The 60,948-nt window shown below is 43.5% G+C and overlaps 1 protein-coding gene across 1 annotated transcript; it reads left to right on the top strand.

Annotated features, from left to right (window-relative positions):
* Window positions 1-820: 820 nt before the first annotated feature.
* On the top strand, window positions 821-24,797 carry nr2f5 (nuclear receptor subfamily 2, group F, member 5). The gene is made up of 4 exons (XM_079240692.1): window positions 821-2,000; window positions 10,228-10,508; window positions 11,629-11,875; window positions 22,791-24,797. Exons 1-4 carry the CDS (start codon window positions 1,634-1,636, stop codon window positions 23,108-23,110), a joined length of 1,215 nt encoding a protein of 404 aa, XP_079096818.1. The 5' UTR covers window positions 821-1,633; the 3' UTR covers window positions 23,111-24,797.
* Window positions 24,798-60,948: the final 36,151 nt, after the last annotated feature.

Genomic DNA, 60,948 nt, shown 5'->3' with positions numbered 1-60,948 from the left:
ACCATGACCTCCTGTCCTTCATCTGAGGCCAAAACAACAAGAACTTCTATTTTCCAGGACAAAAAATGAATGCATAAAAATGTTCAGACTACAGATAAAAATCTGAATCAGTTTTTATTGTCGGAGAGAATTTCCACACATTTCCTGCTGCCGTGGCGCCACGTGGAGCGTGGAGGTAAAATTCATCATGGAGACTTTAGGATAAAGCTGCAGGCAATAAAATAATTTCACTAAAATATAAAATCATCTCACATAAAAACTAAATAAACATGTAAAATATGATTTAATGATTATTATTTAATGACGTCTGCAAATTAAATCTCATTCTTAAAGAATATTCATGTGTTAAATTCTTACTTTGCTTAATTTTAAGGCATCAGCTGTAAAAGTAAAAACAACTTTAAAACCCTTCTCGTGTCTTTAATTCCTCAGATGATTAAAATAAAAAGGAAGAAAATTCCTAAAACAAATCTGTTGTTGTTTAATTCTCTTCCAAACTAAGGATCAGGTTTGTTTTAAAGCTGCACGAGAGGCGGAATATTTTATTTACAATCCTGTATCCTACTTTAAAGTGAGGATCCCATCAACCTCCCCTGTCAGTCAAATCCATCCTAATCCCGCGCCGACCAATCAGAAGGCAGTTACCGGACTTTTTGGGCCAATCACGACCGAGCCTTCAGGTCCCTGCGCTCGCGCTGAGGGAGGGAAGCGACCTTATTTGGCATTTATGACCTTATATGGAGCGCCGCCAGGGGAGGGCATGCGTGGAGGTCTCCTTCCAGTGACACTTTCCACAAACTGCAGCTTTGAGTCGCGGAGAGCAGACAGGCAGTCGGTGGGAGAAGCGCAACCCCCGCGCGCGCAGAGAGCGTCCTCTTCCCTCAACAATCTGCTTCAGCTGGGTCCCACGCGGAACATCGACCGGGGGGAGGATATTTCAGCTGTGTGTGTGTTTGGTAAATGCACCCCAGCGCGCACGCTAACCTCCTTATCCCAAAGCCTCGTCGCGACGCGCAGGAAAAGTGGAAGCGGGGTCGCCCTCTCCTCCGGGCGCGCGCGTTTCTCTGCTCCTTTCCTGACTGGGACTTAAAATAAAAGCTTCAGAGAACACAATGAGCATGTGGTCCGTGCTGAAATAAAGAGTCTGTGTTCACAGAGCGCACGCGCGGCGCGGAGAGGGGCTGAAGAAAGGTGTGAAGAAGTTTTTACCTTTCGTGTCAGTTCGCGAGCGCGTGGACAGCGAGGTGTTTGACCAGAGCGCCGACCTGTTGGAGTGACTTTCCTGAAGGGGATTCTGGGAGGAACTGCGTGTTTATGGATCGCTGTGCAGCGAGGAGCTCCGGGAGTGGTCGGCTTCACTGCGGCGCGTCGATCAGCTCCACACTCCACTGTTCCTCTAAACTTTGATAGATGTTTACAGAAAGAACTCAGTCGTATTGATTATTGTTCTTATTGTTGTTATTATTTCACGCAGCTGAACTCAGATCAGCCCAGACTGACCTCTGAGGAAAGGGGACGCGTCTTTCGCCCTCCCCTCCTTTTTTTTCTTTCTTTCAAGACGTCAGGACGGATCTCTATCACGCAGTCTGACTCCTTCTGTGATTTAAACAAAGACCAAGTGTTTGGGGATAGCATGGCAATGGTAGTAACCCAGTGGCCAGAGAACATTTCTGCAGATCCGGGGTCCCAGCTCCAGATGTGCGGCCAGGAGCCCGGCGGGGGACCGGGGACTCCCAATGGTTCCACCCCGGGGAACGACGCACTTTCCGGGGACAAGATCCCCAACGTAGACTGCATGGTGTGCGGGGACAAGTCCAGTGGGAAGCACTATGGCCAGTTCACCTGCGAGGGATGCAAAAGCTTCTTTAAGCGCTCAGTGAGGCGGAACCTGACGTACACCTGCCGGGGGAACCGAGAATGTCCCATCGACCAGCACCACAGGAACCAGTGTCAGTACTGCCGGCTGAAGAAGTGCCTGAAGGTCGGCATGAGGAGAGAAGGTATGGCTGACTGGTTTCTTACTGGCTGGTGAAAACATGGCAGACATTGATGACATAAACAACCGTTTGTGCGTAAAGTTGTGCGTAAACGTGTTTTTAGTAGATCATTAATCCTGTGAGTTCCCAGTAAAAGACTGAAGCAACTGGGATTCATTCATCTGCCCAGTAATGCTTTACTTCTTTATTCATTTTACATTAAAAAAAAAAAAAAACATTTTCCAACATTTCAAATTTGGGAATATTGATCCCTTTGATGCGTGAATTTATAGTTTGACAACATTCTGAGCACAAAGTGATTTGGATCAAAAGCACAAAGACAGCAAAAAGTCTGAATATGACTATTTCTAATGTTTTTTTTCCCTCATCATAACGCAAATAAACATATTTTAGTGAGAAATCTGAGCGCATTAAAGGCTTTAATGATGCGCGCGCTTTGAAAGTTGTGCGCTGTGGAAGGGCTTTTCCACGGCGGCTGTAATTATGGGTAAATAATCAGTCACCACCTGCGGGTCCCACAGTGCTTCATCTCTGCGCAGTTCTGGAAATCCTCCCTTTGTCTGCGCGCTTTAATTGCGCTGTTTGCGCAGCGACACCCCGAGCCGCTATCACAGGATGCCGCTACATTTGTTGCATTGTGTTGGATTAACAACGGGTCACTTCATGCCAAAGAGCTTCAGTGGAAACGTGTTGGCGCAGAGGAGAGCTCCCCTTCTTAATTATCACTGAGCAGCGACACCCGCGTCCACGAGGCGTGCGCTCGCGCGGATTTACAATGTTCACCACAATAAATTGATGTGCGCTAATTGCTGTTTGCAGCTTCAGGAATGAACTCGGTTATTTTTGGCGCATTTCTGCGGTTTTTTCCGGGATCTCCTGACTCCATCCATGCTGGATATTTGTCCCGCTTTAGCGTGCACGGAAGGCCATTTAACGCGCACACACCTTGGAAAAGTGCCACAGGCGCAGTTAGGTGCTAATTGCGACTCTGGTGCAAAGTTCTGCGTTCATGACGTAGTCAGTGGAAGTTCTGCACTTCAGCCTCTTTATTTCCTCTCTCTGAAGACAGAATAAGGTCATCAGCAGCCAGCGCTGCTCAAGGACACTCAGGCAATGGATGTTGAAAGATAGACAGAGTCTCCTCCTCCCTTCTCTCTTTTCTTTCTTTCTTTTTTTTTTTTTTCTCCGTTGGAATAAAATGTAAATATGGTGGGAAAACCCGCCCTCCTTAGATCTGGACGTGTATGTGTGTGTGTGTGTGTGTGTGTGACTGTACACACAGGCAGGGAGGAAAGCCGCGAGCCACACCGAGTCGGTCACGCTCCTTTCCGACTGGATGAACCCGAGGAAATCTCCTGATGCGCCGCAGCAGCTCCTGCACAAAATGTTGCCCATCCATCTGATTAAGTCTCACAATGACGCATAAAGCGCGCAGTTGTCGGTGTTAATGAGGAGTTTTGTCAGCAAATGAGATATTTTTCAACCCTTAAAAAGAAAAAAAACCTCTTTTATCTGCGGGAGGATGTTTGGGGACTGAGATGGAGACGTTTAAGCTGTTTTTTGGGTAGAAATTGTGTGTTTTATGGGTTTAAATTCAGCAGAATCTGTCCCAAAATGTTCCTTTTGTTGTCTAGTTTTGTTTTCTTGTGCTGTCAGCAGTGTTTGTTCCAGTTTAAGCAAACTGGAGTGTCCAGTAATCCCATTTGACAGGCTTTTATCATGATCAATAATAAATAATTAGCTCTAAACTGAGACTTTGGAGGATTGAAAACCAGGAGTGAAACTGTTTCCCTGAAAAATGCATAAAAGACGTTTCTCTAAAGGTGCATATTCATAAATGTTTGAAACGGATCCTGACATGAATAATTGATCCTAACATCTTTTTCCTGGGCTTCAAAGAAGAAGAAGAAGAAGAAGTGTCAACAAGTGGCGGGACTGTTAACGCTGCTGCTCCGCAGAGGTCATCCATAAGTCATGTTTTCTGGATTATTCAGCAGGGTCAGTTCAGGCAGTCAGCATGTGTTTATTCCCAGTTAGGATCTGGGTGAAATCTGCATGTGTGTGATGGTCACACTCAGAGGTTTTACCAGAGCCTCGAAATGCAGAAGATCTGTGGAGCTTTGTGGCGTTGTGTGTGTGGCTTTGTGGGGATGTTCTGCTCCCACCGTTGTGTTGAAGAGATTTTAATGTTCGCCGTTTGCTTTAATCCACCGTTAAATTCCAACAGTTTTTCTCATGTTTCTGTGCAGAAAGACTCACATTGAGCTCGTTTTAAAGGCTTCATGAGTGGCACATTTAGAAGCTCTTCACTTTCAATGGAGTGTTTCTTTTTTCCCCCCAAAGGGGACGTTTGGCCTCTTTCTGCACGCTGAAGTTGAACATAATATTTGTTGGAGACTTCCATCCAGAGAAGCTCTCAGCGACATGACAGCAAACATTTGAGCGGCGCTTTCAGAAGGAATCAGACTCCTAAAGGGTTGTTGTTGCACCAGAACGTCCGCTTGTTTTCCTGTCAGCGCTTTGCCGGCTGACACAAGACTTGGAGCAGCTTAGTGGGCTGATTGAGGCGTTTATGCACCAGGATAAAAGCATCTTGTCTCACTGTCTTGAAACACCACACGGATTTGCTCAGTTGGTAGAACTACTGGAGTGTAGTGGCGGTAAACATCCATCTGTTGTGCAGGAATCTGGAATTCCCACATTAGATGTCGGGCAGTGGGAAGGCTGCTGGCTCCTCTGACCCACATCACACAGTGTGTGTATTGACTAATCCATGACCGGGGCAAAACGCTGCAGCTCGGCCCTCTTTAACTCTAAAAACCTTCATGTTTCCCAGTAACTCAGCTGCTGCAGAACGTCCACACCAGTCCGTATGGGAGGCTTCTGAGTGGAGAGTGTCTCACATCGACATGTTCAGCGCTGCTCAGGGGGAGCCATGGAGCCTGTTGATGCTCCAACATAAAGGTTTTATTCCTTATATGACAGGAGCAAACGTAGTTTGATCTCCGATTTGCTGGTGGTTTAAGCAGCTTAACCTGTTTTTAAGAGTCGCTCGGGTCACTAGTAATAACAGCAGAGGACGTCAGCCTGGAAAAGGCCTCATTCTGACGGGAACCAGCCACTTCAGATGTATTGTTTTTATTCATTTACTGATTATATCTTCCATGCTCATCGAGCAGCAGCAGACTTTGCTGTGAAACTCTGGAATTAAAAGGAAGGTTCTTTATTTGTCACGTAGTTTTACTGTAAACTTGAAGTTTAAAGAATCAGGGTTTCGTACAGTGTGATGCATCAACGCACCTGCTTTTCCTCGTGTTTTTGTTCTTATTTTCGGCCGCTGGGAGGCAGATTAAACCTGCTGGAACACATATAAATCATGTAATCTCTTTATGAAGCGGAATAGTTCCCGCTTTGTCCATCCAACAGGTTCCAGGTAATACTAGCATATGTCTGCATCATGAACTAGCGGAGGCATCTGCAGCTCATTCCTCCTGTTTTCCTGCTACATGCCTTCCTTTTGTTGCTTCTGGTCGTGCCTTTAAGTTTTCTTTTCTGGCGTCTGGAAATGTTTCTGTAGAGCAAACACTGCAGGAATGGCACGACAACACGCTCTTGCACAATTTTCAAACAATGGGGTAAAAACAGTGGACCATGGACTCGGCCAACCACACTGTTTGAACATAGCTCATAAATAATAGCAGGTCTGTGGGAGAATCGGGAGAGAAGAGCGTAAAAAGCTGTGGCTTCTCACAGCAGAAGGTTTCCCTTCACACACTGGCTCCTTTCTGCTGGTCCGAGCGTCGTTAACTGTGCTGCAGTAACCTGCAGGTCAAAGTTCAGGGCCAAAATAAAACTATGAGAGCCGTGGGGGTATCACCTTGGTGTCACATCGCACACCACCCTCTCAGCTGGATCACACATGTGCGTTTGCACACACTGAAGCATATAGAATTACGTTTCCAGAGGTATTTTTAGTGGATAAACATCTTGATTTTAGCTTTCTGGCTTTTTGGATCGTTTCCTTCTGTAACTCTCCGCTGGGGGTAGATGACACAGATTCATGTGAGGAAACAGGTTTCTTTTCATTGTTTTTATTGTTTGTGCGCGGCAGCGGAAGCCTTAGAAATGGAAAAGCTACTTATTAAACGCAGCTATTAGACTGAGGCAGAGTAGCAGCCGCACCGTGACCTTTCAGTCCAAATGTTGAGAGGCTGTAATTGTATTTAGCTGCTGTAATTCCACTAACGGTCTGACCCAGAGGCCAACCCAGGGAAGCCAGGCAGTGGCATTTTGAGCCAAACGTACCACCATCCCTCCGTTTTCATCCCTCTTTCCTTCAGCTGGCAGGCCCAGGAAACACACACACACAGCTTTATTTCTTCAAGTTTTAGCTCAGATCACTGCAGACACCCCAGACTTACTTTATAGTCCCATCCCCCTATGTATCCGTTATCTCTCTCTCTGACCCTGCTTTCCTTTCTCTTATCCTCAGGCATCTGCTTAATGTCATTTCTGTCTCTCTTGCTCTCTTTCTGCCCTCCCATATGTCAAGATACCACATCTCTTCTTCTCTGCTCCTTCAGACCCCCCCAGCATTGCCTTTCCGCTCCTTCCTCCTTCCCCTCGGCTCCTCGGCCTCTTCGCCAGCTGCAGGCCAGGAAAAAACAGCGCAGTGTGTTTCAGTCAGACGTCCTCAAGTGTTCTGCCTCTCAGACACGACTGACCCCCACAACGAGGCTTTTGAAAAGTCAAGTGGATCAAGTAGATTCGCTGCCATCTGCAGGATTTAACACTAATTGATATAAGAGCAGATTAATGGCTGGAAATTCACGGGTGAGGCACTGAAAGGGCAGAAAGGTCTAAAGGTAGAGAGGTCTGAATCAGAGCTCTGATTTTCCCAGAGGAAACTTTAGTTTTTTCTTCTTAAACCTGAGAGATTTTCCTCCTGGAGAAGTCGGCAGGTGGGTTGTTCATGGTGTCCACCTGCAGCAGGAGGACATGTTATTCCTCTCATGTGGCTGAATATAAAAGATACGAGACCACTGTGGGATAGACACGAGTCCTGAGAGACGATTCTAGTTGGATGTCCAGTTTTTCTTCTTGTCATGTGGCTTCAAAGAACATCAAATCCTCCGTATGTTTAACCGCGGAGATGTTCCTGATCTGCTCTCATTTCCTGATCACTTTCTTTCCAACCAATCAAATGATTGCAGCATATGAAGCCCCCCCCACTCTGGATACCAGACCAGACTGAACCCGGACCCGGACCTGGACCTGGACCTGGAAACAGGCCTTTACAGACTTGAACTGGTTTAAATTACAAATCTGTCTGGAAGATGTGAAGAAATAATTGAATCTAAAGTGTTTAAATATTCAAACTTTTTGCTTTTATTGCTCTGCGTTCATTTGCGCCCCCCCTCAAAAAAAAAACAACAAAACGACTTTTATGGGAATAGAATGCAGGAAAATAGTGAACTAACATGCAAACCGTTGTTAACTGAAGCGCCACCAGAAGCTCTGTGTGATGCTAAATGAAGTGAAAGTTTCGGAGTCGCCTTTTTCCAGAGAGGCACCGAGGCGGCGCCACCGGGCGGGCCGATGGAAGTCCGACCGATTCGCCGCCATTCTGTCAAAACCTTCGGCGTCTGAGATACTCAGAAGGTGACCTTTAGCCTCTGGACCGATGCGTGGGGGGGGGGGGGGGGTAGCCGTCAGCACACGCCTCCAACGTCACACTCGGATGTTTACTTCTGAAGAAGTGACACGGTCTTCATAAAGCTGGAGGGGAGAAGAGGGAAGTCAGAGGACGCACAAACACGACGGTCCAGTTAGAGACGAACTTTGGAGGGCGTTTCTCCACTTTCATGCTGCCGTCTCACTCGTTTCCCTCAAACCAAGCGGGATGTTGGAGGAGCGAAAGAGCTGCTGCTGACGCAGAGATACGTCAGTCTGCATTCTGTCAAACGTTTAGCCAAACACCAGATGTTCTTCCTTTTCCTTCCAGCGTGTCAGAAATCCTCTTTCTGTTCAGATTTCACATGTTTGCAGGTGGGATTAGTTTATTTGACTCGTAGTGTGGTTAGTTTCAGGCAGATCTACACAGTTAGGTTTAGGGACTAACATGTAAACGGTCTCCTGCATCGCCAATCTTTGGTCAGGGAGACATGATTTATGTTTGCTGCATGTTGCTGATAAAGATCTACCTGTTTTTTCCGTCGAAACAGCGATTTGCAGAACGTTTATAATTACGAAGTAAATACACCGACTTGCAGAGAAGGTTTTGCACAGCGGAGATCTAGAGCGATACATCCTTAAACGTAATTACGTGTTTTTTCCAACTTTCTTTTACAAATTCCTCAAAAAACAAAAAATCCTATTATTATTGTTGCCGTAGTTTGTTGAGTTTTTCCGTAAAGACATCAAACTCTTCGTACACTTTCATGTGACGGCAGCACGGATGCTTTCCAACGCTTCAGGACGTACATCTGGCAGCGTTCGCGTTGCCTCTGGAAACTCCCGGCCTACCCTAGAGGCATGTCGCTGTTTGGCTCGCCGGGTTTTCTAATAAGAAATGATGCCAAACTGCTAGCATAAAGCAAAACGCTAGCACAACGGAGACGACTGTGCGACTGGTTCTTGGCCTAACATGCAAGATTGGGAAACTTCCTGAGTGTGTGTGTGTGTGTGTGTGCTTAGGCAGAAATAAAGACCATGATTAAGTTTCCATGGTAACAGATGATGATCAGACTGATTTACTCGCCGATTCGCTGATTTTTGGCAGGATTGGCGTCTTTCCGGTGCTCATACCGATGGCGGCGCGACGCTGTCAGAAGGTTTTCTAATTAAACCACAAAGTTTTAGTGAGGAAGACGAAGTAAAGTTCAGGGTTTGGTTTGGAAACGTGTTGGAGAAATGCACGGCAACCATTTGAACTTTTTCTCCAACCCTTGTTTCACGCATGTTTGAGCGCTCAGTCGGTCTCTCTGCACCTCAGAGCGCCTGAAGTGGCTGAAAACAGATTTAACCGGTTAGTCTTCATGGAAACGGCTTCGCCCCGTCATGCAGCACTTTCACCTCCGCTGCTCAGACTGCTGTTAGAGTTCCTCTTCTTTGTAAAGTCCTGCAACGACAGAGACATGCAGTCAATCCGACAGCCGGGTGTGTGTGAGGAAGAACGAGCATTGTGCAACATGTTTGCGACACCTCGCCTTGACTCAGCCCAGTTTGCCATCAGACGCCGCGGTCTTCTCCCAGTTCTCAGGGGAAACCACCAGTTTGAGGTCAACACCTTCTGTGCAGAGCTATTTTTTTCAGCGCACAAGACAAGCTGCAATTAAAGGCGTTTTTATAATGGCTGAGTGATTTGACCTCTCGTTTTTCAGAAGTGTCACGGTGCTTCGCCACATCTGCTGCGTGTGAGCTGACAGGTGATGGAGAGTCGGGAAGCCTTCCCTCAACCTGCTGGCTCTTTCTGTAAACCCTGACTCGATCTGGAGCCTCATCTCAGACATATTTCACCTTTTCTCCACTCTCAGCCCTCAATCTCCCTTTTCTCAACTTATCACCTTTCCCTCTCTGCCTTATCTCACCATTTCAGCCTTTTTACCTCATCCCCCCCCTCCACACACACACACACACACACACACACGGTCCCGTCTTTGCATTTTCATTGCCTCCCTCCCCTCTCACACTTGCTGTGTGTAACAGTAGATGGAGTTATTAGTCAGACAGTGGGGATGACTGAACAGGTGTTTTCCAAATGGGCCTTTGAGCGCTCGCTGCATCATCATCACTCCACACCCGCGGGGGGTTGGGACATGTGTGTGTGCGTGTCAGAGAGCTTGGCCTCTGTGTGCCCTTTTCGCCTCAGGCTGAGCCATTTGGCGAAACAGGGCCTGTGGGGGGGGGGGGGGGGGGGGGGGGGTGTTACATGTATTCATGTGCGGATGCATAACATATGTAGGTGTGAAGAAGTGTTATATCTTTACCAGCTGCTGCTTGTCATTACTCATTGATGTGCAGCAGCAGTGTGGAGTGGCCCCCGGTCCGGCCACTTTTCCACCACAGTCAGAGAAATGTTGGCTTTTATCTGCCGCCCGCCATCGTCCACGTTGAGCAAGCCTGGTTTGCTTTCAGGACTTTTCACCCGCCCCCCCCCCCCCCCCAGTGGTGATGGAAGTTTAATACCAACCCTAAAAGTCACTCAGTTGATTTCTCACATCTTCCGCAGCGGTACAACGAGGACGCACGTCAAACTCGCAGAGCAGCCCGGGACAGTACCTGACCAACGGCACGGACCCGTACAACGGCCAGCCCTACCTGTCCGGCTTCATCTCGCTGCTTCTGCGCGCCGAGCCCTACCCCACGTCTCGCTACGGGGCCCAGTGCATGCAGGGAAACAACCTGATGGGCATCGAGAACATCTGCGAGCTGGCGGCGAGGCTGCTGTTCAGCGCCGTGGAGTGGGCGAAGAACATCCCGTTCTTCCCCGACCTGCAACTCATGGATCAGGTGAGTTATTCCTCATCTCCGTTTAGAAACGATACGCAGAGAATAAAACTCGGCAAGTCAGAGTGGAGATAATTAGCTTTGGCTTCTCATGGCGTGAAGCTTAAATAAAAAACATCTTCTGGAACATTTCACACCTTCTGGCTTCACTTTACCAAAAATCTGCAGCTGGAAATAAACAAAGGATGTTTGTTTTTGTATTAATCAGATTTCTAAGAGTCCCGTTGGGCAGAAACCAGCAGCCACACATCCGACGTGGACCGACTCGACACCGATCCCCCTCATGTAGATTTACACCCACAGTGACCTGGCTGACCTACTAACATGCACACACACATTTGGCAGACGCAGTCGTCACAAATATGTCATGCTATAGCGGCACCAGATTGTTAATGTATCATTAACGTCAAGTCAGAGCCTGAAATATTGTATATTTTTCCTCTGACTAAACGTTTTACTGGTCGCGTTTTTCCCTCAGAAGTTCCTTTCTGTCTGGATTTTCTGCACCGAAACAAGTTAGCCCCAAATCTTCCCACCAGTTTAGCATCTTCTGGTTACCTTCAGACCTGAAATGTTGCTCTTTTATCTGCATTTTTATTACATTTAATAGTTTAGAGTTGTTTCCTTTCTCCGTCATTATTTAATTTTCAGTGACACTTTATAAAAAGGTAAATTTCCCTCCTCGGTGAGGATGAGAGTGTGCAGGCAGCTCTCTGGTGACAGATTTGAACTTGTGAGTTCAAAGCTTTAAAGTCTTGCACAATGTTTAAAAAGAGCTTTTATGAGTTTGAAGCTGCGTGATCTGGAGGTTTCAGACCTGTTTTAGGGTCTATTCTGACTCTGAACGTCTCGTTTCAGTTTTTCACCATTTCAGAAGGAAAAAATGGATCCAGGCCTTTAAAAAACGTTTAAGTTGTATTTTATCAATGATCCACCGAAGCGCTGAGTAGATGTTTCCTGATTGTGCTCGAAGTCGGACAAACTAGCAGGAAAGATTTCCAACCATGGTGAATAATTTAAATGATGTTTTAGATAAAGAGGTGGGGGGGGTTAGAACCCAGCCAACAGGAGGAGGGCGCCCCGTTTCTCCAGCTCCATAACGCCGCGGCTGCTTGTGTTGCAGGTGGCGCTGCTGCGCATGTCATGGAGCGAGCTGTTTGTCCTCAACGCCGCCCAGTGCTCCATGCCGCTTCACGTGGCGCCCCTGTTGGCGGCCGCCGGCCTGCACGCCTCGCCCATGTCTGCAGAGCGCGTTGTGGCCTTCATGGACCACATCCGGGTCTTCCAGGAGCAGGTGGAGAAGCTGAAAGCCCTGCAGGTCGACACGGCCGAGTATTCCTGCCTCAAGTCCATCGTGCTCTTCACTTCTGGTGAGTCTGGTAGAAAACACAGCTGGGTGGGAATGGGAGTGTTTACCAGCTGTTTGGGAAGTCAGATATTCCCGGTTCCACTTCAGCAACTTCTCCTCCTGGTTAAGACCAAAGTCCTCAAAGCGAGGAGGAACTTTGAGTCTGAAAAGCTTCAAGCGCTCAGAGCGGATGTTGTCGGTGAACTCAGGCAGGTTTTTATTACAAAATCTGAAGCTTCATTGTAGAAACACCAGAAGGAAAACGCACGACCACAAACCCACTGACGTGTGGACATGTGGACGGTTCTTTGAGTGGAGAACCGGTTGTGTTTGTGGCAACCTTGTTGTCTTTCTGCTTTCAGCTTCGACATAGATTTTAAAATTTAGCCTAATTATAGTTACTAAACAGAAAATATCAGGTTTTATAAAGTCATTTTTAAGTTAATTATAGGACTATTTGTTTAATTATTTATTAATGTGTGCGTTGTTTTATAATTATTATGTATGAACAGTGTGACGAACCAGGTGTATCACTGTGTTGTGGGGATTTGAGTCGGCGACTGTGAACAGAAATCAGGAGTCTGAAGAAGGGAAGGGGAGTGGAAACATCATTACAGCCAATAAAATCCAACATGGGAGCATGATGTTGGGATTCTAATGCAGGACAGAGATTTATCAGCTGGTTTCCAGTAAAGCATGGGTCAGGGTGGTGCATCTGCAAACTAGTCACTTCATTAGTGAGTCAATCAATGCACTACATCACTCAGGTTTTACAGCTACATTTTTGTAGAATATTTATATTATATGAATATGACAAGAAATTTCTAAGCATTTTCATATAAGAATCAAAATAAATCAACTAAATTAAAAGACAAATGACAATAAATAAAATGTAAATAAAATTAGAAATGTACCCCCGTTAATATCCTTAGAAATAAAATATTGTATGTGGAGAAAATCTGGTGCTTATTGGAGTAAATTTTGATGATTCAAGGTGACTTCAACTCAGTGTTTCTCAGTTCCGGTCCTCATGACCCCCTGCTCTGCATGTTTTATAGGCAACCCTACCTCAACACACCTCAATGAAATAAAGGCTCGTTAAAAGGCTGCAAATAACTTGATGAGGAGGTTAAATGATCTGACTCAGGTGCTTTGGAGGAGGATCATGTCTAAAACATGCAGGGCAGGGAGGCTTAACTTGTCCCCTGCTTCTCGCCTGACTTCGGCTTCCCTGCAACCTGGCATGAGAACAAATGGCATATAGAGACGTATAGATTAGGTTCCAGATCAGAACCTTTTAAAGAAAAAAAAGCAAATTAATGTTAAATACATGCAAAGCACACATAGTTTATAGTGCATCTCCTCACAGCAGCTGCCATGTCAACAGTGGAATAACCTCATGATAACATTATTTAATAAAGATAATTTTAATTCTGAAAAAAAACTCCAACTATTTGGAATATTAACGCTCCAACATAAGCTGACATAAGTAACCAATTACTTACCAGTAAAGTGAAATGTAACTGGGCCACAGAGTGTTCCACTGAAGTTACAAACCTCTGGGGGTCAAAAGTGAAGCCAAAAACTGCAGTTCCCCCTTCATCCACTAGGGGCTCCAGAACAGCGAATCCCCATAGACTCCCATGTTAAAAAGACCAACTTCACAGCAGAAATAAACATGTTTACAGCAAAAATAAACATGTTTACAGCAGGAATAAACAGGTTTACAGCAAAAATAAACATGATTACAGCAGGAATAAACATGTTTACTGCAAAAATAAACATGTTTACAGCAGAAATAAACAGGTTTACAGCAGGAATAAACATGTTTACAGCAGAAATAAACATGTTTACAGCAGAAATAAACATGTTTACTGCAGAAATAAACATGTTTACTGCAAAAATAAACAGGTTTCCAGCAGAAATAAAAAGGTTTACAGCAGGAATAAACATGTTTACAGCAGAAATAAACATGTTTACAGCAGGAATAAACATGTTTACAGCAGAAATAAACATGTTTACAGCAGGAATAAACATGTTTACTGCAAAAATAAACATGTTTACAGCAGAAATAAACATGTTTACTGCAGAAATAAACATGTTTACTGCAAAAATAAACAGGTTTCCAGCAGAAATAAAAAGGTTTACAGCAGAAATAAACATGTTTACAGCCAGGATCAAAAATCCGTTTTAGGTTAAATAGGTCAGGTTTACCTTCATGACAACTGTGGGATTAAATTTTTTTATAACTCCTCCATTTAGAAGTAATTTAATCTCTAAATTTAGCATGTTTAGGGGCGTGTCCTTTTGATTGACAGGTACCCGATCTCCTGCTTAAAGAATGAGAGACGTGGAACAACCGCGGTTTTTAGCTGGTTAACAGTTGTATGAGGATAGCATGGCTTTCTAAATTGTTAGCTACTGGTGAGTGCGGTGTGATTCCGGCTTTCGAAACCCTTTGCATTAATGCGACTTGCAGAAAATATAGATGTCAGATCGATGCTTATGCCAAGGCTGGCTGTGATTTCGGTGAAGAATCAGCTCCCATGTTTACAGATTAGCATGCACGCTAGTCGAACCGTGTTACAGCCATGTTTGCGTTAAACATGCAGAAAGTAAAAAACACTCAGCTAAAAGCCAAATTGGTCATCCCATCAGCAACAGTACATCCAGTTTCCCCGTGCAGGCTGTAAGTCAGACATGTACTTAACTGACGTCCTTTAATGCAGATTGTTTTTACATTTACGGCGCTAACGCTGTAACTGGATAAACTCATTTCTCGCTTTGACTTTTTGATAAATTCTGACTTGAAATTGCAGAAAACTTTTCATCTATGTCAGTGAAAAGACACGTTGCTGTATAAAAGAGGTAACTGAAGCAGGAGCAGAACGTTTCACAGATGTAAGCAGATAAGCGCCTTCGTTTGACGGGTATCTCTGTGACGTAGCTGTGATCGTAGAGATTCTATGTAACCTTCCACCCCCCAGCATTCCCAGGTTATAAATGAAGACAGAGGGGAAGTATTTTTTGATCGATCCACTCTCTTCCTTCGTCTCCAGAGTGTAGGAAGGTGATCCATGCTGTCATATAATCTGACACAGACGGCTAACTCTACCTCTCGCCGTACACCTTTTCTGAATGACTCGCATTGGGAAGCGACGTACAACTAAAGAAACGGACAGAGGATTATTTGTAGCTTCTGATGTCAACAGAACACACCAGCTCTCCTCTGCCAGACGGTTTATGTTGGCTCAGACAGACAATGAGGAATTAGAAGCAGCTAATCGGACTTATGGGGCACATGTTAATTCTGTAGACCGGTATATTCATGTCAACAGGGATCCCTGATCATGTAAACATCTTAACCTGAATGAAAGAAAGGCCAATCAGGGCGATTTCCTTTTTTAAACATAGAGAGGGGAAACTCCTTTCTAATAATAAAATGGCTTATTCAACCGGAGCACAGATGACACATGTAATTACATCCCAACTGGGTCTCACACACACACACACACACACACACACACACACACACACACACACACACACACACACACACACACACACACACACATACAGGTATAAAATCACACTATTCCCAAAGATTCCTGAAGTTTCCAGCCAATCAGGATTAAATTAACCACATATATGTACAATATCTGACAAATGTTTTTAAATCCCATTAACATCAACATCTCATTTATCAACGGTAGGAGCAAAAGACCCTCATCCATAATGCATTTAAAACAACTGGCTTTAAACTTTAGCTTGATGAACCTAAATAACAAGAAGAGTTTTGGGTTTCTGATATTATGGAATATTTGAACAGAGTTAACTAAATAACTAGTCCTTTTTAACTTATCATGTAAGTAATCGGTTAACTTCAGAGCCCTCGTCTGAATCGGTTTTCTCCCTTCTTTAGCTTTGTGTTTGCTCTGCATGTAAACTCTGGTCTGCTCGACCACAACCTGCCTCCTTTCAACTCGCTGTCGGCCTCGGCCTTTTCCCCGTCCAACCACCAAGCTGTCCAACCGTCAAAGCGCCACGCGGCTGATGCTCATTGTTAGAATTTTTCTCCTCATTCGGCTGAACTTTGTTCAGGTAGAAAGGAGCTTTAAACGACACGCTGCAGTCATCATGCAGCCAGTAGATGTTTAATATGGGCTGGAGTGGTGTTAATGGGAATGTAGTGGTAGCACTGCCAGTCAGAAAGTTTTCATTCATACCTAAAGAAAAAAACAAGTTTATGCTGCATCTGGAGGGTTAAATTTCAGTTCTGATTAACAACATCATGATTAATAACGTAAATATTTGTAACTCATATTAAAGTTGACTGAATATGCAGAATCATAACTAATAAGTCTAATAAAACAATTCAGCCTGGATGTTAATAGAATCTAACATGTCCTCATTTTCTTTTTCTTTAGATAATAAAATGCCACATTAATTTATTTTTACCAGTGTTACCAGCTGACGAGTTGCAGGTTGTTATTAAACTTTTTTAATGAAGTGAGAATTACAGAAAAAGCCCGTTGGAGCTGTTGCGTCTCGGCTCGGGTCGCAGCAGCCGACCGACGCAGGTGAAGATGTGGAGGAGGAAAGATTGAAGCGCTGAGATTCGTTCAGTCAAATTTCTTCCAGAAACCAGCCTGAACCCGAGCAGCTATGAGTTGTGCCGTGTTTAAAGGGACTGTTCCAGCCCGGGGAGGGCTTTCAGACATGAAATATGCTCAGTTGCCATCCAGTTATTGGAAACAGTTTGCTGATAATAAAAAAAAAAAAAGATAGCATCAGATTCTGGAAAAAAAAAAAGGTCATATCCTCACACTGAGCTTCGGTAGAGACGGCTCATGCAGGTTTATTTTTACAAACTGCAGCCGATCAGACTCCACGGCTGTTTTTCTGCCACAACAGAAGAAGAAACTACAAACAGACATCAATGTTTAAACGGGTAAAAGCTCGGCGCTTAATCCACAACCTTTTCACCTCCACGGAGGCTGACCGAGGGGTGACCTCGACTGCGGCAGCAGATACCGTCTCATTGGCTCCATATGTAAATGCTGCTGCTTCAGTCATCCTGCTAGTCATGGTCTCTGCCCTCCATGAATTTTACTGCAATTTGATCCTTCTGTTCGGCTCTAAAAGGCATCTATTGACCATTAGAACTGCTTGTGCATCACTTTAATCTCCTCTTTTAGATTTAAGCTCAAGTTTGTTTTAATTCCTGCTCACGTAAGATATGGAAAAAACAGTTAGGTAATGTGAGATGCATTATTCCTGATTAATAAATACAAGCAATTGGACAACTTTATTTTATTAATATTATTTAATTATAGTGATTTATTACCCCCAATAAACCCTCTCTTAGCTCAGTTTTTCATAACAAAAGCTCTTGTAAGCTAGCAGATATTTGAGGCTATCCCTACATTATGTGGTAATATACCCCACCCCCTCAACCCCCGCGGAGCTACAGACATTAAATCAAAATATGATAGTTTTACATCTTAACAAAACCCTTGAGATAGTCATTGTTTTGATCCTGCTTCCACACAGACCCTGTTGAGGTTTATCCCAGCAGTCACCGGGCTCCAGCGCCAGCCAAAATACTGTCACATGTGGGATCCGTCACGGAGAGATCATGCTTTGTGACCCAGGAGGAACTGGATGGTGCAGAAGCCAACACTGATATGTTTCTTTTCCATGTATTTATCTTCTTTTTAAATTGCATTTTCCTGCGTTTCCGCCGTGCGCGGCTTGTCAGATCTACTCGGCGGTCATGTAGCGTCTCAGCCGACCCGGCTCGGTGTGTGTGGGCGGCGGTGGATCCACCTCTTCCTTCTCTTCCCTGCTTTCATCAGTCATCTCTCCTTCATGATCCCATTTATTATTGAAAACAGTCACCACCGCCCCCCCTCCCGCTCACCCCCCTCTCCTCCTCCCCTTGCTCCCCAAACCCCAAACTTCAAGCCGAGTCCAAGCCCCAGGACCCCTGCCGCCGCCGCAGGAGTTGAATTATGTATGCTACGTTTCAGTGAGAAGGAGGATTCGCCGTGACCTACATAACCCCTGTTGCCCAGAGCATCTCATGCTACGTCTCTGTACGGGCAGATGCACATGCTCACACACTTCAAAAAAAAAAAGAACTGAACCTCTTTTCAAAAGAAGATTCATCTGTGTGAGATTTCAGCTCTGAAACATGAATATAATGGAACCAGACACACACACACACACACACACACACACACACACTTACAGCAGACCTGTTAATAAACCTGACTCCTGCAGACCTGCTAGGTTGACCTAACAAGCTCAGACAAACACCAATTCCCTCTGACCTCCCTCTGAGTCCCCTCCCTCTACTCCCCCTCCGTGAAAAACCAGGCCCATCAAGCCACATCAGAGAGCGGGCATCTCAGTCCTGCCACCCCGATCCCTCACCCCCTCTGACCCCATGTGTGCCCACAGATCACACAAAAGAACACGGTGCTTGGCGTGGAAGGGCGCCCACCGAGCTGTCGCTTCAGCACGCGAAGCGGTCTCAGTCGCGAAGACAGCTCGGCTAATCCTGACCAGCCAGTGACCGTCTTGTCACGCAGGACTCAAAATGGCACCGCAGCCCGGCCGCCCCCCCGCGTGGCGGGAAATATAGCCAAACTGGGAGCAATTATTCACACAGAATGAAGAGAGGCCACTGGAGGTGGGGAGGGATTGAAACGCTTGATTAAAACATGGAGGAAATGACATTTTTCTTCCAGAGTGGAACGTCAGCCCGACAGGGCGGGTTTCTCCTGGGGACGCTTCAAAGTGTGTGATGACCTGCGGGACCTGTGATGCAAGGTGACGGGTTAAAACTCACAGGCGAGAAAGAAGGCACTCGGGAATAAATCGGCTTCATGAAGCTCCTATCTGGGGAAACGTGGTTTCACTCGGTGAGCGTCGTCGCCGCGCTCCCGCTTACCGTCGTACGGAACGAAGCAGAGGAGAGAAAACGGCATCTTTGTTTGGAGTTCACACATTTCTGACCTCCTTTACTAAATCCCTGCGCTGTAGTCTCCACACTGAGGGTGTGAAAAGTATCACACACAGCGTTACACACTCTCTAGGCTGTGTGTGAGTCTCTGGCCGAGGTATGATGAGGTGGAAAGCAGAACATGACCTCCAGCTGAGGGGAAAGCGAGCGCCGTGGTGTGCTGAGAACACACACTACAGGGTGGAGCAGATACACATCTCTGCAGCAACAACCTGGAGTTAGGCCCGTTTGGCCAAAATCTCTCCCACTTTAATAATAAAAAACATTTCATCCTTTATGTTGAAGACATTAACCTACAAAATGCTAAAAGTAGTGTTATTTATAATCAATATTACACTGCAAAAACTCAGCCTTAAAAAACAAAAAAAAATATATATATACAAAAATTTGGTAAATGTTGCTTAAAATAAGATAAATTATCTGCCAACAGAACAAGAACATTTGGCAATTTGACAAGTAAAAATACTCTTAAAACAAGAGGAATTTTCTGGCATAAAAACTAAGAATTATCTTACCTTTAATGAAAAAAAAAAAAAGCATATGTGTACTCAATTTAAGATTTTTAATCCTACTTAGATTTCAGGTTTTGCAGTGAAGCAGCAGAGCGACTTCCTGTGGGAAGGTTTGTGGTTTGGTCATGTTCTGGTGAGAGGCAGAACATTATTCATTTATCTCTTCCAGAGATAAATGAATAATCAATAAAGACGTCGTGTTACTGATGTAACTGATTATTCTGAGTTTAACAACATTAGTGTCAGTTTTTTGCTTTTAGCGCTTTTTCATCACTTTTAGCTCAATAATCAATGATTGTTTTTAAGACAAACCACGTGGTTCGCATGTGATTGTCATGTAGTTCTCATGTTTTTGATTCAGATGTTCTTAACGTGGAAATATCTGAAATTGTTCCAAAAACACATGTAAATCATGTGATCCATATGATTCAAATATGCAGTAAACTGTATTTGTCAAATACATGTGAACATGTCATCTACATGTGATTTTTTTTTAATGTTTTTTGATTCAGATGTTCTTCACATGTGTATCACTTGAAAATGTTCCAAAAACACATGTAAAACACATCATTCACATGTAATCTGTGTGTGTTTTTCATGTTCTTCGCATGTGAATCTGTGGCGTATCACATGTGAACCACAGGTCTAACACATGTGACTAACATGTGAACGGCATACACATGGGTTTTCATGTTCTTTGATTCAGATGTTCTTCACATGTGGATGGCATGAAAATGTTCCAGAAGCACATGTAAATCACATGATCCATATGTGACTCACATGTGTAGTAAACGCTACATGTCAGGCACATGTGAACATGTGATTTACGTGCTATTTCCTTGTTCTTCATATGTGAACTGTGTGTCAGTCTCATGTGAACATGTAAACATATTTAACAAACACGAGATGTACATGTGAACTACATGTGATGTTCATATAGTTTTCATGTCATACACATGTGGATAAATGCACTTTACCTTTGTAAAAAATTCCAAAACATTTTTGCACATGTGGTTCCCATGTGAATGTGACACATGTGAACCTCATATGGAGCAATTTTCTGTTTTTTGGTGATTCCAGGGGAAGTTTTTGGGACCTTTGCAGGATGAAAATAAGCGCTTTGGTTAATTCTGCCATATTTTATCTGCTCTGTTCCTCACAAATAAACGAGTAAATACAGACATGTTTTAGAACATCCGTGTACGAGTCAAAGCCATAGTTTCTATATGTCTTCTAAACTACGATGGAATCAGATTAGTTTCAGAATCTCCAAGCAAAACTTTTTAAAACTCAAGCAAAAAAACAACAATTAAAACCAAAACTTTCTATAACTTAAGTAAAATAAATTATCTCAAAATAAAAAAAATAAAAAAAAATAATCATGAAAACTATTCGGGTTTTATTTGGTTAAATTGAGTAGTTTTGTTTGTAGTTTCCTCTTCCTCTTTCTCTCTTCTCTCTATTTGGTTGCGCTTCACAGTCTTTGGTTTTGATTCTTGCTTGTTTGGTTTTAATTGTTGTTTTTTTTTGCTTGAGTTTTAAAAGGTTCTGCTTGGAGATTCTGAAACTAATCCGATTCCATAAACTACTGGATTTTTTAAAATCGTTTTACAGTTGCAGGTATGCATTCACCGGATCTAATATGACCTCCCAGAAGCAACGTCTCGGCCGCGTCCAGCTGGTTGAGGTCCATAGTTTATTGGAAACACTATGTTTGATCATATTTTAGCCACTTGTAAAAGATGATTGTGTAAGAAGATTATCATGAATATCTTTCTTTAAGCTCACATGTTGACGTTAGAACCAGAGTGTCAGCTGTCTTCAGATGACCACAACTTGCATTGTTGGATTCATTAATCACCGTCTGGGTGAACATGGTGCCTTTTAAGATATATACAAGCTTTAGTTTGGTGTTTGTGTCCTGATGTAGCTGCTGCCTGCAGCGACATGAGAAGCAAACATGATTCTCAAGCAGGAGTCATCACTATTTCTTTGCATTAAAGCCACACTGACAGGACAAAGACAACAGTAGAGGCACAAACTGCAAACCGAAATGTAAAACCTGTCATTTGTTCATCCATTATTCCTCAAAGTCTTCATCTTGTTGCATTATTTCCTCTCGTAAGACTCACTGTCTGCCTGTTTGTCTCCTCTGTTATTATCTGATGCATATCCGACATAAACGGCCGAGCTAGCATCTGATGCTGCGATGGGCAAATGCTGCACCCACTCAGCTCCTGTCAGCAGTGTTCGCTGCAGTTTCCACCAGTTTTATGTTTATGCTGACAGTTTCTGAGACCTTTTGCATCACTTTATGGTAAAAACTTAACTGAGAACCATGTTTTACATAATCTGTGCCTTCTGCCCCCTGGTGGAAACCTTTGGCATTACAATCATTTTAACATCACACAGCAATGAAGGCTTAATATACAAAACATCTTTGTTCTTATGTTTGTTAAAGGGCCAAATTAAAACTGAAAATAAAAATGATTTTCTATTTTTCCCATTTTTTTATCTTGGGTCGGGCTTTAAAGGGTTATTCCAAAACATCACGGACTATGCTGCATGGCTCAGCTGGAGTGCGCTTATTAAATATCCAAATTACACAAACTCTATTTTCCTATAAAAAGTAAAAAAGAGTCAACTTTTGTGATACTAATGGTCTGAACAAAATGGAGATGACGCAACTTTAAAGGTTCCTTTAATAAAAAAATAATGTTGTTTGGTTAAACTAACAAATGGAGGGATGAAACCAAAAAAAAAACCCAAAAAGAATTAATGAGCTAAATTTTTTGGATATTTTTATTTTGTTTTTGTTCTAATTTGGTCCCACGCTGTGATTTTTTTGTCGGCATGTGTTTGACCTTTAAACGCGACCCTTTTAAAGGATTGACTGGCTGGGAATTATTCTCTGTGCAACCAGAGTATCAGTCTGATAATACTGTAAAAACAGAACATCAGAGGCAAAAACATTTTAGTGTAGATTCCAGCTCTTTAGCTGCTCTGTGAGTATTATTATTATTATTATTATCTTATTTTATTTAGGCACAACTCGCTTACATTTGACACGGTTAGCCCCTGTGAAAAGCTGTGAAACTTGTTTTTCATTGTTCCACCTTCAAATGTCGCTCAACTGGAATTTAAAGTGTTAAACTTGTCGGACATGCTTCTGGATGTTCTTTAGGTTATTCACACATGAAGTACATTTGTACATTTGTGGACATTTTCATGATGATGGCAGGAATGTGAAAGGGTCACCCTGATGAAGCTACTTTACATGGCCCATTTAACTACAACTAACCTTAATATTTTCCTTTAGCGACTGGAACGCCGTTCTTCTGCTCTGTCCACCCAGTTTTGCTCTAATTTTTTTACATTTTCTTTCTTTCTTCCAGATGCTATGGGACTGTCAGATGTTGCCCATGTGGAGAGCATCCAGGAGAAGTCCCAGTGTGCCCTGGAGGAGTACGTTAGAAACCAGTACCCCAGCCAGCCCAACCGCTTTGGACGCCTCCTTCTCCGCCTCCCCTCGCTGCGCATCGTCTCCTCTCCGGTCATCGAGCAGCTGTTTTTCGTGCGCCTGGTGGGCAAGACTCCCATCGAGACATTGCTCCGTGACATGCTGCTGTCGGGCTCCAGCTACAACTGGCCCTACATGCCCGCCGTGCAGCGCGAGCGGCCTCTCTCCCTCCACTACAACGAGAACGGCCCCTGAAACAGATTCCGGCCTCCTTCTCTCCTTCCCTTCATCATCTGCAGTCCACCTTCTTCTCAGCTTTCCCAGAGGAAGCACCTCCCTCACCATTCCACTCTGAAAGACACGAAACGTCACTGTCCCGGTCACACAAGCCAGCCAATCCTCGTCCGTTGCCGATGGAGACGCAGCGGTCCGGTGAAGTCCCTGCTGATGGCGCAGTCTACATTTGAGATGTGGCATGAGGTGGACAGGTTGGTAGAATGGGTTATTGCGCAGTTCACCAGCAGGTCTGTTGGACTCACGTCTCAAATCCTCAAACATCTGCTTAAACGTGGCGCTCTGCCTCGACGTACGCTCACGAGCACCTGCGTTAGAAATCAAACTGAGCGAAGGCTTTGCCAGCTGGACTCCACAGCTGACAGCACAAGGCCTCCTGTACATTCACCAGTTTTTAAAAAATAAACCAGAAGCCATTAAAAAAACAAAAGGAAGAAAAAAAGACAAATACCAAAATGTCTTGAACTTTTGCAGAGGACATGTTTTATTGTGTGTGTTTGTATTAGCACTGTTTATATGGAGAGAAAACTCATGATTGTGTCCATATGTACAGTATATCATTGATACATAGGCGTCTACGGCATTTTAGGGTTTTGTGGAAAAAAAGAGCTCAGGTTCAGAGGGTTGGTATACAGACAGACAGACAGACAAACCCAGCAGATTTTTACTCTTATCAGCAGCCTGTGCCAAAGCTGACAAATCCGTATTGTTTGAATATATTTGTGGCCGTGTTGGTAATGAAATTTGACTTTTTGGTTTGTCTGGAACTGGACAACACTTGTTTTGGGGTCTCAGAAGGGGCGGGGGGCATACATTTGTAAAAAGACACAAATAAAAGTTTAGGCACTTGTATTGTAAAACTAGTCAGACCCACTTATTCACTCCTGTAAAATCACAGCACTGCTAAGTTCTCTCTACTTTCCCCCGTTTGAGCGTCTTCAGGAAGCTCAGATGAACTCCTGTCATTATGCTTTCACCGCAGTCCTCTTTGTTTTGTTTTTTTAATGATTGTCAATATTGGACCTTTTAGACTTGGGGGGAGGGAGGGTGTTAAACAAAAATTAGCTGTTCCTGCCTTAGAACAAAGTTTTTGTCACTGAGCATTTATCTTATGACTGTGCCATAATCTCTCGTTACCTGTTATAACAGGTATTATGTCCTGTCAGGAGTGGAAATGAGTTTGCATGATGTCAGAATGTAAGGTGCAGATTAAAAAGTGTTGCATAACATGGTTATTTAGCCTAAAATATCCATGTTTGACGGCTTTAACATCATCAGCACTTGGAAGTTTTAGACCTCGTGTAAATTCATTTCCACCTTCTGCTGTTATTTTCGTTTAGGGAAGAAAAAAAAACCCTCAACTCATATAGTTTGAGCTTATAAAGATACCACACAGCAATGTATCACTAACCTCTGACAACCTCAGTCTATGTTGCAACATGATCCCTGTTAGACTTAGGACTGCGTCTTAGTGTAGGAGCATTTCAATGTTTTTTTCTTCCTCTTGGTGGAAGCAAGTTTGTTTCACATTTCCAACATGACACTGTAGGATCAATGTCAAGTATCGGCATTTGGAAAAGCCATCTGGGACCTGAGAAAGCTGTCTGTTCGTAAATAAATTCACAGAAAGTTTCTATGAGTTTGTTTTGATCCCCTCTACTTTTGTTTGGAAGTATGGATTATCCATCAGTTAAAATAAAAAAAATTGTTCACACAAAGTGTGTGTTGTTTTGTTTGTTTGTTTTTACTGACCAGAGTACACATTTAGGCCTGGGATGTACTTGCAGTGTACGCAGGCGTGCACAGCAACGTTCTGCCACATTTCTGTTCATACTCTCTGTGACCAAGAGAAGCAAGATGCGGCCATATGCTTATTACCGGAGGTCACCACGAGGGGGCAGTATGCAGCACTAGGTCTCTGTAACGCAAACAACATTTTCACAATTGGTTGCTAACTAAAGCATGAGTGTTTGTCACTGCGACATGGAGGAAAGATCATAAAGACCTGGATTCGAGAATAAGGTCCGAGTGGCGCTCTAAAAACTATTCGGCAATGCTTTTTACCTCTGACCTCGTGTTCACGTTCTCGTGTGCATGAGCACCTCTACTGGCCAAGTTAATTCTGCAATAACATGTCATGAATGGGAAGGTGCTGAGTTGAACTGATGTTCAGATAAAGGTTAATCAGGCTTGACTGGTGTATAACTGGGGTTATAATTGATCTTTTTCAAACGATTGAGTAGTTGTGGTATAAATTGTCTTTATGTAGTAAGATGAGAATCTCCCGTTCCACCACATTGTGTTGAGAATCTCCCGTTCCACCTCATCATGATGAGAATCTCCCGTTCCACCTCATCATGAGAATCTCCCGTTCCACCTCATCATGATGAGAATCTCCCGTTCCACCTCATCATGATGAGAATCTCCCGTTCCACCTCATCATGATGAGAATCTCCCGTTCCACCTCATCATGATGAGAATCTCCCGTTCCACCTCATCACCATGAGAATCTCCCGTTCCACCTCATCATGATGAGAATCTCCCGTTCCACCTCATCATGATGAGAATCTCCCGTTCCACCTCATCCTGATGAGAATCTCCCGTTCCACCTCATCATGAGAATCTCCCGTTCCACCTCATCATGATGAGAATCTCCCGTTCCACCTCATCATGATGAGAATCTCCCGTTCCACCTCATCATGATGAGAATTTCCCGTTCCACCTCATCATGATGAGAATCTCCCGTTCCACCTCATCACCATGAGAATCTCCCGTTCCACCTCATCATGAGGAGAATCTCCCGTTCCACCTCATCATGATGAGAATCTCCCGTTCCACCTCATCATGATGAGAATCTCCCGTTCCACCTCATCACCATGAGAATCTCCCGTTCCACCTCATCATGATGAGAATCTCCCATTCCACCTCATCATGATGAGAATCTCCCGTTCCACCTCATCATGATGAGAATCTCCCGTTCTACCTCATCATGATGAGAATCTCCCGTTCCACCTCATCACCATGAGAATCTCCCGTTCCACCTCATCATGATGAGAATCTCCCATTCCACCTCATCATGATGAGAATCTCCCGTTCCACCTCATCATGATGAGAATCTCCCGTTCCACCTCATCATGATGAGAATCTCCCGTTCCACCTCATCACCATGAGAATCTCCCGTTCCACCTCATCATGAGGAGAATCTCCCGTTCCACCTCATCACGATTAGAATCTCCCGTTCCACCTCATCATGATGAGAATCTCCGGTTCCACCTCATCATGATGAGAATCTCCCGTTCCACCTCATCATGAGGAGAATCTCCCGTTCCACCTCATCATGATGAGAATCTCCCGTTCCACCTCATCACCATGAGAATCTCCCGTTCCACCTCATCATGATGAGAATCTCCCGTTCCACCTCATCATGATGAGAATCTCCCGTTCCACCTCATCATGATGAGAATCTCCCGTTCCACCTCATCATGATGAGAATCTCCCGTTCCACCTCATCACCCTGAGAATCTCCCGTTCCACCTCATCATGATGAGAATCTCCCGTTCCACCTCATCATGATGAGAATCTCCCGTTCCACCTCATCATGATGAGAATCTCCCGTTCCACCTCATCACCATGAGAATCTCCCGTTCCACCTCATCATGAGGAGAATCTCCCGTTCCACCTCATCATGATGAGAATCTCCCGTTCCACCTCATCATGATGAGAATCTCCCGTTCCACCTCATCATGATGAGAATCTCTCGTTCCACCTCATCATGATGAGAATCTCCCGTTCCACCTCATCATGATGAGAATCTCCCGTTCCACCTCATCACCATGAGAATCTCCCGTTCCACCTCATCACCATGAGAATCTCCCGTTCCACCTCATCACCATGAGAATCTCCCGTTCCACCTCATCACGATGAGAATCTCTCGTTCCACCTCATCATGATGAGAATCTCCCGTTCCACCTCATCACCATGAGAATCTCCCGTTCCACCTCATCATGATGAGAATCTCCCGTTCCACCTCATCACCATGAGAATCTCCCGTTCCACCTCATCATGATGAGAATCTCTCGTTCCACCTCATCATGATGAGAATCTCCCGTTCCACCTCATCATGATGAGAATCTCCCGTTCCACCTCATCACCATGAGAATCTCCCGTTCCACCTCATCACCATGAGAATCTCCCGTTCCACCTCATCACCATGAGAATCTCCCGTTCCACCTCATCACCATGAGAATCTCCCGTTCCACCTCATCATGATGAGAATCTCCCGTTCCACCTCATCATGATGAGAATCTCCCGTTCCACCTCATCATGATGAGAATCTCCCGTTCCACCTCATCATGAGGAGAATCTCCCGTTCCACCTCATCATGATGAGAATCTCCCGTTCCACCTCATCATGATGAGAATCTCCCGTTCCACCTCATCATGATGAGAATCTCCCGTTCCACCTCATCATGATGAGAATCTCCCGTTCCACCTCATCATGAGGAGAATCTCCCGTTCCACCTCATCACGATGAGAATCTCCCGTTCCACCTCATCACGATGAGAATCTCCCGTTCCACCTCATCACGATGAGAATCTCCCGTTCCACCTCATCACCATGAGAATCTCCCGTTCCACCTCATCATGATGAGAATCTCCCATTCCACCTCATCATGATGAGAATCTCCCGTTCCACCTCATCATGATGAGAATCTCCCGTTCCACCTCATCATGAGGAGAATCTCCCGTTCCACCTCATCATGAGGAGAATCTCCCGTTCCACCTCATCATGATGAGAATCTCCCGTTCCACCTCATCATGATGAGAATCTCCCGTTCCACCTCATCATGATGAGAATCTCCCGTTCCACCTCATCATGATGAGAATCTCCCGTTCCACCTCATCATGAGGAGAATCTCCCGTTCCACCTCATCACCATGAGAATCTCCCGTTCCACCTCATCACGATGAGAATCTCCCGTTCCACCTCATCACGATGAGAATCTCCCGTTCCACCTCATCATGATGAGAATCTCCCGTTCCACCTCATCACCATGAGAATCTCCCGTTCATCATGATGAGAATCTCCCATTCCACCTCATCATGATGAGAATCTCCCGTTCCACCTCATCATGATGAGAATCTCCCGTTCCACCTCATCATGATGAGAATCTCCCAAAGCTGCTCTGCTGGATGTAGATCTGGTGACTGTGGAGCCGTTGGAGGACAGTGAACTCATCGTCATGGTGGAGATGATGTGAGCTTTGTGACATGGTGCATCATCCTGCTGGAAGTTTCCATCAGAAGATGCTACACTGTGCTCAGAAAGGGATGGACATGGTCAGCAGCAGGACTCAGGTAGGCTGTGCTGGTTAAACCATGTCATGTTGGGACTAAAGGGACCAAAGTGGGACCAGAAAATCTGGTTGGATGCTGTTGTGCATATATTAAAACCAGTGACCAGTTTCAGGTAATCCAGTTGATGTCACACATTTGCTGTTTAATAATTTGTCACTTGTCAGATAACGTCCATACATTATTTAATTTTAACATGTGACATTTTCAGACACAAACACCACCACACAGACAACTCGGCCCTGCCATGGACCAGTTTTTATTGAAAATTTTATTGAAAATTTTTATTGTGAGTGTGGGGGTCACTAAGAGCTAACCAAACTTACCCAGAGCTAACAGGAGCTATCCAGCTAACGGAAGAAAGCGGACTAAAGCTACATTCCTCCTCACAGTGAGATATTGAGTACCTGTCAATGAATAGACATGCCCATAAATATGAAGAATTTTAAGATGAAATTACTTCTAAATGGAGGAGTTAGAAAAAAATTCACCCCCTCCCACAGTTGTCATGAAGATAAACCTGACCTATTAAACCTAAAATGTTTTCTGTACCAGGCTGTAAACATGTTTATTTCTGCAGTGAAGTTGGTCTTTTAACATGGGAGTCTATGGAGATTTGTCATAGAGCCCCTAGTGGATGAGGGGGGAACTGCAATGTTTGTCACTCCTGCATCGACTTGACATTTAACTGCTGTCACTTGGTGGACGCTTGGTGGCAACATTACTGGAGTACATAACCAGCTTCAATACAAAGGATTCTTGCTTTGAGTGACTGAACTTTTCAGCTGCCATTTGCAAGTTTTTATTTTCTCCTGTTTTCTGACCAAGTAATGGTTAGAATGAATGATTAGGCATTAAAAGCACATGCTTAGAGTTATATTTTAACCAAACTTGACATGGTGATGAGTTACACGTCTGACTCATTATGTTTCACAGTTCCTGTCATGTCAAGTGAAAGCTGCCGGAAGCAAAACAATAATAGCCTAGAGATACAATAACATCCCATAATTTAGAGCTATGCATTAAAAAAAAAATACCGTGCATGCAGGTCAAGACTGGCTGATCTTTCTGAATCTGGTTCTATTTGAAGTCTCTTTGTAGACAATACGCTCAGGATGGGACATTAAATCAAGCAGAAGATGCAATCTGTTCACAAGGCAGCAACTTTTTATGGACAAAGTTATGATTCATAAAAAAATATTTTTTTTATGATTCAAACAAGATGTGATGCAACGATTGATCACAAAGAAAAAGGACTGAAATGTAGGACTACAAAGCTGGCAAACTTAAAAATAAAGATTTATGAATAAAATTAAATGCAATGACAGGATTAGAAAGAACAAGAACTACAACCAACAAAAAACTGACAAAGCAAAGCTAAGAGGACAACAGAGTCAGGGTAGACGAGGATCTGGTGACAGAAGAGGCTGGGGGGGAGACTGGGGGAGACAGCTAACGGCTAAACAAGGAGCAGGTGTGGCAATCAGCAAACAGAAACCAGGTTTGCAGAAGCAGGAAGTCGATGCATGATTGGAAAGCTGCCAAAAAAACCAGCAACTCAACCAGAAGCCAAAAATCTGGACCCTGGATCTGAGTCAGGTGTGTTCTGTCATGAAGAGACCTAATGTAACTTGTGATTTCTTGTTCTCTTCCTGTTTGCATGTTTTATCTGTATGTTCAGAAGAGATCATTTGCTTTTCCTTTTATGGATGCAGATATTTTACCTTTTTAGTTTTTATACGTGGTTTTGATTTTAAACAGATCCCTGCATGTGGTCTCCTGCAGGCCATAACCTCCATCTAGCTGTGGCTGTACTGGTCCTACTGGGAGCTACATCCGTTTACTGCCTGCTTAATGGTGAGTTCTGCCTTCTTGGTGTTAAACTGTTGCTGAACATAAATCAGTTTGGTCTCAGTGAGCTTTTTTTTTTTTTTTATTAAAAGGTTACTTTTGTACTAGTTTGTGTGGAGATACTGCCAGTTTTACTTCTGTATGTGGTGAGAGTACTGGTCCATTCCTTGTGTGGAACAGATCAGCTGAGGATTACTTGACCGACCCAGGAGAGCTCAGCCCAGACCTATCCCTCTGTCTGTGGATGGGAGTGGTGTGCCACAGACGGACCTCGATATCAGTGGAGAGTGGAAGAAATGGACCTTTTCTTCTCTTTAAAGGAGACATTAGAGTTGTAATAAATTTGTTTTTTATTCTTGAAATGTGTCAGGCTGTTCTGTGATTGCTCCCACCGAACCACAAACTTGCAGTAGGTCGACTTGGAGCAGCAGTTTACAGATGGGATGGGTTAATCATATGCAGCATCACTTTGCAGTTTCGTTGGCGTCTCCAAAACTAAGTTTACAAAAACCTCTCGAACCCAGTAAATCTCCCTACATTACATCACACTGCTTTCATTTTGAGTTCTAAAATGGCTGCGTAGCAAAATCTTTAAACTGTTGCACCATTTTTTAAATTTTTTTTATTATTTTAAATTAATTTAGAAGATGTTTTCAATGTTAACGCAACACTGAGTTTCTGATTCACTTTGATGGCACAGATATTGATGATTCCCATTCCTGGAGCTGTGGTTGTTCTGCAGCATCTTAAGACCGAGAAACCACACTTTTTTTTTTTTTTTTCTTTTTTTTTCCTCAGCACAGAGCAGCATTTAACCCTTGCATTGCATTTTGAACATTTGGCAGCACATCTTCGGCTTCAAAACGAGGGTGTTATTGGATGAACCAGGGGAAGAGAAGTCAACATTCTGACTAGCTGGAGAACTCTAGATGCAAGATGGCGACTGACTTGGCTTTATGGCCCATTTCTGATTCTGTATGTAAATGTTACATATGTCGTGTCCTCATACTTTAATGCTTCTTATGTTGCTGTGGTTATTAAACCAGTTAAACCACCAGTGGGCAGTTCTGAGTTCAGTCGTTTTGACACTGGTGTCTGTAATGTACAACTATAAAGTTCTCAACTGTCAAACTTGTAGAAAAAAAGTTCTTTACAGTTCTCAACTTCTGCGTCTTTTGATTTTGCTGTCTTGCCTTTTTCTTTGGTTTTTCTCAGGTTGTGTTGACTCAACACTGCCCCTGCAATTTCTGCTGGTATTGCTCCATTTTTCTATGGCAAATAACGCTACTGCTTAAAAACGGACCAAATTATGAGCATAATCAATGATGGAGATGGATGAAACTCTTCATCCGTCTGTATCCATCTGTGTTGAGCTTAAATGGGCCGTCAGCTTGATGAGCGAGCAATCCCTCAATGTTTTCGGACCCTTTGGATGGGTGTGGAGCTGTATTTCTCCATTCATTGCCTTTGTTCTTTTAGTTTCTATTTGCCTTGGAATATTTTTATTCCTGTTCTTTAAAATACTTTCATTTGGCTGCAACCAGTGTTTCTGCACCGTAGATAAATTCTTACGGCGGACACATTCAGGCTGAAAAATATTCAAAGGGGAAAAGATCAATACAGTGGATCAATCCCTTTTATATTGAACGTGAAAAGGGGTTTCCCTTGCTCATGTTGGGCTGCAGTCCAAATGTTGATTCAGGCTTTGCAGAAAGTAAACACAATAGTAACCCAGGCTGTGTGTGGAGGGGGAGACATGGATGGGTGCACACATGGTCTTTGACCTTTAGGTTAAAGGCGTGATTCCGTGTGTGTGTGTGTGTGCAGGTTGGAATAAATGGAGCTACTAGTAGCTCTCTGTGTTAACAGTGGGACAAAAACTGAAGCAGACAGGTAAAGGTTTGTACCGCTAAGTTCCCACATGTGATGTGGAGTTCTCTCCTCACTACTCACACATGCAAGAACACACCAAGCACACACTCCCCCCACATGGTAACCTTGTGCCCTTTATACCCAGCCTCCCCTCCTCAGACTGCCCCCCCTCCATCCCAGCCACCCTTCACCACGTGTGTGTGTGTGCGTATAAAGAGTAGCAGATTGACTTATGCCTTCATTTCAGAGCTGTCACTCCTGGCCAAACACCATGACCCCTCAACCTCCATTTTGGAGGCTCACTTTTTTTTTTGTCCCTCTCCATATGAATATAAAAACCACATGTGGCCCAAAGGTGTGTGTGTGTGTAAGTGTGAATGTTTATGTGCACTGGTAAATCAAACTGACACAGCTCCTTTGAATGGCAGGCGCTGAATTACTTTTGCACCTCCATTTTGCACACCTGCCATTTATGGCAAACAGCGGGCTCAGCATAAACTATAAAAACGAAATACGTTGCGTCAAGATACAAATCAGACCCCGTAAATATCACAACCTCCACAACCAGGTGAAGCCATTACAGCGTCTCCTTTTTCTTCAAAGGAAAAGAACTCGCCATCTTTCCAAGTCATTATTGCAGTTGGTCCAAATTCTGCAGTCCTGTGCGACAACTTGGTGTGTGCGTGCCGAAATCTGTTTTCTTTCAGAGGGACTTTGTTATAATTGGCACTTGCTTTAATCTTTATGCTGTTTAGGTGGAAATATTTGCAAAGCATAAGACTCCCTCGGTTAAAACTAGTGCAGAGCTGCACATTTACATTCACAAACAGTGTGCAGAAACAATGCATCTATCTGAACCAAGTGCAGGTCGGCAGTCATACCAATCAGGTTCCAGCCAGAGGTCAAAATGACAAATGCAATAAGGTAGCAGATTCATCACCCCGTGTGCTCTGACAGTAATTGTCCAGGCTCCATGTCGCAGTCCCCCCTGTTAAAAATACAAGAGATGCTCCTTTGACAAAGATGACATCGGCAGCAGTCACATGCGTTTAAGCCAGACACCTGCACTATTTGTGATGACACACTTTCAATTTAGCGAAAGGGCTCCACCGAAGATGAACGGTGCCCTGCGTTGGAGGAGAAAGGCTTATGAAAGTGTGTGTAATTTAGTCCTTGGCGGAGGAGGCGAGACGTGTGGAGGGATTTTGTTTAATAAAAGGGCGTGTTTTGTCTTGTTGCTAAATGTGAACGGTGACAGGACAAGGGCAAGCCAGACGTCCATCTCTTAGGAGTGGGAGTGGGGTGATGGGGGGGGGGGGGGATACGGCAGCCCAGATCGATAGGTGGGATGTCAGACTGAATTGAGGTCACTCTGTCTCCCTAAAGAGGTCCCACTTACAGGCCCCCCACCGAAATAAAGAGAGGTATTAAGTGAAGGGTGTGTGTGTGTGTGTGGGGGGGGGGGGGGGTAGTTGACTTGTATTTGTGACCCTTCTGTGTTTAGAGCGGCGAGGCTTTTTGTTGTACGGCGTGTTCATTTTCAGCTGTCCTCAGAAAAACTGTGACAATGACAAAGCCAGTCAGACACCAGTATGGTAACTGGTTTAGCTGAACAAATGTACACACGATTAAACCAGTTAAGTCTGCGTTTCTTCTGTCGTCAGCAATGAGGTTTATCACTGCCTTTCAGACTAAATGAAAGGAAATACTGTCCCTCTTGACATGAAATGGACTTGACTTGAAGAAAAAAGATGGAATAGTGTCAGGAAACCACCGGAACCAGTCCTGCTGGCCGGCCACTCAGGCAGAAAAACCTCCCAGTCAAAGATCCAAAGCTGGGTCATTACTGGGTTTTCTTAGTGAATCAGACCTTTGTGTTACATCATTTAAACGTAGTAAAACTGCAGCATCAAGGCTCCAAAGATGCTTCCTCCTACTGTTTGATGTTCTGACATGTTTAGACTCTGTATCATGAAATAGTCAGAAATGTGATGCTTTCAGTGGTTACATGTTCAGAGATGCTGTTGGGGGAACAAGCAGGTGGTGGGTGGTTGCTTTATGCCAGACTGTCCTCATGAAAAACTATTCAATATTTGTAGATATTGTACAGGAAAGTTTCTTTTTTCTCTCCATTTCAGTAAAAACCTGGCTAAACCCATAGAAACCCAGCATGACATTCATGATACATTCAGTTTCTGAGACATTTTACATCATTTTATGGTACAAACTTTGCTCAAAATCCAGCTGAACGTAACATGATTTTTGTCTTTTGCTGCTTACGGGAAACCAGAAAGCAGAAGATTACACGATAAAACCTTTGACAAATCACATGGTAATAAATGGTAAATATCCCTAAATTATTTAAGTATGTCTTTATTTTACAATTTGTTAAAGGAACAAAAAAAAAAAAACAGGACTTATTTAATCATGTTTTCATTGGTTGGGCCTTTATGGCTAAAGTTGGCTTCTTCAGGGTACGATTGCAGTTGCATGTGATGTAGTCTGAATAAAACTTGGCCCCTAAGTTTCATTGCTAGGAGTGCCAAATATTTGGGGATCTTGTTCATGAAGGTGTGATTTGGACCAATGGGTTGTGTCTTCATCAACTGGCACAACAGTCCTGCCCCAGTTTGTGGTGGTGAGGAGAGAAAAGAGCTAACAGACCATGTAATTTTTACATTCCAGCCTCACCTATGGCAGTGTTTCTCAGTCCTGGTCCTGGTCCTGGTCTTCAGGGACCCCCGCCCTGCATGTTTCAGAGGTAACACACTTGACTCAAATGAATGGCTGATTAGAAAAGAACTTGAGGAGCAGTTTAATAAATCTGAAGCTGGTGTGCTAGAATCAGAGAGAACTAAAACATGCAAGCGTCCCTGAGGACCAGGGCTGAGAAACCTATGGTCCGGAGATCTGGGTAGTGACCACAGGACTAAGGATTGCTGAAATGAGGTTTCTTCAGGACCTTGTTGGACTGAATTAAAAATATTTGGTGAAGAGTTTACACATCTGGAAGGAGTCTGCAGGGAGATGCTCCTCTCCCATATCAAAAGGTGCCGAATGAAGAGGCTTGGACATATCTTCTGGTTGGCTTCCCTTGGAGGTTTTCCTGGTACATCCTACTAGGAGGAGACCTTTCTGGTCTGGGAATGCCTTGGGAACCTGAAGAGTCCCGGTAGTGAAAGCAGTGTCTGCATGTCCCTCCTGAACCTGCTGCCTGCGTCACTCGACGTCAGATGAGTGTGATGAAAATGGACAGATGGATGGACAAGGTTCTGTTTTTCTTCTCCTGAGGTAGCAGCTATAGGCTTCCATGAACACCCAGCTTGTATGCATCACAATGCCTCAATGTTTCCTGATACAAAACAAAGCTGACAAAAATGCTGATTATATCAGCTCAGTTTCAGCTGATTTTGCAGTAAATTCTGAGTAACGTCAGCGTTCATTTGCATTGGTGTGTTTCACGTGAAAACCATGAAGGCCCATTTCTGCTCGATGCTGAAGACAGACACAAAGCTTCTTGGCTGTCTTCTGTGTCTTTTAGGTGGATACTTTGGTCTGTTTTCAGGGAGCATGCAGATAGAGCACTGTATTTAAACCTGAGGCCCGATGCCCGACACCCGACGGCCCTACGTCTCGATGGCCCTACGTCTCGACGGCCCTACGTCTCGACAGCCCTACGTCTCGACGGCCCTACATCTCGATGGCCCTACAACTCGACGGCCCTACGTCTCGATGGCCCTATGTCTCGACGTCCCTACGTCTCGACGGCCCTACATCTCGACGGCCGTACATCTCGACGGCCCTATGTCTCGATGGCCCTACGTCTCGACGGCCCTACATCTCGACGGCCGTACATCTCGACGGCCCTATGTCTCGATGGCCCTACGTCTCGACGGCCCTACATCTCGATGGCCCTACGTCTCGACGGCCGTACATCTCGACGGCCCTATGTCTCGATGGCCCTACGTCTCGACGGCCGTACATCTCGACGGCCCTATGTCTCGATGGCCCTACGTCTCGACGGCCGTACATCTCGACGCCCCTATGTCTCGATGGCCCTACGTCTCGATGGCCCTACAACTCGACGGCCCTACGTCTCGATGGCCCTACGTCTCGATGGCCCTACATCTCGACGGCCCTATGTCTCGATGGCCCTACGTCTCGACGGCCGTACATCTCGACGGCCCTATGTCTCGATGGCCCTACGTCTCGATGGCCCTACAACTCGACGGCCCTACGTCTCGATGGCCCTACGTCTCGATGGCCCTACGTCTCGACGGCCGTACATCTCGACGGCCCTATGTCTCGATGGCCCTACGTCTCGATGGCCCTACAACTCGACGGCCCTACGTCTCGATGGCCCTACGTCTCGATGGCCCTACAACTCGACGGCCCTACGTCTCGATGGTCCTACAACTCGACGGCCCTACGTCTCGATGGCCCTACATCTCGACGGCCCTACGTCTCAATGGCCAGATGGCCGGGCTTAGGGCTCGTTATCATATCATTGTGTCGGGCCCGGGCCGGACTCGGGCTTTATTTTTTACTTGTCATTAAAGTGACGTGTTGCAATCATGTCTACGCGGTTTAAATGGCATCCCTTGAATGCAGCATGTTCCTGCGCCCTCCTCTATGGCAAGCCGTTAGTATGAATAATCGGACATAAATTAACGCCACTTTCTAAACAGCTTGCCATACTCCTCACCCCTCACTCACTCTCACACCACAAACGTGCAAGTCGAGGCCCACTAAACTAGATTTATCTATTGATATATTATGGCGTACGTTTGGAAAGATTTCTTTATTTGTTAATGTTCGCTGCAGATCAGCTGTTCTGGTCGTTGTGTGCGAGCCTTGCATATGCCTGATAAAGGGGGTCATTGCGTAACATATAAAACATTTGCATCTGTTGTAAAATAAAATTTAAAAAAGTTAATAAACACGTTGTTTTTTTTAACCTTAATTTTGGAAATAAGTGTTCATTTATTTATAAAAAATGCAGGTCAACTGTTGCCGCACTGTTTAATTGCACATTAAAGAGAGAGAAAAAAATCAACTTGGATCTGGTATGGGTTCAGATTTGATCATTCTGAAAACCTCTCAGACCAGACCAGGCTCAGGCCCAAACCTGTCGGACTTTGGGCCAGAAAAAAGGCCCATGCAGAGCTTTACTTGCAGATGCATAACTGAGCAAATGGAGCGGTACTGACAGCCACGGGAGCAGTTTTGAGCCATATTGGCTGACATGCGACCCAGAAAGGAACAAAGAAGAAGAAGGCACAACCTTTTTTTTTTAATAACTACGGAGCTACTGGACTGCTTTCTATTTGTCTTTCTGAGAACAAACATTATCCTTATCGTAGATGTGTGTGTTATTTTGTGACACTGACATCAGAATGCAGAGCTGAATTCTGAACTCTGGCTGTATTGACTGACAACAATGCCGACGTAAGAAAGTCTGGAAGTATGAGGGCAGTGACGTTTGTAATCTATCTGTTTAAGTACATAAAGGCAACATAAATGGGGCTTGAAACTGCAAAGACTTGGTGTTGCTCCATTATTAACTTACGATGAACAAGCCTGCTGAAGAAGAAGAGTTTCTGTTTGGGTCCTACTTCATATATAAACAGTGTTTTGTTGCTTTTCCTGTTTTCTTCTTGCTCCATGCTGCTCCCAACAAGCAGTTGTAGCTGTTTAATGTTGTCCAGGTAGAAAGTAACCCCAAGAAATGAAGGTGCAACATTTCATCACACCAGTGAAGTTGTTTAACTCACCAGTCACAAAAACATCTGAACGAATGGCAGAATATTCCCAAAGACCCTCCACCGTACCGTCTGCGCTGTAATGGCTGATCGCCATTCGCCAGTCAGTCCAACCTTCTGGGATTTTGTTTCTTTTGTTTCTTTCCTCGTCTGTGGAACAACTGTGTTTATGTCAGCCAAATGCAACACAACGTTCCCTATATTAAACTCCAGGAGAATCAGTGATGATCTCAGTGATGGCTTCTAAAGTGATGATTCACTTTAGAAGCCTGATATATTCACAGTGCAGGACCTGATAGGCTGCTAGATCCTTTAATTTCATTGATGTGCGCTGAAGGAGGAATACATGGAAAACCTGCTGGATCGCGTGCCTCGTAGGAGCAAACTGAGTATTTCTGATGTGAAGATAATGCGTGAAAGTGGTGTTTATAGTTTATTTCCCATGTCCAGTAGGCTTTATGCTTCTTAAAACTACATCTGTACGTGCTGCTTTAGCTCTGAAGGTAATCCCAAAGGGTCACAACGCAAGTTGCAGCACATGATTTATTCTTCTGTACTGGAACTACAGCAAATTCTGGAAAGAGTAAATAATTAAGAAGTGAAGATTTTAATGCTGTAAAAACAATGCCTTTAATTATGACATTATTAACATTGTCATAGATATAAAGACAGAATCATAATAAAAGAGTGATAAACACCAATGTAAGAGGATGTTGTTGGTTTATTGTCTTTGTTTAATTTCCACTCAATCGCCAACTTGATTACAACAACTTATAATATTGATTTAATGGAAATTGGTTTGATTTTTGCATAAATTTCACATTTAGTCATCATCCAGTATTGATTTGGTTTGATTTGGTTTAGGATCCACTGATTGAGTTTAAATATTTAAATAAGTTAATTTAAATTTAAAAATTGTGTTCCTATAAGAAAACAGAAAATGATGAACGAGGGGAACTAACAATTACTGTGTCTCCACCACATGTAGAATTGTGCAGAATCTGAGGCCTTGCCCACAAGTACCCGGGCTTTTCTTTAAAACTGAATATCTTCCTCCCTATGGCCAGTAAAAAAAAAAGAAATAAGAGTCCATCCATCTACAGAGACCCACATAACGATGTTGTTCAGCACATTCATCAGCATGTCAAACCTTTAGACGGCGGTAGCGCCTCTCATCCTATCCAATCAGAATAACCTTCCATCTCATAACGTCACTTCCACTGAACACCAAACATGCCTCAAACGTGATCTGGTTAGGTGGTGGAAAATAACTGTCTTTAATGTTGTCCTTTGCCGATGGTGGTTTATGTAGAACAGTATTTGAGCTTGTAAAACCAAACTTGAGTGCCTAGACAACAGATCGCGCCATCAGAGTTTCAAGGACGTCCATGCTGTTAAAAATGTGAAACTCTTCATGTCTTCAGTAAGCGGTGTGCCTACGGTTTTACTTTGAAAAGGCCAGACAGGAAGTGTGCGCTGCGTTGTTGGTGAAAGTTTGATGATGCTGACAAATTAAAAAAGACGGCTGTACCAGTTCCGCAAAACTTCTTGTTTTTTATATTATAAAATTAAAGGTGCATGAACAAGACCCTCGGTTACATAAGGAAAGGTCGCACAGGTCATAGCTTTTTCTGTTGCAGACAGTCATGTTTCAACACCTAAAACCTCCAGTTATATACGTCCACATGCAGACATGGAAATAGTATTCGCAAATGTTTTCTTTGGTCGGAGGTTAGTAAAACATCGTTTTTGAGTGCCTAAATCTGCATTTTGGTGTGGCTGAAAGGCCAATTTAGAAAAAATTACTTTGTTTTGTGAGATACCTGCTATGTGTTGATAAGGCGTAAACATCACGATAAAAAAACCCCAAATTAAAACAACTACATTTTGAAAAAAGTCTCAAATATTGCTAAAAGGTGTTTACACTCACATGAGCTGGTTTTTCGGTCGTTTCGATGTAGAAATACTTCACAAAGGTGTTATGGAAACACTTTCTTGCATTTACGTGTCGCCAGACGTGACACGGGGGGTCGTGACCAGTTCATTTCCGGTAAAGATGGCGCTGCATGGAACAAACAACAATGATTTACAGATTTTTAGAGAACAAAATTCGGGATAAAAGCTTTGAAAAGCCAGAGCAAATTTTCCACAGCAAGTAGAAAACCCTAAAATATTTGCTCTGTAGCAACATGGCTACCTAGCAAAAGCCGCAATTCTTGTAATCGTGAGTGAGCGGACGAGATTTTACGAGGCTTATGGACTAAACACTGTTCAATGGAAACGCCTGCAAATCGCAACTGTTTTTGTCAAAACTTGCAAATATTGCTTTAATTTTGCAAAAATAAAATATTATTATGAAAATACAGCTCATACCACCATTTTCAAAATAAAATCACACTTAAAAATTGTTTTTATTTCTGTTTCTGACCGATGTTTACATTTTGGATCGATGTCATTGCCTCATTAACTACATATTTGACAAATAAACTTAAACCAATGTGTTGTTACACCAAATTAGAAGCCAAAACTGCTTTTCTTGGGTATCCTTCATTTAGAATAGTGGATTTAGGTCATTTTCTACACTGCTGCATCACCAGTCATATCAGATTTATCTCAGTAAAGATTAAAAACGAACCCAAGAAATCAGAATAAACAAGAAGGATTAATAGTAATTTTGATGAAAAGTCAAATGACAAGGTTGGACATGTAGGAGACATCTGAGCATCTGGTTGCTATAGAATCAGACTCAGGTGGTCCTAAAGGGCGGACTCTATGAATGCAGTGATGTATGACACGACTGCTTGCATGGTTTGGCTAAATAAGCTGGTATTAATGTAGATCAGTATTGTGCTTAACCTTCATTCCAGAGTTCAATTCCACATCTTTTGCTGCTCTGTCACGGCTTTACACAACACGCTGCATCTTCGGCTTTCTGAACCGCACCGTTTCATTTAGCATGACAAATAGAGCTGAAAATCTCAACCACCAGAGTCGGCTCTGCAAGTGGTTTATCAGAACAAGACGGAGCCAAAGTTCATTTTGACTTTCATTAATTTCTTCTTGTTTTTCCTTTTTCTTTCTGTGATTTATGTGTCAGTGAACCAGACCTGAAATGTTATGAAGTGTACCCTCTTGACACTTGATATATGGAGCAATGCATCTCCAAAACTAATATTATAATGAATTATGTTTGTGTCTGCGTGTGTGGCCTAAAAGTCGAGTGTTTGTGAAGATGTCCTAAAAGCAATACCCCCATTTCCTGAATCAACAGCCCCCCGTTTAGCATTCCCAGATCCCCTGAAATGAAACGCTAATTTTTTTCCCTACAACCATCATCTCCAGCAAAGCATTGCAGGGGAATTGGATCTGTCACCGCACAAACCTCTCCACTTAGATCTCATCATGCGTGGGTTGGAGTCACCGCTCTCCTGCGGAAATTGCTCTGGATAGCAGCAAAATGTACATCATTGAAGTGCAGACCAAAAATGGTATAGGGCCCCATTCACATAAAGACACCCCCCACCACCACCACCAGCGTTCTTCTTATAAATCCTTAAAAAGGGCCCCTGACTCCAATGTATGGCAACACCATCAATATTGATGTGGGAGAAAGTTCTCTCAAAGCCTCCTCGGTCACAGAACATTAATATTGATAGTGTTGTGCAGCAGCCGGGACGCATGGTGTGTCTCTAAAATGGTAATTGCATCTAGACTGGGGGGTTAGAGGCCAATTTCTTTGCTGAATATGGACATAGCTGTTTAGCTGCATCAGGACAGGAGGTCACAGCAGTCATCATGTCCTTTCCACCAAGCTGACCAAACCAAGACGGGGATGTCTGTGGACGCCGAGGAACGCCAGATCTCTGTTTGGTTTGGCTCTCCAGTCAACAGCAAGCCTAAAGGAAGAACAAAGACTTGTGTCATCAGCTGTCTGGCGGGTTTAACCTGTTGCAGTGACGTTGTCGCATGCTTGCATAAAACCACTTCTGGCTTCTGTTTGTTTTATTCCTTTATGTATTATTATGCTATTTATTCACTTTAATTTGCTCTTATTGATGTATTTATGTTGCGCCTGTCCACCATTTTTCTCCTGCGTGGTCTCTCAGGTCAGCTGACCTGCTGCTCCTGGTCGTCCTGGGTTCTAAGCAGAACCTTAAAGAGGGGCCTTCTGTATCTATACCCCCGAAACTATGAAAGAACCAGCTTTTGTCCACTCAATGAGACACCTCACTTTCCGTTTTTTAAATTTACTTTTATTCATCGGCATTCAACTTGACACTTGATCTTATTTTGTTTTTGGTTTATTTTTATAGGATTTAATTTGTTCTATTTTAATACTTCTTTTTTTAGGTTTTAAAGATTTGAAATAGTTTTATTTTGTTGTTTTTATTTATTTTTAGGATTTATTTTAACTTTAAGAGAAGTACGACCCTTAATTTCAGCCGAGGCTGGTGTTAGGGTGCTTTGGAGAAAAGTTTATCATTGTTTTTCTTTTTTTATTTATTTATTATTCATCTCTATTTATTGGTACATTTCTTTTATTTTAATGTGTACTTTTTGTTTGTTTGTTTTTTCTTTCTTTCTTTCTTTTTTTTTACTGTTTATTCATCAAATAATTAATTAATTTATCTGTTTTTTTTAAAAACTGAATCAATGTAGCCATTAAGGGGTAAAGTAATTATTGGTTATATTATTGCAGTAAATATTGTATTTATCTGTCCTGTGATGCCAAAATAGTTCCATATCAAGAAAGGATCTGGTGCTAAAAGCACATCTTTTAGGGCCTAAATCAATCCAGCGTATTCTGACACATTTTATAGATTTGATTCTACTCTACAGACGCTTTTCTCCGAGGAGACGTACATCTGAGATGAGATTATAGATGACCGTTTGTCTCATTTGAGGAGTTTGGATGTTAAATGAGTTTGGTTTGTTTCTATAGTTGCCTACCTCAAACTGTTTTTAATATATCTCCTCGGTCATCCAGCAAGTTTACAGCAGGTACCTCTCTTTCTGTCTTTTTGATTTAACTTGCTAGTTTCTGGTCCTCCTGATTGTCAATGGTTTTGTTCTCCACAGGGACCATGAATCTAGAGTTGGCTTGTGTGGGTGTATATATTTATGTGTGTGTACATATGTATGTATGTATATGTCTGTATGTATGTGCATGGATATGTATGTGTATATGTATGTATATGTATGTATGTTTGTGTGTATATATATGTATGTATGTATGTATATCTATCTATATATATGTATGTATGTATATACTGTATGTGCGAGTGTATATACATATATATGTAGGTGGGTATATATGTGCATATACGTGTATGCATTGATCTCCTTTTGTTTTTTATGTTCTCTTTTCTGTTCTCTTTCTGCCCCTTTCCTGTCCTTTCCGGTCAGGTCCAGCAGCATAAACTCTGTAACTAACTATTAACTATTTAATAGTTAGTTAATAATAATAGTTAATAATAGTTAACTATTATCCAAAGCAAATAGAAAAATAAAATAAGAATCAAGAAATACAAGGGGATCATTACATCTATAAAAGTTCCCCTTGGCAAAATAAATTTGCTCAGCAGAACACAGCATCCAGAACATCAGTCTGCTTGCTTAAATGCTGGACAAGACAAAAAAGAAAAAAAAAGAAAAATCTCCTCGGTGTGGCAGCTTCTGGAAAATGCTCCCTACAGGGAGGGGTTGTTGCATGAACAGCAAGCATGAGTCGGTTGGTGCAACCACGTCATCACTTTGCATCAACATGGATCCTAAGACCCGTCAGAACATCGTTGTAATAAGACCCCCCAATCCATTTTCTCCCAACTGTCCAAGGCAACCGCTTAGGCAGGGAAACTCAGACTTCCCTCTACCTGGCCACTTTCTTCAGCTCATCTGGGGAAATCCTGAGGCATTTCCAGGTCAGCTGAGAGACATAAGTCCCTGGTGCTTCCTCCCAGTGGGCCATGCCTGGAAAACCTCACCAGGGAGGCATTCAGGAGGCGTCCTAACCAGATGCCCCAGCCACCTCATTTGGCTGCTGTAATTAGATGTAACTGTGATTCACTTCACTTGTAAGTTAATTAACATGCACGACTGAGACAAGCTATGAGTCCATGGAACAGAGGCTAAAGCCAGACGGGAACATCTTGAATAGGAATATAAAGGAAAGTAAACTTGGGGAAAAGTATATAAACTCAAGCAGTATTTATGACATCTAATTTGGCCTTTTGTGCCATGACAGTTAACATAATGCTTCTGACTATTTACCTCACTCAACCATGACACCCTGTTGCTATTATCTATTAGCCTTATTGTCTGCGTCTCTCATTGGTTCAGTGATACTGATCAGATAAACAGTTTTATTTCAATGCTGTTTGTGAATATGACAACATGCTGAGAAACGGTTACTGTTATGTGTCTTGTTTATTATAAAGAGTTTTGATGTGGCCTGTCTCATACCGATCATTCAAAGATGTCTAGATCAAGAGTGGGATCTGATACTTGAGACTGGACTGGAATATCCCTAATAAGCAAGGTTGATTGACTCAGTCAGCTGTGCAGATTATTGCCAAAAATCCAGGAAACTACAACAACTGAGATGGGATGCAGCTATGACCAAATCTAGAGAAGACACTAACTTTGTGGAAGCGCTGAAAGGCAACTCTGTTTTAAAACGTTATTTTTTAGTTGCACATGGGAGACAATACAAGTTTTTTTTGCAAATTTTCTTTCAAATTATAGCTGCAATCCTTCTGAAACCCAAAGATGTTCTCAGGGTGCACTCACATCAGGAAAATCCCAAGATTCAGCTCACTTGTAAAGGGGTGTATCCATGCGGACCGAGATCGTATTCACATTGCACTTTGGTCAAACCAACCAAACCATTAGAATAATATATTCCCATTCCCACCAAAGGTGGCGCTGTACTAGTATTTAGCAAAAGAGAGAACAAGACCCACATGAAGAAGAAAACTCCATTGTGAGTTAAACATGGAGACAAAAGGCCAAAGACTAAGGCAGAACTCAAAATGATAAAACTAGAAACTCGGACTGTAAGGAACATAAAACCTGCAGAACGTAACAGTTTATGACGATGGGTCTTCTCCTACAATGAGACCAACCCAGGCAAACCTCAGTAGTTGATGCTGCTTTTTCGTTAAAGTGGGTGTGTCTTTTCTTCTGGAAAATATAAAAATGGGCAAAGAGGTGGAGCTAAGAGGGGTCTGTGAGAGTGGGGGTGGATGATTGATATCTAGCGATCTCCAACCTGCCTGTAGCTAAGAGCTAACTGAGCTAACCTGGAGCTAACAGGGCTAACCAGCTAACAGAGGTAAGCGGACTAAAGCTAAGTTACACTGTTAACCGGCTAAAAACTACGTTTGTTCTACATCACTTCTTCTTGAAGAGGGAGATTGGGCACTTGTCAATCAAAAGGACACGCCTCTAAGTATGACGAATTTTGAGATTAAATTACTTCTAAGCGGGGGAGTTAGAAAAAAGAAATTAACTTCCACCATAGTTGTCATGAAGGTAAACCTGACCTATTAAACCTAAAATGTTTTTGTACCAGGCTGTAAACATGTTTATTTTTGCTGTAAACATGTTTATTTCTGCTGTAAACATGTTTATTTCTGCAGTGAAGTTGGTCTTATTAACATGGGAGTCTATGGGGATTTGCTCTGTTTTTAAGCCCCTAGTGGATGAAGGAGGAACTGCAGTTTTTGGCACTTCCACACCGGCTTGGTCTGTAGCTATAGTGGAACACTCTTTGGCCCAGTTACGTTTCACTTTCCTGGCAAATAGTTGGTTACTGGGCAGTAAGTTTATGTTGGAGCATTAATTATTACCAGGCTTTACTCTTAACTGCCGGAGATAGCCACTCGAACTGTAACCGTAAACCACTGGCGACCAATCAGAGAGCGGGGGAAAAAATGACACGCTGCAGTAGTAGCAACAAAAACATGACACAGTTTGGTGAAGAGTCATCCATGTGACACTAAATTGTACATTTCCCATTAGATGGCTCCAACATTGTATGGAATTCTGCGCGACTTCTTCATTTGAGTGAAATGCGTTGGAGCAGGGATACATTTAAAATCCTGCAGGACTGTGGACCTCGAGGACTAAAGCTGGATTTCCCATAGATGACTTGCTATCAAGTTTCTGCAATACTTAAGGAAGAACTAATGAACTTTTTTATTGCAATTGTTGACTTAAGTCTTGTTTACCTGCTGCTACACTTTAGTTTGTTGTCTTAAGGACCCATGTTGGAAGTAGCATCTATTTTCACAAGATTCCACATCACTTTTCTGAGCTTTCTAAAGCAGAATGGAAGATTTCACATGTCTGAGAGTGAAGGATAATTACTTCCATGTCAGATACAAGACTCAGACGTTGGGATTTACAGTTAAAATGTGGCCCGTCAGTCTCATCCTGTGTTTGAGTTCACATTATATTTGAGCTTTTGTAGTGTTTCAGGGCTAACAGACTTTAATCACACACTAGGTGGGTAAATATACAATGAAACCTGAGCGGGGCTACGGTGTCTGGTTCCATGTCCTCTCCTCTGTCCAGACTTCATATTATGCCTCTAATACAGTTCATTTCTTTCTGTAGAGCACTTCCTGGAATATAAAATCACTTTAGTGTCCCTTGAAGACGCCTGACCCTACATGACCTGATTTAATTTGCATGATCTTATAAGGCTTGCGTAACAACGCAGACACAGACGTTTCATTTGCTTGTGATTTTGATGCATTACCCTCTGACACAATATACAACATCAATAGCAACAATCCATCGGCCCTAATGATATCATGGCTCCATCGTCATGGTGTCCTCGCTTTGTGCAAACATTAGATTATGCTGAGATTGTTTTCTGGGTCACTAAGTTAAATATTTCAGATGGTTTATTTTTAGCTCGAGTTTGTTTCCACTTTGTGCACGCACTGCACATTGTGTGTGTGTGGGAGTGCGCCTGTGTGCGCCCACATTAGTGCATCTCACACACTCTCTGGAGGCTGAGTTTGACCCACTAAGTCATCTTCATGTGCCCCTTGGGGTTTTTCAATTGAATACTGCGCAGAAGGGGTGCATCACAAATGAGTAGCAACTGACAGTTTATACTTCCAACAGCATATTTGACTTTTGTTGCCTTTATTGGCTTTTAAGATCCCATATTTTGGCTTCAGTGTCAAATCTGTGTTTACAGCTATCAGGTATATATGTTTAAGTTTGTGTTAGTTTCCAGAAAGTTTGATTTTTCTAAGTTTGGTTGCAATTTGACAAGTCTTAGATCCTCTCAGAGAGCTGTTTATGCATCAAGTACAAAAATCTCCATCTACTTTATCCAGCTAATTAATATAATAAAACAGAATAATGATCCAACACAGTTTAAAATGTCCATTGTGCTTAAAGCTTTGGGAGTTCTGATTACATTAGATCACTGGTACATGTTATCGAACTGTTGGGGTGAACAGAGGGCACTGTGTTTGCTGCAGGGATGAGCGGCCATTGAACAGGAAAAAGCAGGCAAGTTTTCCACAGATTATAAAAAACAGAATGATTGGAAAATGCCCAGGGCCAAAGCTCCCATGACAGTTTTTGACCTTACCCCATATGTAGAATCAATGCAGGGCTCTGTTGTTGACCTTAGCTGTTCAGCATGTAGCTCTGCACTCTGCACATCCCTTACTTCGATTTGGTCTTTTCTCGCTCCCACGTTCCTCCTCTTCCTCACTCGCTACAAAACTTATCGCTTACTTTGATGAGCTCTCTCTCTCTCTGGACACTTTTGGGAGTGAATATAGAAAAAATTTAATCTCTCCCTTCAGTAACGGCTTTTATTATCTTTTAGCTGCGATCATATGAACTCCTTTCATGTCACAAGAACTTCTGGTTTTACAGATCAACCCTCTCAGCACCAAAGTCACAAACTGCGACACGCACCAGGCCAGAAAGAGCGTCTAAACCTGTGACCACTCTCTGCCACCAGATAGCAGACATGTGAATCTTCAGTGTAAGACAACTGCCTTGTTGTCTATTCAAGGGTTAGGAGGAAATCAAATTTGAAAGGCCCATGAGGAAGCCCTTATAGTCAGTTATACAGTCCATTACAGAGAAAAACAGCAACATTTCGCAACACTTTCTGACTGCTGAGGAGGTCGTTTCTCAGAAACCAGTGCCTGATTTTGGAGGGAAAAACCTGTCCCTTTATGATGATGATGATGATGATGATGATGATTGGTCATCAAACAACAGCAAAAGTGACGCTTCTATTGGAAACTCAGGTGCATCTCATGTAGAAAACTCTGATCTTTTAACTGGCCAGATAGGGAAGTTTCATGTCACTGCCATCATACATTATCTATCTATCTATCTATCTATCTATCTATCTATCTATCTATCTATCTATCTATCTATCTATCTATCTATCTATCTATCTATCTATCTATCTATCTGTCTGTCTGTCTGTCTGTCTGTCTGTCTGTCTGTCTGTCTGTCTGTCTGTCTGTCTGTCTCTGTCTGTCTGTCTGTCTGTGTTTATATGTGTATATACCTATGTCTATATCTATCTATCTATCTATCTATCTATATATATATATATATATATATATATATATATATATATTGCGTATACTGACAGACTGACACATGCCGAGTAAAGCACTTTACAGTCAATGGTAACATCCCCATGGATGCTGGGGAGCTGCTTTACCCAGCAGCATGTTGTAGACAGTGGTTTTAATGTTGTGGCTGGTTGTAATGCTTTAAATAAGGACAGCTGGCAGATCAGAAAACGCTTACGCAGGACATGTGTGCAGCCTTGTTTCGGATTATTTGTTGCCCCTTTTATCCTATCCTCTGCCTTCAAATGGACTTAAGTCTGCTGTGCTTTTTATCTCGTGTTTTTAATGGTCCAAAAAAGAGTAGAACATGCTACTTGGTGGAATAAATCTATTGCATGGTAAAAGAGCGGTAATTATAATTACATGCACAATATTCTGGAATAACATGTCATGAATGGGAAGTTGCTGTAGGCTGGTGTTTAGATAAAGGTTAATCAGGCATGACTGGTGTATAACTGTGGTTATAATTGATCTTTTACTAATGATTAAGTAGTTGTGTTTTAAACAGTCTTTATGTAGTGTATAGCTCCAGACTTGGAATCATTATCTTATTTGTTCCTGAATTTTTATATACACAGAAAAACTTCCAGTGAGTGTTCAATTTATCCGGTCCACCTCGCTGGTATCAGGTTGGAACCACTTTTTCCTTCAGAACTGCCTTAATTCTTCCAGTGGTAGATTAAACAGGGTGTTGGAAACATTTTGCTTCATATTGACATGAAGCATCACACAGTTACTGCACATCCATGATGAGAATCTCCCGTTCCACCTCATCCCAAAGCTGCTCTGCTGGATGTAGATCTGGTGACTGTGGAGCCGTTGGAGGACAGTGAACTCATCGTCATGGTGGAGATGATGTGAGCTTTGTGACATGGTGCATCATCCTGCTGGAAGTTTCCATCAGAAGATGCTACACTGTGCTCAGAAAGGGATGGACATGGTCAACAGCAGGACTCAGGTAGGCTGTGCTGGTTAAACCATGTCATGTTGGTACTAAGGGGACCAAAGTGGGACCAGAAAACCTCCCCCCCCCCCCCCCCCCCCCCCCACGTTCCACCAGCAGCAGCCTGAAGCGTTGATCCTGACGGCAGGATGGATCCATGTTGTCATGATGTTTCCAGCAGATTCTGATCCTACCATGTGAATGTGGAGCTGAACTGGAGACTCATCAGACCAGCAACGTTTCTCCATCTTCTATTGTCCAGTTCTGGTGAGTCTGTGTGAATTGTAGCCTCAGTTTCCTGTTTTTACAATAGACAGTATACGAAAAATGGACAGAGCCTTCGGCGGAAAAAAGTGAAGCCTATGCATAAAACTGCACTTCCCCCTTCATCCACTAGGGGCTTCAAAACAGAGCAAATCCCCATAGACTCCCATGTTAAAAAGACCAACTTCACAACAGAAATAAACATGTTTACAGCAGAAATAAACATGTTTACAGCCTGGTTGAAAAATCTGGACAGGTTTAACTTCGTGACAACTGTGGGGGGAGTGAATGCTTTTCTAACTCCTTCGTTTAAAAGTAATTTAATCTTGAAATTCGGCATATTTCGGGGCGTGTCCTTTTGATTGACAGGTACCCGATCTCCCGCTTCAAGTCAGAAGAACGTAGAACAACCGCAGTTTTAAGCAGGTTAACAACGTGACTTAGCTTTAGCCTGCTTACCTCCGTTAACTGGTTAGCTCCTGTTATCTCCGGGTTAGCTCGGTTAGCTCTTAGCTCCAGAAAGCTCGGAGTCCCCCTCTCAGCTCCACCTCTTTGCCCATATTTGTATTTTCTGTTAGCTCCAGGTTTGCTCAGTTAGCTACAAGCAGGTCGTAGATTGCCAGATGTCAATCATCCACGGAGGCTCCGCCTATCTTTTATATACAATCTATGGTTGGAACCAGTGTTTATCTGACTTCCTGTTGCCTTTCTATCATCTCCAACTAGTCTGTACATTCTCCACTGACATCAAAAACTGCACATTTTCTCTTCTTCAGACCTTCTCTATGAACCCTGTAGATCAGGGGTGTCCAAAGTCGGTCCTCGAGGGACGCTGTCCTGCAGGTTTCCCATGTATTCCTGTTCCAACACATCTAGCTTCCACTAAATGGATCAAATAGCCAATGACATGCACAACTGATTAAGCTCTTCTACTAATTAATTTGAATCAGGTGTGTCTGAGCAGGGATACATAGGAAACCTGCAGGATTCTGGCCCTCGAGGACCGGAGCTGGACACCTCTGCTGTAGATGGTTGTATGAAAATCCCAGTAGAGAGTCAAACTGACAACCATGAGATGTTCAAAGTCACTAAAGTCTCTTTTCTTCTTAATTCTGATGCTTAATCGTCTTCCCTATGTCCACATGACTACATGTGTTAAGTTGCTGCCATATGATTGGTTAAAATATTTACCTAATAATGCTGCTAAAGTGTTTAGCTTCTCTCTAGGTGTGACGAGAATGGTTGGGATCAGGAATGAGAGCATCAGAGGGACTGCACATGTTAGACGTTTTGGAGATAAACTCAGAGAGACCAGACTGAGATGGTTTGGACATGTACTGCAGAGGCATAGTGAATGTATCGGTAGAAGGATGCTGAGGTTAGAACTGCCAGACAGGAGGCTGAGAGGAAGACGGAAGAGAAGATTTATGGATGTTGTGAGGGAAGACAAAGGTAGTTGGAGTGAGAGGGTTAGATGGAAGCAGATGATTGGCTGTGGCGACCCCTAAAGGGAAAAGCCAAAAGGAAAGAATACCGAACAAAGTTGCACTTGAAAGTATTTATTGTAATCAAAAACCCACGAAAAGCCTTTTTTTTTTTTCTTTTTTTTTTTCTAAATCTTCAGATTTATGCCACAAATACAGTGAAATAAGCTCATGGAAACAAGACATCCACCGAAGCCAAATGTCCTCCTTTGTGAGGTTGTTCTGGCTGAGCGCTCCATCAGTAAACGGTCTTGCAGTTGTTCCAAGCGATGCCACAGGGCTTCATTGTGCTCCTGCCAAACTGTGACAGAGTCCCGTCCAACTTCTCACCTGCAGCATTGTCTGCAGGGAAGCTCAGCGCGGAGTAATTGGGAGCTGAAATTCCAGAACAAGCTTCTTTTGGTCTGTTTTATTGGAATCACTGACCCAGACATGCAAGGTCGCAGCTGTGGAAGTTTGTTTTGGGTAACGCAGCTGTGTGTGTTTATGCGTGTGTGTATGTGCACTGCAGTGCATGTAGCACTGTTTTATGTCACATTGGTTATGAATGACGTGTAAACAGCGAGTACGCCCTTGCTTTTAGCTTTTGTCTTGATGTTTGTTTCACATGATGTACTTTGCGTGTTAATGATGAAGCATCTTTCTGCAAACTGAGCCTCTCTGTCTGGCATTAGATTCTAAATAAATAAATTAATTTGTTCCACTACAGAGTGCACAGTGTACCAGAGTCCATGCTCTATCTCCTCAGATGCTGCAAGAATAAGCGTTTAGATTGTGGTATGATGAATTTTATTCTGCAGTGCACGGAGAATCAAAACTGACCCATCTTTGTGATCCGCTTCTGCAGAAGTTCACCTTGCATGAAGCCACATTTGCAGCAGTGGAGAACAGATTATGGTTAAGGTATGAATGTGCAGGTGAATGATTTGATGTATTAAAAACAGGAGACCGTTGATGTTACTGGAGACTCTTTCAGGTGTTGCTGCTTCTCCACAGCAGTGACTAGAAGCCAGAAAAAACAAATGATTCTTCTTATTTATTAGGATTCTGATAGATTTCAAGCTTTGCATTTAGAGGATGTCCACATAGTGACCCATTTTATACGACATATAATTAAGCAATCAGTTGTTGCAGCTAATATTCTCCCACCTGGTGGGCTTTTGGGGTTTTTCAGGTGAGTGACCTTACGGCTCGGTGGAGGTCTGCACTCTCCGAGTGCTCTAGTGCAAGTATGTGACATGCAGCAGTGTAGTCCAGGGTACACACAGGTATACGGAGTATACCCACTTCTTTTTCAGTCAAGATTGAGTATACCCACTTCTAAACCCCCTGTGACGCTGCTTTTACTATTACAAAGGTCTCTATACATGTTACCTACGTTGCCCAGCAACTCAGCTAAGGTTACCTTTGCTACACTGGTGCAGTTAGCCATCAGCTGTGTTACCTTTAGCCTAAACATAGATATAATAAAGATGTCTATGAGCCTGTCTTTCACTAGTCTGTGTGCCAATATTGTGTCAGACCTTTCGTAACTCTTCCTCCCTAAAAGCAAAGAGCAGAAATAATGTGACAAATATACAGATCAATTTTGGGGGTGATCTAAATAGAGTATCTTACATGTCATATTTTTTCTGAAACAGTGTTTTTTGGGCTATTTTTCAGTTTTATTGTTTTTTTTTTTTTGAGTAGCCCCACTTCTCAAGGGACCATGGCACCACTGGTGACATGTTAATGTGCTTCCTAAGTATTAAGTTAAAGGTTTGAGAGCTTTTCAAGGCCTGACATAAAACAGAGAGCTGCCACTGGGTTTGGGTTGTTTTTGTATGAACATTTATTTCTTTCCTGCTTTAAAGCTGCAACATTCCGGTTTTTGTTTTCTTGTTTTGTTTTTTCTTCACAGCTCGCTGTTTATGCAGCCTGGCTTTCTTATGACTGGTCAAGTGATCACTTTATTTTGTGATGGAGAAATATCAAATGATGTGTATGTACTTCTTTTTATATGAAGAGCCTGAGCAGAGAAAAATCAGAACCTTCATTGTAGTCCTCTTCAACCACCCATCAGTCTTCATGCTCTCTGGGTCTTACATGAATAGCTGCTGCTTTCAAAGCTCTTTCAGCTTCCATGACGTCAGAGAACAGCAAGGTTTTTATTTATTTATGCTCCTTTACAGAATTATACTATTAATACTTTAGCAATAAAGTATCAACCGGATTGATTCAACAGTAGAAATCCAATAAAATTTTGCCAACAGACACTAGTTTTTGAGCAGGATCTTTCACTGAGAGATCAGTACAATTTCCTACACATGGACTAATCCTCTTTACATTAAGGGACGAGGGTTACATGGGATTTTACCAAGGGTTTGGCACACATTGGGGCCAATTTTACATTGAGCTGTCAGAGGTCAGACACACAGAAAAACCACTGGCAGGCAACTCTGGACCTTTAAAATAAAGAAAAAGTGCCCAAACATTTAATTTAATTTAATTTAATTTAATTTAATTTAATTTAATTTAATTTAATTTAATTTAATTTAATTTAATTTAATTTAATTTAATTTAATTTAATTTAATTTAATTTTCATCTTCATCTTCATCTTCATCTTCATCTTCATCTTCATCTTCTGCCGCTTATCCGGGGTCGGGTCGCGGGGGCAGCAGCCTAAGCAGGGAAGCCCAGACTTCCCTCTCCCCAGCCACATTTGCTAACTCTGCAGGGGGATCCCGAGGCGTTCCCAGGCCAGCCGAGAGATATAATCCCTCCAGCGTGTCCTGGGTCTTCCCCGGGGTCTCCTCCCAGAGGGACGTGCCTGGAACACCTCACCATGGAGGTCCAGGAGGCATCCTGACCAGATGCCTGAGCCACTTGATTCCTCTCGATGCGGAGGAGCAGCGGCTCTACTCTGATCTCCTCCCAGATGACCGAGCTCCTCACCCTATCTCTAAGGGAGAGGAGCTCCCTTCGGTTCTAACCGGAGGAAACTCTTTTTAGCCACCTGTATATGAGAATTCTTTCTTTCGGTCACGACCCACAGCTCATGACCATAGGTGAGGGTAGGAACGTAGATCGACTGGTAAATCGAGAGCTTCACCTTCTGGCTCAGCTCCTTTTTTACCACGACAGACCGACGCAGAGTCCGCATTACTGCAGACGCTGCGCCGATCCGCCTGTCGATCTCGTGCTCTATCCTTCCCTCACTCGTGAACAAGACCCCGAGATATTTAAACTCCTCCACTTGAGGCAGGACCTGACTCCCGACCTGGAGAGGGCAAATCCACCCTATTCCAGCTGAGGACCATGGTCTCAGATTTGGAGGTGCTGATTCTCATCCCTGCCGCTCCACACTCGACCACGAATCGCTCAAGTTAGAACTGGAGATCACGACCAGATGAAGCCATCAGGACCACATCACCTGCTAAAAGCAGACACCCAATCCTGAGGCCACCAAGCCGGATCCCCTCAACACCTCGGATGTGCCTCGAAATTCTGTCCACATAAGTTATGAACAGAATCGGATATAAAGGGTAGCCTTGGCGGAGTTCAACCCTCACCGGAAACAAATCTGACTGACTACCGGCAATGCGGGCCAAGCTATGACATCTGTCATACAGGGACCGGACAGCTCGTTCAAGGGGGTCCGGTACCAGGTACTCCCGGAGTACCCCCCACAGGAGCCCCTGGAGGACACGGTCCACGAGGTCCACAAGCACATGTAGACTGGTTGGGCAAACTCCCATGCCCCCTCCAAGACCCCAAAGAGGGTATAGAGCTGGTCCACTGTTCCGCGACCAGGACGAAAACCACACTGCTCCTCCTCAATTCGAGTTTTGACTATCCGGCGGACTCTCTTCTCCAGGACCCCTGAATAGACCTTACCAGGGAGGCTAGGGAGTGTGATTACCCTGTCATTGGAACACACCCTCCAGTCCCCCTTTCTAAAAAGGGGGACCACCACCCCAGTCTGCCAATCCAGCGGCACTGTCCCCGATGTCCACACGATGCTGCAGAGGTGTGTCAGCCAGGACAGCCCCACAGCATCCAGAGTCTTATGGAACTCCAGGCGGATCTCCTCCACCCCCGGGGCCTTGCCGCCAAGGAGCTTTTTGACCACCTCAGCGACTTCAGCCCCAAAGATAGGAGAGTCCACCCCTGAGTCCCCCAGCTCTGCTTCCTCATCGGAAGACGTGCTGGTAGGATTGAGGAGGTCTTCAAAGTATTCCTTCCACCGACCCACAACGTCCCGAGTTGAGGTCAGCCGCTCCCCATCTCCACTGTACACAGTGTTGACAGAGCACTGCTTCCCTCTCCTGAGCCGCTGGATGGTGGACCAGAATCGCCTCGAAGCCGTCCAGAAGTCTTTCTCCATGGCCTCGCCAAACTCCTCCCGTGCCCGAGTTTTTGCCTTGGCGACAGCCGAACCCGCATGCCGCTTAGCCTGTAGGTACCTATCAGCTGCCTCCAGAGTCCCACAGGTCAAGAAGGCCCGATAGGACTCCTTCTTCAGCTTGACGGCATCCCTCACTGCTGGTGTCCACCAACGAGTCCTGGGATTACTGCCACGACAGGCACCAATGACCTTACAGCCACAGCTCAGGCTGGCTGCCTCAGCAATAGAGGCACGGAACACACTCGGGACATGTTTGAAGCTCTGCTGAAGGTGGGAGTTGAAGCTCACTCTGACGGGGGACTCAGCCAGACGTTCCCAGCAGACCCTCACAACACGTTTGGGCCTGCCAGATCTGACCGGCTTCCTTCCCCACCACCTGAGCCAACTCACCACCAGGTGGTGATCAGTTGACAGCTCCACCCCCCTCTTCACCCAAGTGTCCAAGGCATGTGGCCGCAGGTCCAACAATTCAATGACAAAATCAATCATCGAACTGCGGCCCTGGGAATCCTGATACCAAGTGTACATATGGACACTCTTATGTTGGAACATGGTGTTTGTTATGCACAGTCCATGTCAAGCACAGAATTCAAATAACAAAACACCATTTGAGTTCAGAGGGGAGAGACCATGCCTCCCAATCACTCTCCAGGTCTCCCTGTCATTGCCCATGTGTGCATTGAAGTCCCCCAGCAGAGCAATGGAGTCCCTAGAAGGAGCACCCTCCAGCACTACTTCCAAGGACTCAAGAAAGGTTGGGTATTCTGAACTGCTGTTTGGTGTACAGACAACAGTCAGGACCTGTCCCCCCAACCGAAGGCGGAGGGAAAATACCCTTTCATCCACCGGGGTAAACCCCAACGTGCAGGCAACAAGCTGGGGGCTGATGAGAATGCCCACACATGCTCGGTGCCTCTCACCATGAGCAACTCCAGAGTGGAAGAAAGTCTAGCCTCTCTCGAGGGTACTGGTTCCTGAGCCCAAGCCGTGTTGAGGTGAGAGCAAATACATCTAGTCGGAACCGCACAACCTCGCGTACAAGCTCAGGCTCCTTCCCCACCAGAGAGGTGACATTCCACGTCCCTAGAGCCAGCTTCTGCAGCCGAGGATCGGACCGCCAGGGTCCCCGCCCCTTGCTGCTGCCCAGCTCACACACCCAACCCCTATGGCTCCTCCTGCAGACGGTGAGCCCACAGGAGGTTTTATTTTATTTTATTTCATTTCATTCTAAATTGTGGAATTATATTCAGAAGGACTTTTAGCTCAACAATCATATATATGAACAAATAAATTAAATCAAATAGCTAAGTGAAGAAATTCCCCTCCCTGAGGAAATTTAATGGTGGTGGAGGGGTTTGTGCAACCGGAACAGTCCAGAGCTTTGTCATCGGGGGCTTTATGCCCCTTGTTGGGTCATGCATGGTGACAGGTCTCTAGGGGAGGAACAAGACAACATGCGGCTCAGAAGACCCCTGTGGTGAATGAAAACATTGCTTCTAGGTTTCCTTTACCTGGACGTGGGTCACTGGGCCCCCCATCGAGTTGCCGTCGGCTTGGCATTTGCCAATGGGGTGACCCAGGTGACATGGGCTCACCACCTGCAGGAGGGGCCATATAGGGTCAGGTGCAGTGTGAACTGGGTGAAGGCTGACGGCAAGGACCCTGGTGGTTCAATCCTTGGATGGAAAAGTTAGCTCTAAAAACGTGGAACGTCACCTCCTTGACGGGAAGGAGCCTGACCTGGAGAGCAAGACTGTGTGGACTCTCTTGTTCTGCTGGGGGACTTGAATGCTCACATGGGCAATGGCAGCAGGACCAGATGAGGGGGTTCAAGCATCTAGTCCAGGGGTCACCAACTCCGGTCCTGAAGGGCTACCATCCTGCAGGTTTTATTGTTTTCCTGGTACAACACATCTGACCCAAACCAATGGCTCATTAACATGCAGGTGCAGAAGATGACAAGTTCTTGGAGAACCTTTTCACTTGGATCAATTGTGTTGTACAAGGAAAACACTAAAACCTACAGGATGGTAGCCCTCGAGCACTGTAGTCGGTGACCCCTGATTTAGTCAGACATGTCCCCCTAGACACCTTCCTGGGGAAGTGCTCCAGGTATGTCCTTTTGGAAGGAGATCAAGAGGCAGGTTAACATCTCTTGGCTGGACTGAGAATACCTCAGGATCCCCCATGAACAAGCTGGTTGATATGGCTGGAAAGAGAGAAGTATAGGCGATGGATGGATGGATGGATTGATGGATATATGGATTGGGTGATTGGATTGGATGGATGGATGGATGGATGGATGGATGGATGGATGGATGGATTTGTGGGTGGGTGGATGGATGGATGGATAGATGGATGGATTGGGTGGTTGGATTGGATGGATTGATGGATGGATGGATGGATGGATGGATGGATGGATGGATGGATGGATGGATTGGATTGTTGGATTGGATGGGTGGATGGATGGATGGATGGATGGATGGATTAGGTGGTTGGATGGATGGTTGGATTGGGTAGTTGGATGGATGGATAGATGGAATGATTGATGGATTGATTGAATGGGTGGATAGATGCATGGATTGATGTAGACATGGTTGCTGAGATTTCTGGCATGCCAGATTCTACACTGCTGTCTCAGTTTTCCTTTCATGCAATAATATCCCCGTAAGAATGTGCTGTGGGATTCACAGCTGCACAATTCAACACAAAACCAGAACTGCAAACCCAGTTAGCTATAGACGAGACCTGATCAGACCTGAAAGACAAACCTGTGAATCCAGCAGTCGATGCTACAGAATGACTAGTTTTCTATCTCTCTGTTCTGAGTTGCTTCTGGTTTTTGTTCAAAGTAGTATTTAGCTGACCAATCAGAAGAGAGTGTGCTGGAGGCGTGTCCTTAAAGAGACAGCAGCTAAAACTGAGTTTCATCAGGAGATGGAAGAAGGAGCTGCTATGATTCACAGTATGAGAAAAATAACGTAATTTTTCATATTAAACAATAAACATATATTCTTGGGTGCTTCCCTCACAGAAATTCCAACTTGTTTAATTCATAACATCATCATCTCAAGAAACTTAACAGACAAATCAATTCCACCCAGTTCATTGTGATCCAATCAGTTTTTACACAAGTAAACCCATAGATTGCACTGAATTTTCACTTTGATTCAATCCTCCATGCTGAGCTCACAGAACGGCGGGTGACAGTGGGAAGGAAAAATCTCCAGTTGAATCTGGGTCAAGGGGGGCGGGCATCAGCCTCAACCAGTTGAGGTGGAGAGGACAGGAAAAAGGGACCAACAAATATCACAACTTTTATCCAGAGACCTGCTGAGAGAGGGGAAACACAAGCTAATAACGCCACAAATGTCATGAGTTTATACATGGAAGATAAGGAGAAGAGAGGAAGTCAGGACCCCAGAAGTCTAAACATATAGCGACACAACTTTGTAATCGCTAACCACCCCAACGATAAGATTAGTCAAAAACTAAAGTTCAAAGTTTAAACTCAAAGGTAGAGGTAAAGACAAAATCTAAAACTGCCAAACTCTGGTTGAGTTGACATAGAATGACCCTGGAGGGTCTACAGGGCAAGTTGTCAGATTATTAAGTGCCAAATGACAAGACTGAAAACAAAACTTTCTGTAAAACACCATTTCTGATCAAATTATCAGCGCCAAAAAAAACATGGAAATGACACACTAACAGTGTAATAGGTCACATAATTTATTGTAATGGCAAAGTGACCCAACAATATGTCATGATGTGGTGTTTTGTGTTTCTCCTTACTTCTGGTTTTCTGTTTTATTTTGTAGTTTTTTCTGTTTAGTTCTCTTGGTTCTTGTTTAGCTTTATTGATTTCCTGTTGTAGGTCACCTTGGTTCATTTAGTAGATTCATTACACCTGTGCCTCATTATGTTGTCTGTATATATACTCCTGGTTTTCAGTTCGCAGTTGCTTGATCATTTTGTTGTTAGTCCCCTGAGTTCCTCTGTCTAATTAAATTAGTCTTGGACCTACATCCCTGTTCCCTCGTCTCAGCGTTTGGGTCCACTCCTTCACCGCCGTCCTGACACAATAAACATATCAACCGTATCGTACCTGGACATATTATCAAACGTTGCTGCGTCTCCATGAATTTTTTTCACAAAATAAATGTGATATTTGCAAGTTTTGACATAAAAATTTGCGATTTGCAGTTTTTTGTTCAATGTTTCCATTGAACAGAGTTTAGCGCATAAGCTTCAGTTTTTGTAAAATCTTGAGACAAGATTTGTGTTATTTTGGTGGTTTCTACTTGCTACGGAGAATTTGATACAGCTTTTTGAAGCTTTGTTTCTCTCTTATTTTCTTTTCTACAAATGAAATGCGCTGTTTGTTCCACACTATGCCATGTTTACTAGAAATGAACACGCCATCTTTAGGGAGTGTATAAAGTTTTAGCGATATTTAGTTTTTGCGCAATTCTAGGTGTAATGGAAATGCACCTTATGATGACAGCACAGATGTGCAAAATTAATCTGTTAAGAAGAGTGTTTTGACCAATGTCGGCTGCCTGAGAGAGCAGTAAAACTATATTAGCAAATAAAAAACCAAAGAAAAAACAAATAGTCTCTTTAAAATGGCAGATAAACTACATCTGTAAACATCTGTGTTGAGTATTTTCTTTTTAAACTAAGAAAATCAAAGGCTACAGGCTCTTCTTAGATACTACATTACAAAATAATATCATGAGCTCTAAATTTCATTTAGAAATGTGGGGCTATACCTAAATAAATGATAAAAAAAAAAAAAATGAATAAACCATACATACAGTAGTAAAAGTAAAATCAGATCAAAATCTGTTTTAATGCTAAAAATATTTCCACTCGGTCAGTTATAACAGAGACATTCTGAGGACTTTAGTTATAATTTCTCCTGCTGTGAAGTCCGTCCATGTCCATCCCTGCTGCTGGCCTCTGGCCCACCTCCTCCTCCCCCACTCTACTCCTTCTATTGTATAAAGACTAAAGGTATATGCAAAACAACAGGAAGCACAGCTTCTGTGTAGAAATTAATATGGATTCAATTAACAAAAATTTAAGTTACCGTTTCTTTAGAAAAATGTTACTTGTATGAAAGTAAAGTACTACAGTACTAATCCAAATAATCATTGGAGTAAGAGTAAAAATGTTGATCATAAAATAACTACTGAAGTCGGATTTTATTCATCAAATAACATTAATGCAATCATTCACTCAAAATGATA

Source organism: Telmatherina bonti (assembly GCF_933228915.1).
Source record: "Telmatherina bonti genome assembly, chromosome: 5".
NCBI lineage: Eukaryota > Metazoa > Chordata > Actinopteri > Atheriniformes > Telmatherinidae > Telmatherina > Telmatherina bonti.
This window is presented reverse-complemented; position numbering and strand designations above follow the sequence as displayed.

Excerpts from the sequence above, each read along its gene's own strand:
- nr2f5 (XM_079240692.1), top strand. The coding sequence starts at position 1,634 with ATGGCAATGGTAGTAACCCAGTGGCCAGAGAACATTTCTGCAGATCCG. Across the intron at positions 2,001-10,227 it reads GGTCGGCATGAGGAGAGAAG|CGGTACAACGAGGACGCACG; the intron begins GTATGGCTGACT and ends CATCTTCCGCAG. Across the intron at positions 10,509-11,628 it reads ACCTGCAACTCATGGATCAG|GTGGCGCTGCTGCGCATGTC; the intron begins GTGAGTTATTCC and ends CTTGTGTTGCAG.